Source organism: Rhinoraja longicauda, chromosome 4 (genome assembly GCF_053455715.1).
Source record: "Rhinoraja longicauda isolate Sanriku21f chromosome 4, sRhiLon1.1, whole genome shotgun sequence".
Taxonomy (NCBI): Eukaryota; Metazoa; Chordata; class Chondrichthyes; order Rajiformes; family Arhynchobatidae; genus Rhinoraja; species Rhinoraja longicauda.
Genome location: NC_135956.1, coordinates 70,586,918 through 70,645,455, shown reverse-complemented (window position 1 = coordinate 70,645,455; position 58,538 = coordinate 70,586,918). Strand labels below are relative to the sequence as shown.

Here is a 58,538-nt window from a genome sequence, read left to right as displayed (position 1 = left end):
GTCCTCCAGCCGCTAGGGGCGTTGTCATTGGTCTTCCAGTCGCTCGGGGCGCTGTCACCAGTCCTCCCAGGCTCCATCTATCCCATAGGTGAGATGACATTCTGCACCTTGCACCTGTTGTACTTGTGATTGTTTTGATTGTACTCATATATTGTATGATTTGACTAGGGAGGATGTTTCCACTAGTGGGAAGGTCTAGGACCAGAGGACATGGCCTCAGAATAAAAGGGCGTACCTTTAGAAAGGAGTTGAGGAGGAATTTCTTTAGCCTGAGGGTTGTGAATCTGTCGGATTCATTGCCAGACGACTATGGAGGCCGTCAGTGGGTATTTTTAAAGCGGACATAGATTCTTGCTCAGTAAGGGCGTCAAAGGTTATTGGGAGAAGGCAGGAGAATGGGGTTAGGAGGGAGAGATAGATCAGCCGTGATTGAATGGCCTAATTCTGCCCAAATAACTTATAAACAAAGATTCTCACGGTATTTTGGGATGCTTGGCAACAATTCCAATCTATGAAAAAAATGTCAATAGGAGATGCGTTGGACTTTTGACTTTAGAGATACAGTGACAATAATAAACTAATATCACTCATTGCATGCTTTTGAAGCAGCAATGAATGGCTACGTGGACATTAAAGGAATTAAGGGAGATTATAACAGCAAAATACAAAATGCTGGAGAAACTCAGCGGGTCAGGCAGCATCAGAGTGGAGGGAATAGACGGACAACATTTCAGGTCAGGACTCTTCTAATTTGATATGGTGACAGTGTTGAAAATGGCACTGAATTTTATCAGTAATGATTCAAGGGCCAGCTATCCTGCTCCTGCACCCGTTTCTTGCATTCCTGTCTCTGCAACTGGACCTTCGACTTCCTCATCAACAGACCACAATCTGTACGAATTGGCAGCAACACCTCCTGCTCGATAACCTTCAGCACGGGAGCACCTTAAGGCTACATGCTCAGCTCCTTTGCTCTCAATGTCAGTAAAACCAAGAAACAGATTATTGACTTTGGTAGAGGAAGGTTGAGCATTCACAAATCTGTTCTCAACAGGTCAGTCAATAGTCAATAGTCATTTATTTGTCACATACACATAAATGTGCAGTGAAATGAAAAATTACCCGCAGTTCAACAATAAGACCAATAAGAATAATCAATAAAAATGCAATAACACATACAATCACAAACCAACACCAAACAAAAGAAACATCCATCACAGTGAGTCTCCTTCAGTCACCTCCTCACTGTGATGGAAGGCCAGAATGTCTTTTTCTCTTCCCCTGTCGTCTTCTCCCCCGGTCAGGCGGTTGAAGTTGCCACGTCGGGGCGGTCGGGGCTCCCGACATTGAAGCGCTGCGCCGGACGGTGAAAGGTCCACAGCGGGCCGACCCAAGTCCCGCGATTCTGGGTGGGCGAAGACGCTGTCGCTGCCGCTGCCGGAGCTCCCGATGTCGGCCCCCACCAAGGGGCCTGCGGGCTTTCGACATCCACGCGGCCCGCGCCGGAGCCGAGTCGCAGCCGCTCCCGCAGCATCCGAGGGCAGCCAGCGCCGCAGGTGGTGAGTCCGGGCCGCGGGCTCTGCAAACCAGAGCCCAGGTGGTCCCAGCCGGAGCCCGCCAGCTCCAGGTGCATGGCCGGTGGTAGGCCGCAGCGGGAACGGAGACACGACACAGAAACAAAGGTCGGGTCTCCGTTCGGGAGAGACACTTTTACAGTTCCCCCCCCACACATAACACACAACCACAAACACTACATCTTATCTAAACTACAATTAAGACAAAAACAACAAAAAACACAAAAGACAAACGGACTGCAGGCAAGCCGCAGCTGCGAGGGCAGTGCTGGCTCTGCATGGAGTTTTGGTGGAGAGAGTCAAAAATGTCAAATTCCTGGGCGTGCATATTTCTGAAGATCAGCACATTGATGGAATCATAAAGAAAGGCCATCAACACCTCTACTTCCTTAGAACAAGAAGGTTGCCGAATACTCTCTTGATCTCGACTGAGCGATCGTTTTGCTGAACACCTTTCTCCTGGTTGCCAACCACTTTCACTCCCCTTCCCATTTCCACACTGACCTTTCTGTCCAGGGCCTCCTCCATTGTCAGAGTGAGGCCAATCGCAAATTGGACGAACAGCACCTAATATTTCGTTTGGGCAGCTTGCAACCCAGCGGTATGAGTATTGATTTCTCTAACTTCAAGTAACCCTTGCTTTCTCTCTTTCTCTGTCCCTCCTCCACCCTCGTCGTGGTACTTGTTGCACTGGCATTGTGGTGTGTTTCATTTTATTACTCGTTTTCACCTAGCCCATAGCCAACAATGGACTGCTTCCTTGATCATCATCACTTTTTTGCATATCTTTCCTTTCTTTGTTCTATATCTCTCCATGTCGCTGTCTATATCTCTTGTTCCCCTCTCCCCTGACTCTCAGTCTGAAGAAGGTTCTCGACCCGAAACGTCATCCATTCCTTCTCTCCAGAGATGCTGCCTGACCTGCTGAGTTACTCCAGCATTCTATGTCAATCCTCGGTGTAAACCAGCATCTGCTGTTCCATCCCACACTCTCTTGAATTTCTACAGGTGTACAGTAGAGACCAAACTAACTGGTTGCATCACGGCCTCGTTCTGCACCTCGAACGCCCAGGAATGAAGTAGACTGCAAAAAGTGGTGTACACTGCCCAGTACATCACGGGCATTGACTTTCCCACCATCAAGGGAATCTAGAGGTGTCGCTGCTTCAAGAAGGCTGCCAGCATCATCAGAGATCCATACCACCATTGCCACGCTCTCATTTCACTCCTGCCATCAGGAATGTTTAGGAGTCTGAAAACTGCAACATCCTGGTTCAGGAGTAGCTTCCTCCCAACAACCATCAAGCTATTAAACACTACAACCTCCAAATAAGCTCCAAACTACATAGACTTGGGGGGCATTGTTTTTGTCTTTCCACTTTTATTGTTTGTTTAAAAAGTTCCGTGTACTGAATATTTTTTGTTGTTTATTGTAGTATTTTCAGAGTACCATATTTACATATCTGTTGTGCTGCTGCGTAAGAATTTCATTGTTCCGTTTCGGGACATATGACAATAAAAATTCTTGATTCCTGACTCTGATTCTTGAAAATCAATTTTTTGTTTGGTGATGCAGCATGGAAACAAGCCTACTAAGTCCATGCTGACCATCGATTACCCATTCACACGAGTTCTATCTTATCACAACCTTTCATCCACTCCCTACACATTTGAGGCAATTTTGTAGAGGACAATTAACTTACAAACACACGTGCCTTTGGAATGTGGGAGGAAACTGGAGCAGCTGGAGGAAACCCATGCGGTCACAGGGAGAACATGCACACTCCACACAGGCAGCACCCGAGGTCAGGATTGAACCTCAGTCTCTGGCGCTCTGAGGCAGCAGCTCTACCGCTGCGCCACCAAGCCATCCTTGCTATCACAAGTTGTAAATGGAATCTTCAATCCTAAATTTCTCACATGACAACATATGATCAAATGTATAATATATCTAATATGTTTGGGTAGCATGCAAAACAAAGATTTTTCAGTAGCTCAGTTCATGTCACTATAATAATGAAAGTCCTAACCTATCTAAATTGTGCTCCGCCTGTGATTACAATCACACCCAGTTCAGTTATTATTTTGCAATCATTTTATTTGGCATTTTCAAGCTATGATAAATATTAGGTGTTGTAAAAGTAGAGATTGTTGTAATAAGCTGATTTCATGCGGTTTTCAAATGAAAGTCAGATATTTGTCAAGCTAAATCATGATTTACAAATCTGCACAGATTAATTGGGATCTGCACAAGACCATACTTGCTTGTCGTTTCCTGTCTCTTTTCCGTGCTGTAAGACTTTTCTATGGCTTCTTCAGAATGCCGTCTGTTAAAAAAACAATTTATTCAACACTGTTGATGCTGAAACGATAAGGCTCTGAGTAAAGTTACCGGGCAAAGTTTTTAGTCTTTGAGTCATTAGATGTTAGACTTTAGAGATACAGCGGGGAAACAGGCCCTTCGGCCTATCGAGTCCACGCCAACCAGCGATCATCCCTGTACATTAGCGCCATCCTACTTACTAGGGACAATTTACAAGTTTTACTGAAGCCAATTAACCAACAAACCTGTACGTCTTTGGAGTGTGGGAGGAAACCGGAGCACCCAGAGGAAACCCATGCGGTCACAGGGAGAACGTACAAACTCCATACAGACAGCACCCGTAGTCAGGAGCAAACCTGGGTCTCTAGTGATGAAAGGCAGCAACTCTACTGCTGCATCATGCCGATGAGCCATAGAGTCATACAGCATGGAAACAGTCTCTTCAGCCCAACTTGTCCAAGATGCCCCATCTAAGCTAGTCCCTTTTACCTGGATTTTGTCCATATCCCTCTAAACCTTTCCCATCCATGTACTTGTCCAAATGTCTTTGAAATGTTGTTATTGTACTTGCCTCAACCTCGGTACATGTGACAATAATAAACTAAACTACTCCCTCTGATACCCATCACCCTCAATGTAAAAATGTTGGCCCTTAGGTTCCTATTAAATCTTTCCCCTCTCACCTGAAACTTATGCCCTCTAGTTCTTGGCTCCCCTACTCTGAATAAAAGGCTATGTGCATTCACTTTATCTATTCCCCTCATGATTTTTTACAACTCTGTAAAATCACCCCAGATACATGGATAGGAAGATATTGAGGGATACATGTCAAATGCATCATGTTCGGCACAAACATTATGGGCTGAAGGGCCTGTTCTTCTGCTATGTCGTTGTATGTTCCAAATGGAGCTACATTAGATGGGGCACCATGGTCGGCACGGACGGGGTGGGCCGAAGAGCCTGTTTCCATGCTATATGACTAAGAAACATTCAAATACCGGAAAAAAGACACAAAGTGTTGGAGGAACTCAGCCGGTTTGGCAACTTCTTTAAAGAACCTGGACAGGTGACATCTTGGGTCAGAACTCTTCATCAGTCTGAAGAAGGATCCTGACCCAAAACTGTTACGTATTTCCCAGAACAATAACAACAACAAAGGAGTAAGTAATTTAACTGTAACTAATCTTCAAACATGGTACATCTCCCTAACTTACATAAAATGGCTGCAGCCTTTTAAACTGTGTCCCGGCCAAGTCCCGCGTAAGTCCCGCGTCCCCTTCCTCTGTTCGGACGGTATTCCCAATCTACCGTGCACGCGGGACCTTCCTGGCCAGCAGTGATGCCAACACACATGCGTGGAAGTTAAACGTTCAAGACGGTTCAGAAACGTCACCTATCCATGTTCTCCAGACATACTGTCTGATCCGCGGAGTTACTCCAGCACATTGTGTCTTGTTTCATAAACCAGCAAAAGCAGTTTCTTGCCTAGAGTCACACAGCATGAAAACAGGCCCTTCGACCCATTTTGCCCACGCCGACCAATATGCCCCATCTACACTAGTCCCACCTGCCTGCATTTGGCCCATATCCCTCTAAACCTGTCCTATCTATGTACCTGTCTAAATGTTTCTTAAACATTGTGATAGTACCTGCCTCAACTACCTCCTCCGGCAGCTCGTTCCATACACCCACCACCCTTTGTCTAAATAAGTTGCTCCTCAGGTTCCTATTAATTCTTTCCCCCCTCATCTTCAACCTATGTCCTCTGCGCATTCACCTTATCTATTCCTCTCATGATCTTGTACACCACTCCATTCTTATACGCTTCTCCACTTAAGTACTGGATTTACTCAGAGTCGCACATTATAGATCAGTTTGCGACACTCACGTTGGCCAAGTTGATTCCTTTGTCCGACTTGTCCATTTGTTTCCGGTATCTTCGCTTCAGGCAGTATGCGGTGAGCAGTGTGACCAACAACATACCGAAGAAGATGGCCACAGATGAAGCCACGGCAATCACAACTGTGTCCTCCTGCTCACCAAAGTGCTCACAGTGTTTGCCCGAATACCACCAGTTCTCACCAGTCAGGCATCTGTTAAACAACACTGGCATTTACCTCCTGGCTAACCATTTAGTTCACTGGTTAGTTTCATTTAGTTCAGTTTATAGTCATGCATACCGAGGTACAATGAAAATCTTTTTTTTGCGTGCTAACCAGTCAGCAGAAAAAATATACATGATTACAATCGAGCCATCCACAGTGTGCAGATACATGTTCATTAGTTGATTGGTACAAGTACAGGTTATGGGGAGAAGGCAGGAGAATCGGGTTGAGAGGGAAAGACAGATCAGTCATGATTGAATGGAGGATTAAACCTGATGGGCCGAATGGCTTAATTGTGCTACTATAACTTATGAGTTTATGAATATGATAAAGGGAACTTACAATTTACAGAAGCCAATTAGCCCACTAACCTGCATGTCTTTGGAGTGTGATAGGAAACCAGAGCACCTGGAGAAAACCCACGCAGTCACAAGGGAAAACGTACAAACTCCATACAGACAGCAGCCAAGGTCAGCCGATGAGCACGAGTCTTTAATCCCCCAAACCAACCCTCCTCTCGGCTTATAATCAAGGACGAGTCTCATCCGGGTCACTCCCTCCACTCCTCTCTCCCATCAGGCAGAAGACAGAAGTTTGAAAACACACACCTCCAGATTCAGGGACAGTTTCTACCCAGCAATTATCAAGCAATTGAACCGTCCTCTCATCAGCTAGAGAGCGGTCCACCTCATTGGGGACCTTTGAACTTTCTTTAATTGGACTTCAATGTTATACCTTTACGTTAAATGTTGTACTCTCTATCCTTTATCTGTGCACTAAGTGCAGCTGATTGTCTGTAAACCATCCTGAATGGTCTAAAAGGAGTACATAAATAAGATACTTTTGGATTAATGTTAATTCAAGTGGTCCATCTCAATGAAACATTGTACAAATAACAAAAGCCTTTACCTGCAGGTGGGTTCTCCATTTTGAACAATACAGACCCCATCATTTTCACATTGAAAGCCAATGCAAGACTCTGGGCGATTGGTTACTGGCTTGTTGGTCGAGGTGGGATCGGGATTTGTAGGCACCTGTGTGGTAGTGTGACTGGGCACTGGTGGGGTCGGCTGAGTGGCCACAAGATGCGATGCATCTGTCAGGATAAAGCGACGAGTCATATCACACGCGATAGATTCCTCACTGCCCTTCCGACGCATCTTCCCAAGCTCCTCAAAGACGGCGCAGCGGTAGAGTTGCTGCCTCACGGCTTCAGAGTCCTGGGTTCAATCCTGACTATGGGTGCTGTCCGTACGGAGCTTGTACGTTCTTCCTGTGACCGCGTGGGTTTTCCCCGGATGCTCCGGTTTCCCCTCTCACGCAGGTTTCAACAAAACCCACTGAGCTTGTCCAGCACATGTTGTTTTCATGTTTTTTGCATCTGCAGTTCCTTGCTTGAGTTTAGTTTCAAACATACAGCGTGGAAACAGGCCCTTCGGCCCATCAAGTCCGCACTGACCAACGATCACACCTTCACCATGTCTCTCCTGCACACTCGGGACAATTTTGCAGAAGCCAAATAACGTACAAACCTGTCAGTCTTTGGAATGTGGGAGGAAACTGGAGCACCCGGAGAAAAGCCACACCATCACGGGGGGAACGTACAAACTCTGTACAGACAGCACCCATAGTCAGGATCGAACCCGAGACTCTAGTGCTGTAAGGCAGCATCTCTACCGCTGCACTACAGTGCTGTCCTTAATAAATAGAATCATACCTTCCATGGTTAATAGGAAATAAGCATCATCTCCCTTACAGAACTCTCTACTTTTCAGTCGTTCGTGGGATAAGAATGTACTGATTCCCATCCCTGGTCCCCGGTAATACGAAGTGCCATTGGGCTCCGTCATGAGATGTCCCACTTTGCTCGGCTTGTCCCAGAAGAAGAAAGTTTGGTTGCCTGTAAACCAAATCAGAGAGGGATTACCGTGCCTGCACTGGATCATTAAGCACCAAAGCTCAGCAAGCGTGGACTCGGCGACCGTTTCCCCAAACACTTAGGCTTGGTCCATGAAGGCCTGTTGGATCTCCCGATCACTAAATATTTTTACTCCTTCCCATTTCCACACTGATCTTTCTGTCCTGGGCCTCCTCCATTGCCAGATTGAGGCCACACGCAAACTGCAGGAACAGCATCTCATATTCCGCTTGGGTAGCTGACAACTCCTTCCCCACCCTAGTTGTCCTGCCAGTTCCACTGTTCGCATCTATATATCTCTTCGTTTTCACCTCTTCCACTGCCAACAATGGTCTATTATGGGCTCCATCTTTCCTTGGTCATCGGTGCCGGCTCATTGGTTCTGAACCTTTTCATACCTTTAGTTTCCCTCTACCCTGACTCACAATCTGAAGCAGAGTTTCGACCCCAAACGTCACTTAATTCTTGTCTCCACAGATGCTGTCTGATCCGCTGAGTTACATCTCAGTGTCTATCTTCAGTGTGAACATTGAATTCTCCAACTTTAGCCAATCTCTAGCAACCTCTCCCCTATTTCCCCACGACCCCCCTTTCTCCAAATTCCTTCCCTGCCCTATACCCCACCTGAACTCGCACCTATATCTCTCCTCACACTCTCCCTCCATCTACATTCCTTCCTCTGACTTCACAATTCGCAACACTTCAATCCTTTTGTCCCACACCCTTTTGTTTTAATCATCTCTGGCCTTTGTCCAACCATTTGCCTACCAAAAAACCTCTTACCTCTGTTCACCTATTAACTGCCATGTGTTGTCCTGCCCATCCTCCCTTCTAGCTTTCTTCCCTCCCACCCCAACCCCCCACAATCAGTCTGAATAAGGGTCTCAGTCTGAAAACTCACCTATCCATGTTCTCCTTGGATGCTGCCTGACTCACTGAGTTACTCCAGCACTTTGTGTCCCACAATTTATCACCTACTCTGCTGTCCTTTTACCTTGTATTTAACCACCTTGAAAGTGGTTTCACAATTAGATCAGGTGGTCAAGAAGGCTTTTGGCACTTGGGCCTTCATTAGTCAGAGTACTGAGTACAGACGTTAGGAGGTCATGTTACAGTTGTACAAGACATCGGTGTGGCCACAAGGAGTACAGTGTTAGGTTTTGGTCACTCTGTCATAGCAGAGATGTTAAGCTGGAAAGAGTGCAGAACTTTATTTAGTTTGGTTCAGAGATACAGCGCGGAAACAAGCCTTTCAGCCCACTGAGTCTGCACCCCCCGCATATTAACACTATCCTACACTAGGGATAATTTTTATATTCATACCAAGCCAATTAACCTACAAACCTGTATGTCTTGGGAGTGTGGGAGGAAATGGAAGTTCCCGGAGAAAACGCATGCAGTCACCGGGAGAGCGTACAAAATCCATGCAGACAATCACCCGTAGCCAGGATCGAACCCAGGTTTCCGGTGCTGTAAGCGCTGTAAGGCAGCAACTCTACCGGTACACCACCATGCCACCCTTGAAGCGCAGGATGATGAATGATGATCTTGTAGAGGTGTACGAGATCATGAGAGGAATAGACAGGTAATTGCAGTCTTTTACCCAAAGTCAGGGAATCGAGAACCAGAGCACATACAGTAGGTTTAAGGTGAGGATGGGAAAGATTTAATAGGAACTCGAGGGGTCAGTTTTTCACACAGAGGGTAGTGGATGTATGGAACGAGCTGCTGGATGAGGTAGTTGAGGCAGATGCTATCACAACGTTTAAGAAACAGGTACCTGAATAGGAGAGATTTCGGTGGCAGGTGCGCAGGCAGATGGGACTAATGTGGATGGGACATGTTGATCGGTTTGGGCAAGTTGGGCCGAACTCTGTATAACTCTATGAAACCCATTTGCCATTGCTGTGCCCGTTAATATTTCTTTTTAATCTGACTCTATCATCACCATTCACGACATTATGTTTCATGAGTTACTCCAAAGCGTTGTGTCTCTTTTTAAGGCGAAGCAAGATGTGAGCTTACCTTCGGTTTTGGTTTTATTTGGGTCGGTGGTCACGCTTCTTTGGTGGGACATCCGGCGTCTGATATCAGGCTGCTGGTCCATCAGGAGCATGGTACCTTGCATCCATGGGCAGGGCCATTGTAGAGCATCATCGTTGATTCCGCTGACCAAGTGCAAGAACACGCCGAGGTAGAAGGGCCGCTCGGACGTCCCGTTTACCTGGAGCTTGACCTGAAAGGCATACCCTTCCTTGGAGTAATACCTTGGGCTGTGGACAGCGCCTTGTAACCCCGAAGGGCTCGTGTTCAGCAGGTCGGTGAAGTTCCTGATGCGCCACGCATGTGTCGGGCAGAAGGTTTCCGAGAGGTTGACATCGTCGATGGAAATGCCTCCATTGGAGGGAGCACCTCCCTTCACCCCTTCAAAAACAATGCGGAACTTTCCAGAGACGCCTAGTTTGACATGGTGAAGCTGCCAGTAATTCAGGCCCAATTCTGTTATGGGATAACAAAATTTAAAAAGTAATTTAAGATTTTAAGACATTTTAAAGGCTTGCGTTTTTAAAGACTGCCGATTTTCCGACACCTTTGGTTCCACTGCTTTTCTGGATTATCTGATTTGCTGGACCAACAGAGGTCACAGTCTACGAGAGGAGTCGAACCATTCTGGAACGGTCCGCTGAGGGGACGGTAAATAGGGACTGTAGGGGACTGCAACTAAATGGAATGATTGTAATCAAGTATTGCCTTTCTGCTGACCGGTTAGCACGCAACAAAAAGCTTTTCACTGTACCTCAGTACACGTGGCAATAAACTAAACTGAACTGAAGGGGCCGAGATACCGGTCGCAAAGTTGGCTTCAGAAGCTGGCGATGGGGCCGGAGTTCCAGAGTCCTCCAACAAGGAGTGATTGACACCACCAGACTCAGGAACAGCTTCTTCCCCTCTGTTCTGAACGGTCCTTCCATAAGCTAGGGTACTGTCTGATTCACCTCTACCCCATTGCCGACATTGGACTTTGTTCATTAGTTCATAAGGTTCTGTGATAAGAGCAGAATTAGGCCATCAGACCCATCAAGTCTACTCTGCCATGCAATCATGGCTGATCTAACTCTCCCCTCTTAACCGCATTCTCCTGCCGACTCGCTATAACACCTGACACTCGTATTAATCAAGAATCTATCCATCTATGCCTTCAAATTTTCCATGGCCTTCACAGCCTTCTGTGGCGATGAATTCCACAGATTCACCACCCTCTGACTAAAGAAATTCCTCCTCATCTCCTTCCGAAAGGAACGTCCTTTTATTCTGACGCTATGACTGATGGAAACATCCTCTTCACATTCGCTTTATTCAGGCCTTTGTCTCTGGAACTGATGCGCTACAATGCTGAAATCTATATTCTGCACTCAGTATCTTTCCATTTACTCTACCTATTGTATTCGGAGTTTGAACTAATTGTATTTGTATATAGTATTATCTGCCCCAATTGGATAACATGCAAAAGAAACCTTCTCATGGTATCTTGGTACACATGCAAATAATAACCTAAACCTTTGAGGTGAGTGTGAAAAGACGTGTCCATCATTATAGAAGATAGCCACAAAAAGCTGGAATAACCTCAGCGGGTCAGGCAGCATCTCTGGAGAAAAGGAATAGGTGACATTTCAGGTCGAAACCCTTCTTCAGACTGCGAATTGGGAAAGGGAACCAAGAGATATAGATGAAAGAAAGATATTCAAAAAGCAACAAGGATCAAGGAAAGGTGGAGCCCACAATGGTCCATTGTTGGCCATCGAATAGGTGATAACGAGTTATACAGACTATAAAACTCAGCAGGACGACAGTGAAATGAGTATGATGGCTCGGGTGGGGGAGGGACGGAGAGAGAGGGGATGCAAGGGGTACTTGAAGTTAGAGAAATCAATATTCATACCACATCCTTATGTCCATAATTATTACAGATATGCCAAGGATCTCATAGAAAAGTACAGCACAGGAACAGGCCCTTTGGCCCACCACGGCTGAGATTCGTTAATGCCAAGCTAAACTAATCACATTTGCCTGCACATTAATCTATATCCCTCCATTCCCTGCATATCCATGTGCCTATCTAAAAGCCTCTTAAATGCCACGATTGTATCTGCCTCCACCACCTCCACCCATCGGCGCGTTCCGGGCACCACCACCTTCAATGTGAAAAATCTTGCCCCGTGCATCTCCTTTGAACTTTGCCCTTCTCACCTTAAAGTTACCCCCTCTAATATTTGATATTTCCATTATGGGAAAAGGTTCAAGCAGTCTACCCTATCCATGCCTCTCAAAATATTATTTACTTCTATTTGGTCTTCATGCAACCTCCAATGTTCCAGAGAAAACAATCCAAGTCCGTCCAACCTTTTATTCTCAAGTATTCTCTGTTGTTAGTAACATACCAGCTACTTTTGCCACTTTGGTCAAAGTGCCGTTGGGATTTGTTTCGTTGTAACCTCTGACCCAAATGTTTAGTTCGTCTCCCTCACTGCCACTGTTGAAGGCGTAGAATTCCAGGCACTGGAAGCCCCGTTTTGGGTAAAAGATCCTGGTCTCCAAAAACGCCCTGTGTCCCACTTGGCCCGAACTGGTGCTGAAATGCATGAAGAATCCACTGCCTGCAATGTAGAAGGAATGAAACCTCATTAATGAAGTCAGCTTCCTCTGTGTGTCTGTTTGTGTGGACTGACATTTAGGGCCGCACAGTGGTGCAGCTGGTAGAGCCGCTGCCTCACAGTACCAGAGATCCGGGTTCGATCCTGACCTCGGATCGTGTCTGTGTGGAGTTTGTACATTCTCCCTGTGACGGCGTGGTTTCCTCCGGGTGCTCCGGTTTCCTCCCACATCCAAAAGACGTGCGGTTAATTGACCTCTAACAAATTCACTGTAGAAATTCTGGACTTTCATTTCAGTGAAGCGCAAATCATTTCCTTGCATTATGCTGGTGATGGACATGTTTACCTTTGCAGTCGCCCATGTTGGTGAAGTCTTTGGCAGGCCCACCTGGAGCCTGAGAAACATGCTGCCAGTCTGCGTTGTCCTCTGGACTCTGTATCATGCCACAGATACTTTCACCTTCGAAGCTGCACCTGTCCAGAAAGCTCAGCGAAGTGGCTGGCCAGAAACAATACAGGAGATAGCTGAGAATTTGCCATTCTCCACGAATTAAGAGTTAACATTTCGAGATAGCATCAGTAACAGAAGATAAACACAAAATGCTTCTCAGCACAAGTTGCCTCTCAGGTTCCTTTCAAATAATTTCCATCACCTTAAAACTGTGCCCTCTAGTTTTTGATTCCTCAACCCTCTGTAAAAGACTCACCCTATCTATGCCCCTCAGGATTTTATAAACCTTAATAAGATCATTCAGCCTCTAACACTCCAAGGAATAAAGTCTTAGCCTGCTCAACCTCTCCATATACCTCAGGCCCTCAAGTCCTGGCAACGTGTAGGTGAATGGTAGACTCTAGGGGAGGTTAATGAGAATGCAAAGATATTAAAAAGTTGGGATTAACGAAAGGTTGTGTCCATGCCATATGTCTCTATATCCCCATTTGTCCCAACAAGGAACTTCAGATGCAGGTTTACCAAGGAAAGATACAAAATACTGGAGTAATACGACGGGTCAGGCAGCATCTCTGAATAAAAAGAATAGGTGATGTTTTGGGTCAGAACCCTTCTTCAGACTGCAGGACCCCTGTAACAGAAAGGAACAGTTTCTTGTATTCCTTGGAGCACAGGAGGGTGAGGGGTGATTTTATAGAGGGGGTCACAAAATCATAAGAGGAATAGATGAGGGAGAGTAAGGGAATCGAGTACCAGAGGACATAGGTTGAAGGTGAGGGAAGAAAGATTTAATTGGAACCGGAAGGGTAACTTTTTCATACAAAGAGCGGTGGGTGTATGGAATGAGCTGCCGGAGGAAGATACAAATGACGTAAATGGTAGCTCTCTCATTGTTGATAGGATGGTTCAGTTGCCTGATTACAACTGGGAAGAAACTGTCCCTGAATCTGGGGGTGTGAGTTTTCTGTACCCTCTTGCCGGATGGGAGAGGGGAGAAGAGGGAGTGACCGGGGTGAGACTCGTCTTTGATTAAGCAAGTGGCCTTGCAGAGGCAGTGTGAGATGTAAGTGGAGTCAATGGAAGGGATGTGTAGGAGAAAAAAAACTGCAGATGCTGGTTTAAATCGATGGTAGACACAAAATGCTGGAGCAACTCAGCGGGTCAGGCAGCATCTCGGGAGAGAAGGAATGTGTGACGTTTCGGGTCGAGACCTTTCTTCAATGGAAGGGAGTTTGATTTGTGTGATGATCTGGGCTACGTTCACAATTCTCTGCAATTTCTTGAGGTCTTGGCTGGAGCTGTTCCCAAACCATGCTGAGATGCATCCCGATATGATGCTGGTACTTACTGCAGTTGTAGAGACGGTTGAGTTTTTGAAGGTCGGAATCGCTGAACTCCATGCGCTGTCCGATCACATTACTGAATTCGGCGATCTTGGTGACTATTGTTGGTTCTGTGCCATTGTTGAATGCCGTGGAGCTGTAGTGCATCACTGAAGTATAGTCGTACGGGATGTTCTGAGTATTGCTCACCTTATCGTCATACTTATTGAAATTGTGTTCTTTACCTGAATCAACAATAACAAAAACTCATCAGGCCACTGCTTTAAAAATGCAAGAAAACAAGAAATAGTACAGAAATAGAAATGTACAGCAGCACAGTGGCGCAGCAGTAGAGTTGTTGGCTTACAGCGGCAGAGACCCGGGTTGATCCTGACCACAGGTACTGTCTATACGGAGTTTGTACGTTTAGTTTAGTTTAGAGATACAGTGCGGAAACAGGCCCTTCGGCTCACTGAGTCCACATCAACCAGCAATCCCCACACATTAACACTATCCTACACACACTAGGAACAATTTACATTAATACCAAGCCAATTAACCTACAAACCTTTGGAGTGTGGGAGGAAAAAGAAAATCTTGGGGAAAACCCACGGGGAGAACATACTGACAGCATCCGTAGTCAGTTCGACCCCTCTCTCTTTTGCTCCATCACCAACCAAGCTCATGGCTTAGCTGAGCTTCACTACAACTCAACTTTCTTGCCCTGTCCTTGTTTAATGGTTTAAAAACTCATCTCCATCTTGAATCTATTCTCATGGTTTCGGTTTAGGTTTATTACTGTCACGAGTACCGAGTTACAGTGAAAAGCTGTGTTTTGTATGCTATCCAAACGATAAGATATGTCATGCATAGATACGATCAGTTCAAACTCAAGTACAATAGGTAGAGCAAAGGGGAAGATACAGAGTGCAAAATATAGTTCTTAACGTTGTAGCACATCAGTTCCAGAGACATTGTGCGCAGAGGTGAATTGGACAGTACCCTAGCTTCTGGAAGGACCGTTCAGAAGCCTGATAACAGAAGGGAACAAGCTGTTCCCGAGTCTGGTGGTGTGCGCTTTTCAGCTTTTATTGGGTCGATAAAACCCTTCTCCAGACATAGGAACCATTTTCAACGAGGAACCATGTTCTGTCCTTGGTTGCACTCGTGACTTTGGATTTTTTTTCACTAGTAGTGGGGTTATTCATTATTTGATTTTTGTTTATTAACTATGAGTATTGTGGTTCCAGGCCTGCTGTGCTGCCCATGACAATTTAGAAAGAAAAGTCATAATGAACCCTGAGTGATTTTTTTGCCCCAGGCACCCTCGAATACCAACCCAATTCTCCAGCATTTCCAAGTTCCTTTATCTGAATACTCTTGCACAGGTTCAGTTTAGTTTCGTTTATTTTCACGTGTACCAAGGTACAGTGAAAAGCTTTCTGTTGCTTACTATCCAGTCAGCGGAAAGTATGTATTGGATTACAACCGAGCCATCCACAGTGTACAGTGGTGAGACCAACCGCAGACTGGGCAATCGTCTCGCTGAACACCTTCACTATGTCCGCCTTGGCCTACGTGATCTCCTGGTTGGCCAACACTTTAACTCCCCTTCTCATTCCCTCACTGACCTTTCTGTCCTGGGCCTCCTCCACTGTAAGAGTGGGGCCAAACGCAAATTGGAGGAACAGCATCTCATATTTTGCTTGGGCAGTTTACAACCCAGTAATATGCACATTGATTTCTCTAACTTAAAGTAACTTTTGCAATCCCTCTCTCTCCGTCACTCCCCCACCCTAATCATCGTGCTAGTTTCACTGTCCTCCTGCTTAGTTGCACTGTTTGTACCCTCTCCTTATCACCTTCACCTCAGCCAACAGTTGACCATTGTGGGCTCCACCTTTCCTTGATCATCGTTGCTGCCATTGATTTGTTCTTTGCATTCCTTTCATTCATTTGTTCTTTGCACCTTTTCCTGTCTCTACTTTCTCTCTCCTTGACACTCAGTCTGAAGAAGGGCCTCGACCCAAAACGTTACCTATTCCTTTTCTCCAGAGATGCTGCCTGAGTTACTCCAGCAATTTGTGTCTATCCACAGTGCACAGATACAGGATAAAGGGATTAATGTATAGTGCTTGATGAAGGCCATTAGAGTCCAATTAAAGATAGTCTGAGGGTCTCTAATGAAGTTGATTGTAAGTCAGGACTGCTCTCCAGTCGTTGATAGGATGGTTCAGTTGCCTGATGTCAGCTGGGAAGAAACTGACCTTAAGGTGAAGATGTGGAGGTTTGGAAAGGGTGCAGAGGAGATTTACAGAATGGTTTACCAGAATGTCATTGTTCTGTTGTAGGGACATGTGACAACTAAACAGTCTTCACTCTTGACTCGTGACCTTACCGTTATCAATCCTGTCCCACATGATTTTGACGTAGTCATCGCGATCGGGTCGTGACTGCTCGTGCCAGAATCCCAGCGCATGCAGGAACTCGTGTTCAATGGTCGCTATTCTCTCACACCTCTCACCGATCGAGAGCTTCTGCTCCCCAACATGGTGATTACCCACTGAAGACCAGCACCTGAAAGATAGCGTGTTTAGAACTTATAACAGTAGAGTACTGAAACAGCCCACAATGTCTGTGCCGAACATAATGCCAACGCCATCTCATGTGCCTGCACATAATTCATATCCCTCCATTCCCTATTTATCTCTCAAATACCACTGTCATATCTGCCTCAACCACCACCCCCGGCAGTGCATTCCAGGCACTCACCACTCTTTATGTATACAACATGCCCCACACATCTCCTTTAAACTTTGCCCCTCTCGCCTGAAAGATGTGCAACCTAGCTTTTGATTTTTCCATCCTGGGAAAAAGGTTTTGACTGCCTCTCATAATTTAACAGACTTTTGGGTGGCACGGTGTCGCAGTGGTAGAGCTGTTGCCTTACAGCGCCAGAGACCAGTGTTCAATCCTGACTACGGGTGCTGTCTGTATGGAGTTTGTACATTCTCCTTGTGACCGCGTGGGTTTTCTCCGGGTGCTCCGGTTTCCTCTCACATTCCAAAGATGTACAGGTTTGTTGGTTAATTGGCTTTGGTAAAATTGTGAATTGTCCTTAGTGTGTAGGATAGTGCTAGTGTACGGGGCGATCGCTGGTCAGCGTGGACTTGGTGGGCCAATGAGGTAGATGGTACATCGGGACTGCTCTCTAGTTGGTGATAGGATGGTTCAGTTGTCTGAATACAGCTGGAAGAAACTGTCCCTGAATCTGATGGTGTGCATTTTCACACTTCTGGACCTATTACCTGATGGGAGAGGGGAGAAAAGGGAATGACCAGGGTGAGACTGGTCTTTGATTATGCCGGTGACGTTGACGAGGCAGCGTGAAGTATAGATGGAGTCAATGGAAGGGAGTTTGGTTTGTGTGATGGTCTGGGCTGAGTCCACAACTCTGCAATTTCTTGCGGTCTTGGATGGAGCTGTTCCCAAAACATGCAACTGTGGCGCCACCTAGGGGTCAAGCCACTTACTGATCGAACCTTCATCACCAGAACTAGAACGATCACATGACAGGGAGATGACGCTTGACAGTTGGAGATGACAGTTGACAGTTGGAGATTTGAAGCTCTGCTCGAGCCCACGAGTGAACAGTCAAGTGCTGTTCCTCTCAACAGCAACTAGCATCAATAGTTCTCCTAACTAAGCACACGTGTGCTCAACCACTGTTTTCGTTATTAAAACCCGTTTGATTCACAACACTTGGTTTACCACACTACAATGCTTTCAACCGAGCATAGTGCATGGGAAGTAAATGTTCCGAAGGATATGAGCCAAACGCAGGAAAATGAGACTAGCTTGGATGGAACTTCTTGGTCGGCATGGACAAGTTGGGTGGAAGCGCCTGTTTCTGTGCTGTATGACTCTAGGAGAATAATAGGAATAGTGAATCACACTCTTACCCGCTGCCTTGGAATACTGAGATGTAGTTAACCTCCCCTCTCCAAGGCTTGAAATCAATGCAGGATTTAAGGCGATATTGTTCAAATGCTTTGAGGATGACACCTTTAGCGTTGACATCTGTGGGAAAGGCATAAGAGGTCAATTTTTAAATGTTGCTTGCAAGTTGATTTACAAAAGAAAAATGGGTGACACCGTGGCACAGCTGGTTGAGCCGCTGCCTCACACCACCAGAGAGCCAGGTTCGAACCTGACAACAGATGCTGTCTGTGTGGAGTTTGAACATTCACCCTGTGACCACATGGGTTTCTTGCCACCTACCAAAGACGTACGGGTTTGTAGATTAATTGTTCCTCTGCAAATTGCCCCTAGTGTGCAGGGAGTGGATGATAAAGTAGGATAACAGAACAATGTCATATTCGGCACAGACATTGAGTGCCGATAAGATTTACGAGGATGTTGCCAGGACTTGAGGGCCTCAGCGATAGCGAGAGTTTGGATAAGCTTGGACTTTATTCCTGGAGTGCAGGAGGATGAGGGAATTTATAGAGGTGTATAAAATAATGCGGGGAATAGGTAGGAAGAATGCACAGGGTAGAGGAATCAAGAACCAGACAACAGTGTATGGAATGAGTTGCCAGAGGAGGTACTGGTGGAAGGTACGATAGTAACATGTCTCCTTGAGCTTAGTTTTGTTTAGTTTAGTTTAGTTTAAAGATACAGCATGGAAACAGGCCTTTTGGCCGACCGAGTCCACACCGACCAATGATCCTCCTACACAAGCACTATCCTACACACACTAGAGACAATTTACAATCTTTACCGAAGCCAATTAACCTACAAACCTGAACGTCTTTGGAGTGTGGGAAGAATCCAGAGCACCCGGAGAAAACCCATGCGGTCATGGAGAGAACCTACAAACTCCGTACAGACAGCAGATGTAGTCAGGATCGAACCCGAGTCTCTGGCGCTGTGAGGCAGCAACTCTACCGCGGCGCCACCGTGCCGCCATTGTTGTGATTTTGCTGTCATTTTATATTTGTGAATTTAAAAAAAGGTCTCAAATTCTCAGTTTGAAATCGCCTGAGCTTATCAACACTCTAATCGCACTTATGAGGTCAGGACAACAGTTGGAATTATATTATATAATGGAACAGTTGAAGGCCATTAAGTCCAGTGAAGTAGTCAGCAATTAAGCAAAAGGTACAAAGGTTAAAGTTCTGAAGATAATCACGAATGCTATTCGCCACCAGTATAACATTATCTGGGTGATAAAATCATGCTGAGATCGTGTTATGGGAGCCACATTGCAGTAAGGAGTTAAAATTCTTCAATAGGTAATTCATAAAATAAATTAGGAATATAAAATGAATATAGTGCTTGGGCAAAGGGCATACAGTACAATAGACAATAGACAATAGATGCAGGGGTAGGCCATTCAGCCCTTCGAGCCAGCACTGCCATTCAATGTGATCATGGCTGATCATTCACAATCAGCACCCCGTTCCTGCCTTCTCCCCATACCCCCTGACTCCACTATCTTTAAGAGCTCTATCTAGCTCTCTCTTGAAAGCATCCGGAGAATTGGCCTCCACGGCCTTCTGAGGCAGAGAATTCCACAGATTTACAACTCTCTGACTGAAAACGTTTATCCTCATCTCCGTTCTAAATGGCCTACCCCTTATTCTTAAACTGTGGCCCCTTGTTCTGGACTCCCCCAACATTGGGAACATGTTTCCTGCCTCTAACGTGTCCAATCCCTTAATAATCTTATATGTTTCAATAAGATCCCCTCTCATCCTTCTAAATTCCAGTGTACACAGGCCTAGTCGCTCCAGTCTTTCAACATACGACAGTCCCGCCATTCCGGGAATTAACCTAGTGAACCTACACTGCACGCCCTCAATAGCAAGAATATCCTTCCTCAAATATGGAGACCAAAACTGCACACAGTACTCCAGGTGCGGTCTCACTAGGACCCTGTACAACTGCAGAAGGACCTCTTTGCTCCTATACTCAACTCCTCTTGTTATGAAGGCCAACATTCCATTGGCTTTCTTCACTGCCTGCTGTACCTGCATGCTTCCTTTCAGTGACTGATGCACTAGGACACCCAGATCTCGTTGTACGTCCCCTTTTCCTAACTTGACACCATGCCAGCACACGATCCATTTCTCTCCATTCCCTGCACATCCATGTGTCCATCCAAAAGTTTCTTAAGTGCCACAAATATCATAGATTTATATTGTATGGCAACAGGCCATTTGGCCCATCACATCTATGCTGACTCGTGGGGACCCATTTATTCTTAGAACTGATTTCTTTACAGTAGGAAGATTGTAATCTGTGTTCATACCCACCTAAACTATCTTCCAGATAGTATGGAATTGTTTTTGGCCACCTGTACTTGTCATCGGAAATTGCACTTCTGTCGATGGTCTGGTTTCCACACAAAATAAAAAGTAAATCAATGATCCTGTTGGCAGTACATGGAGTAAGTTGATATAAACATTTGATTTGCCTGAACTGGGCGCCATATATTGTCACCAGCTTACCGGATCATGTCTAATATCTCCTTCGATGAGATCCAGTCCAAGTTCTGCAGAGAATGAACACAGGTTAGATTACAGGGGCTGTCTATAGGTTCTATAGGTTCCCTCTGTGACCATGTGGATCGTCTCCGGTTTCCTCCCACAGTCCAAAGACAAACAGGATTGTAGGCTAATTTGTTTCTAGTGTACGCGTGATCGCTGGCTGTCACAGATTCGGTGGGCCGAAGGGCCAGTTTCCACGCTGTATCTCTGAAGTCTAAAGTAAATTCTAAAGTAAAGTGGAAACATTTTGGAGGAGATGGAGAAGAGGATTGTACTTGGATTGAGAGATTATACCTATCGAGGAAGATTGAACATACTTTGGCTCTTTGACTAAACAAAAAGCTTTACATTGTAGCCCGGTACACATGACAATAAAAAAGTAAACCAAACTGTGTTTAGGGATTTGTGTGTTTGACCTGTACCCTGAATCTGGCTTTCAAGTGGGGCCCAGTCGCCCTCTTCATTATGGCTCAGATTGGGACTTCACACTCCAAAATATCGCATACAGCAGTGGTGAGTTTCTCGGACAGGACAGAATGTTAGGGTAGACACCAAGGAACTGCAGATGCTGATTTACAGAAAGAACCAAAGTGCTGGATTAACTCAGCAGGCTAGGCAGGATCTCCGAGAACTTGGATTTGGGACGGGACCCTTCTTGTAATGTCTCAAACATCATCCATATCCTCCAATGTTGCTACCTGACCTGCTGAGTATTTTTTCCAGTACTGTATATAAAGGCCTCTGAACAGTCCTTCTATAAGCTAGGGTACTGTCCGATTCACCTCCACTCCATTCGCGGACATTGGACTTTGTCTCTGGAGCTGATGCACTACAATGCTGTGAACTATATTCTGCATTCTGTATCTTCCCCTTTACCCTATCTAGTGTACATAAGTTTGAACAGATTGTATCTATGTAAGGTATGGTATATTTAATCTGTTTGGATAGCATGCAAAACAAAGCTTATCACTATACCTCAGTACATGTGGCAATAATAAACCTAAAAAAACCTAAAACGTAAAACTAAAACCTAATCTAGAACTAAATCTTATTTCAATATATTTTAGGGAACTTTACTGAGAGTACTCAATGATTCACTGCAGCCCCCCAAAATCTTACAGAACTTTAGAGTATATTCATTACAATAGTCACATACAGATTGATTGAAAGATCAATTGCTATTGAGGGCGTGCAGCGTAGGTTCACTAGGTTGATTCCCGGAATGGCGGGACTGTCGTATGTTGAAAGGCTGGAGCAATTAGGCTTGCATACACTGGAATTTAGAAGGATGAGGGGGGATCTTATTGAAACATATAAGATAATTAGGGGATTGGCCACATTAGAGGCAGGAAACATGTTCCCAATATTGGGGGAGTCCAGAACAAGGGGCCACAGTTTAAGAATAAGGGGTAGGCCATTTAGAACGGAGATGAGGAAGAACTTTTTCAGTCAGAGAGTGGTGAAGGTGTGGAATTCTCTGCCTCAGAAGGCAGTGGAGGCCAGTTCGGTGGATGCTTTCAAGAGAGAGCTGGATAGAGCTCTTAAGGATAGCGGAGTGAGGGGGTATGGGGAGAAGGCAGGAACGGGGTACTGATTGAGATCAGCCATGATCGCATTGAATGGCGGTGCTGGCTCGAAGGGCTGAATGGCCTACTCCTGCACCTATTGTCTATTGTCTATTGTCTATTAAGATACAGCACGGCAACAGGGCCTTTGGCTCACCGAGTCCATGCCAACCATCGATCACCCGTTCACACTAGTCCTATGTTATCCAACTTTCACATCCACTCCCTACACACTTGGGACAATTTACAGAGGGCCAATTAACCTACGAACCCGCACACCTTTGGGATGTGGAAAGAAACCCACACGGTCACAGGGAGAACGTACAAACTCCACACAGACAGCACCTGAAGTAGGAATCCTGAGAGGTGTTCTCCTTCCTTCTTGTAGATAACCTTTGTGGGCCTTTATTCCTGTGCTTACCGCATCTTGCTAATCCTATGAATAGTTCTGGATTCTGACTCCAGTAGAAAGTTATCTTTGTTCTAATTAAATTGCAGTCAAAGCACTTTCCTATACTAATTACTCCATTGACCTTGCTACTGTGACCTTTAAGTTACCTTTACTCAGTTAACCCAATTTCCCATCATCCTTTTCCAGTAAGGCACTTTAAGTCAGGCAACCAGCATAATCAAGTACCAGTCTCACCCCAGTCACTCCCTCTTCTCTCCTCTCCCATCAGGCAAGAGGTGAAAAAGCACACCTAAATAAACTAAACTGAACTAAAAAGTTGACCATATTCAGGGTCACAGCTCGTAGAGCTGCTACCTTAAGGTGCCAGAGACCTGGATTTGATCCTGACCAGGGCACCCGGAGGAAACCTATGTGGTTTCTCCCACAGGGAGAATGTGCAAACTCCTCGCAGTCAGCACCCAAGGTCAGGGTAGACCCGGGTCTCTGGCGCCATGAGGTGACAGCTCTACCAGCTGAGCCACTGTGCTACCCAAAGAAGTCAGTAGGAGTACGTAACTGAATTACTGCCCTGTGATCAGTCTGGGCACACTGCAGGTTAGAGGTGCATTAGGAACTGGGAGCCAGGAATGGCTAACCAGCTGTCTCAGTCTGCAAGGCTAAGGAGCAAAGACAATCGGACAATTAATGCCTAGGTGGGGGATGCTGGCCAGCGGGGAGCAAGGAAATCAAGCTGAATACAATTCCTGCCAAAAGGAAGCATTACTTGCATTTACATTGCAACTTCAGCACCTGTTTCAAGAGGCGCAGTTGGTAGAGCTACTGCCTCACAGCGCCAGACACCCGAGTTCGATCCTGACCTTGGGTGCTGGCTTCGTGGAGTTTGCATGTTCTTGCTGTGATTGCATGGGTTTCCCCTGTGTGCTCCGGTTTCCTCCCACATCCCAAAGGCGTACAGGCTTGGAGGTTAATTGGCCCTTTGTAAAATTGCCTCGAGTGTGTTGGGAATGGATGAGAAAGACAGTGAACGTTTAATCGATGGTCAGCATGGACTCGGTGGGCCGAAGGGCCTGTTTCTATTTTATATCTTTCAGTCAATTAATCATTGCCCCATGCAGTGAAGCAGATTTCAAAGTGTAATCCCTGTTGTTATGTTGCAGCCATGTTTGGCAAAGCAAGCCTCCATAATATGTTTTGTATTAATAATTACTGATTATAATATTGACAACTACATATCATGAAGAAATAACTATTTTTTAAAAATAATGTACCATTACCTTCATTAATATCCAAGATGTCTTGATCTAATCCATCGTCAACATCCTCATCTAAAAGAGAAGTGAGATCAAATTTCATTGTCATAATTTTCAATGCTAAGTGTACAATGCATACGTTGAACTTTCCAATTTTAGATAACACCCACCCCCCCATCCCCATCCCCCATCCCCATCCCAGTGCAAACCCATTTCTCCTGTCATGATTGACAAATTCTTGTTTAATCTGTCAATCTTATTTAATTAGTAAGGGTATCAGGGGTTACGGGGAGAACGCAGGAGAATGGGGTTGAGAAGGAAAGATAGATCAGCCACGATTGAATGGTGGAGTAAACATTGAACATTAAATGGAGTGGGCCAAATGGCCTATCTCTGTTCCTAGGAATTAATTTATGAACGTCATCGGAAACTGCTACTGTAGTTAACTTCTGCTCGTTATTTCTCTATATTTTCTTGCTGAAGAAATCTGAAGAGGTCTGAGGAAGGCACCCGACCCGAAACATTACCCAACTTTTTCTCCAGAGATGCTGCATAACCCGCTGAGTTACTCAGCATTTTGTGTCTGTCTAAGATGTTATACAAGTTGGGACATTATGTTACTGCTGTTCAATACTTGGGGAAGCAACATTTGGAGTATAATGTTCAGTGTTAGTCACCCTGGATGATGTTAAGCTGGAAAAGGTGCAGAGAAGATTGTGAGGATGTTGCCAGGACTCAAGGGCCTGAGGTATAAGGAGAGGCCTGGAGTCTGATGGGATATATTGGCAGCTACTCTTCCCTGAAGGTAGTTGAACCCCATGGGCTTTTAAAACCGTCCATTCTATGTACACCATTTATAGTGCATTCAGACCCCTTCACATTTTCCACATTTTGTTATGTTACAGCCTTTATTTTGAAATGGATTAAATTATTATTTTTTATCATCAATGCACACACAATACCCCAGAATAAAAAAGCAAAAACAGGTGATTTAAAATTTTTGCAAAGTAATTAAAAAAAGAAATAACTGAAATATCACATTTACATAAGTATTCAGACCCTTTACTCAGTACTTTGTTGAGGCACCTTTGGCAGCGATTACAGCCTCAAGTCTTCTTGGGTATGACGCTACAAGGTTGGCACACCTGTATTTGGGTAATTTCTCCCCTTCTTCTCTGCAGATCCTCTCAAGCTCTGTCAGGTTGGATGGGGAGCGTCGATGCACAGCTATTTTCTGGTCCCTCCAGAGATGTTCGATCGGGTTCAAGTCCGGGCTCTGGCTGGGCCACTCAAGGACATTCACAGACTTGTCATGAAGCCACTCCTGCATTGTCTTGGCTGTGTGCTTAGGATCATTGTCCTGTTGGAAGGTGAACCTCCACCCCAGTCTGAGGTCCAGAACGCTCTGGAGCAGGTTTTCATCAAGGATCTCTTTGTACTTTGCTCCGTTCATCTTTCCCTCGATCCTGACTAGTCTCCCAGTTCCTGCCGCTGAAAAACATCCCCACAGCATGATGCTGCCACCACCACGCTTCACCGTAGGTATGGTATTGGCCAGGTGATGAGCAGTGCCTGGTTTCCTCCAGACGTGACGCTTGGCATTCAGGCTAAAGAGTTCAATCTTGGTTTCTTCAGACCAGACAATCTTGTTTCTCATGGTCTAAGAGTCCTTTAGGCAAACTCCAAGCAGGCTGTCATGTACCTTTTATTGAGGACTGGCTTCCGTCTGGCCATTCTACCATAAAGGCCTGACTGGTGGACTGCTGCAAATATAGTTGTCCTTCTGGAAGGTTCTCCCATCTTCACAAAGGAACTCTGGAGCTCTGTCAGAGTGACCACCGGGTTCTTGGTCACCTGCCTGACCAAGGCCCTTCTCCCCCGATTGCTCAGTTTGGCCAGGTGGCCAGCTCTATGAAGAGTCCCGGTGGTTCCAAAATTCTTCCATTGTTTTATACCCTTCCCCAGATCTGTGTCTCTACACAATCCTGTCTTGGAGATCTACAGACAATTCCTTTGGCTTCATGGCTTGGTTTTTGCTCTGACATGCACTGTCAACTGTGGGACCTTATATAGACAGGTGTGTGCCTTTCCAAATCATGTTTAATTTACCACTGGTGCACTCCAATCAAGTTGTAGAAACATCTCAAGGATAATCAATGGAAACAGGATGAACCTAAGCTCAATTTTGAGTGTCATAACAAAGGGTCTAAATACTTATGTCAATGTGATATTTCAGTTATTTCTTTTAAATTACTAAACACCTGTTTTCACTGTTTCATTCTGGGGTATTTTGTGTACATTGATGATTAAAAAAAAGAATTTAATCAATTTAAAAATAAGGCTGTAACGTAACAAAATGTGGAAAAAGTGAAGGGGTCTGAATACTTTCTGAATGCACTGTACAATGCCAACTTTTTCTTCTGGATTTATTTAATCAACTGAAGGTAAACTGCCTAATCTTTGCATCAGATTCTAAACCATTGCCCATTAACCTAGACCTCTGGATACGTCCTGTAACTCGGCCCAGATAGAAAACAGAATAAATCTATCTGGAGATTCTGAGGTAGACACAAAAAACTGGTTGAAAATTATTCAGCAAAACCCAAAATGTTGGAGCAACTCAATGGATCAGGCAGCATCTCTGGAGAAAAGGAATAGATGATGTTTCTGGTCGGGACTCTTCTTCAGACTGAAAGATGAAGGTGGGAGGGGAGTTGGGGGGGGGGGGACCTGAAAGTGAGAAAAGACCAAAGCAAATCAGGGCCGGAAACAGATGACCTCAGGAAGGGTGGACACCCTTACTAATTAAGAACCTGTCAATCTCTGCCTGAAAAACACCCAATGATGGCCTCCACAGCCATCTGTGGCAATTAATTTCCCAGATTCACCACCCTCTAACCAAAGAAATTGGTCGTCATCTCATTTCTAAGGCACGTCCTTTTATTCTGAGGCTAAGCCCTCTGGTCCTAGACTCTGCCACTAGTGGTAACATCCTCTCCACATCCACTCTATCCAGGTCTTTCACTATTTGGTAGGTTTCCCTCATCCTTCTAAGCTCCAGTGAGTACAGGCCCAGTGCCGTCAAATGCTCATCGTACGAGAAGGTCAGAGATCCCAGAAAATTGTAGCATTGGAGGAGACTACAAGGATGAGGAGGGAGTAGGCATAGAACAGTACAGCACCAGAACAGGCCCTTTGAGTCACAATGTCTGTGCTGAACATAATGCCAAGTTAAACTAATAGAGAGAGTTAAAAACAGAGTAGATTTATTTTTATATTAGTATTGCTCAAGGATTAAAGAATAATAATTTAAGAGCAAGCACAGAGATTTGAGGGATAGTTTCAACACAAGGAATGAGAGATTAAGGCTTCTATAGGTGGTTTAAGAGTGTGTGAGAGGTAAGTTCTGGAGAGAGGGTAAGAGGTAGAAACAAAGAACCGCAGATGCTGGTTAATACAGAAACGGACAGAAGTGCTGGAGTAACTAAGCAGGTCAGGCAGCATCTCTGGAGAACATGGATAGGTGATGTTTCAGGTCGCGACCCTTCTTCAGTCTGGTCTGAAGACGGTGTGAAGAAGGGTCCCGACTTGAAACATCACCTATCCATGTTCTCCAGAGATGCTGACTGTCCTGCTGAGTTATTCCAGCACTTTGTGTCTTTTTCAGCCTGCAGAGATGCTTGTTATTTCTTAACCTTTCGAGCTGGCATATAAAATATACAATTATGTTCAGCAAGAAATGAAAGTAGAACTCACCTGTCTCTCCTGAGGATGGCTATAAAAAAAAATCAAAAGATAGAGATTAGCGACCAACAGCACTCATTACCCACAACACAAATTGAGGGTCCAGCATGAATAGGGTAAATGGTGGCACATTTGTTATTGTTCTATAATATTTTTAAATGTAAATTGCATAAAATTACAGATTTTTAAATAATGATTCATAATGAATAATCTTTGTAGTATATACATCAGCTGCAAATATTTGTTCACTTGCCCCTGATGTCCCTCTTAAATCTCTTCCCTCTCACCTTAAGACTATGCCTTCTAGTTTTCAAATTCTGGGGAATGGACTGTGAGCATTCAGTTTATACATGCCCCCTCACGATCTTGTACCCCTTTCACTCAGAGGGTGGTGGGTATGTGGAACGGGCTGCCAGAGGAGATGGTTGAGGCAGGTACTATAATAACATTTAAAAGACACTTGGACGGGTACATGGATAGGAAAGATTTAGAGGGTTGCAGGCCAAACGCAGGCAGGTAGGACCAGCATAGAAGGGGCATGTTAGTCAGCATGGGCTGAAGGGCCTGGTTCCATGCTGTATGACTCTATGGCCTCAATAAGATCACCCCCTCAGCCACCAATTCTTGCAAAGCCATGCAAAATAGGAACGGTTACTGACTGTAACCTGCTGCCGACAAGCAAAAAGCTGCCGAATGGTTAACTTACCAGAGCGACTGGGCTTGCTGAGATGGCGAGAGTGCAGAAGGACAGGCGGAGAAGCCAGGAAACCATCCTATCTGTCATCAGTGCATCTGTCTCTGTGTGCTTTAGGACTTTAGCATTTGACGATTTTGGTGGGGACTTTGGCATTCGAGTGTTGTGGCAGAAAGATCTCCCGAAAAAAAAAGAAAATCGTAAACTTGGGCAACTCCCTTGCCAAACCTTTGCTCTTACTTTACACATTCAAATACAGATTACCTTGAAATCCAAAAGTTATGCAAAATCTTTGAGTTAATTGTAAATGTTGTTATTTTTTATCTATTGTCACATGTTCCCCCCTTGCTTAATATTTATTATCCAATATCAATTCCATTTGGTCTTATTAAGATACAAGAGGAGAATGGTGTAAAAATACCTGAAACATGCCTGAATGATAGTTTGCGAGGGAAGATTGGGGAAGGGGAAGCTGTCACTAATTCTGAATGTTAGGTCAGCCCCATGTTAAAATCCCTAGGACTAACCTTTCTCCAGATGTAGCCCAGTCCATCACACAGACCATTGACTTCCCACCATTGACTCCATCCAGACTTCATGCTGTCTTGGAAAACTAGCCAACATAATCAAAGACCTTTCCCACACCTTCATTCCTTCTTCTCCCTGCTCCCGTTGGGCAGAAGGTACAGAAGCTTGCAAGTGCGCCCCACCAGACTCAGGAATAGCTTCTTCCTCTCTGTTATCAGACTTCTGAACGGTCCTTCCACAAGCTAGGGTACGGTCTGCTTCACCTATACCCTATTGCGGACATTGGACTTTGTCTATGGAACTGATGAGCTACAATGCTATATTCTGCACTCTGTATCTTCCCCTTCATTACACTTATTGTACTTGAGTTTGGCATGATTGTAATTATGCATAGTATCATCTGATCTGTTTGAATAGCACGTATAACAAAGCTTTTCACTGTACCTCGATACACGTGACAATAATCACAATCACAGTCACAATAATACTTTATTAGCCAAGTATGTTTTGCAACATTCGAGGAACTTCATTTGCCATACAGTCATAGCAATAAAAAGCAACAGGACACACAAAATACATTTTAACATGAACGTCCACCACAGTGACCCCTCCACATTCCTCACTGTGATGGAAGGCGAAAAAAAGTTCAATCTCTCCCTTCTTTGTCCTCCCGTGGTCGGGGGCCTCTAACTTTTCGTTGTCGGGACGATCTTGACTCCTGTAGGCGGTGGCGGGCCTTCCTCGTCAGGGTGATTATGCGCCTGTATTGGGGGGGGATCTCAGCTCCCCCGCGCCGGCGATCTACCCCGGGTCAGAACCTCGTGCAGCCTGGAGCTCCCGACCGGTCTCAACACGAGACTGCGAGCTCCTTGATGTTAAGTCCACAGGCTGTGTTGGAGCGTCGATCCCAGGGAAGGGAATGGCTCCGATGGTAAGTCTACGCCCTGCAGGGGCTCAAAATCAGTCCCAGGCAAGACCTCCAGCTCCATGATGTGAGGTCGCAGAGCGATCGGAAATACGATCTGGAAAGCAATTGCATCTCCGGCAAGGTAAGAGATTGAAAAAAAGTCTCCCTCTTCCCCCCCCCCCCCCCCCCCCCACATAAAACAAACCAGAGAACATTAACATAAACTTTTAAAACACACTAAAAATAACAAAAAGCGTTTGAAAAGGACAGACAGACTGTAGGCGAGGCAGCCATCGTGCGGCGCCCTCTGGTGCTTTAACCTAAACCTTAATGGAATTGGGTGAGAGGGTGGGGGGGGGGTTCTGTTAGCTTAGAGGATACATCTTCAGATTGATATGAAATAGAACTATAGAGTCATATAGGAAGATGGACACAAAAAGCTCGAGTAACTCAGCGGGTCAGGCAGCATTTCTGGAGAAAAGGAACAGGTGACGTTTTGGGTCAAGGCCCATCTTCAGATTGAGAGTCAGGAGACAAGGAAACGATGGTGATATGGAGAGATATAGGACAAATGAATGAAAGATGTGCAAAAAAGTAACGATGATCAAGGAAACGGTCCATTGTTGGCTGTGGGCTAGGTGATAACGAATAATACAGACAATGAAACTCAACAGGACGATAGTGGCATCAGAGAGAGGAGGAGAACTTCTTCAAAGTAGGTATACCTGTCGTATGATATAGGAAACAGGCTATTTGGCCTATCATGTTCATACCAACCAGTGGCCATCTCTCCATATTAATAGCTTAATCCAACACTTGGACCGTAGCCTTCTATGTCTGGGTGATTCAATTGCTTGTGTGGATACTTCTTAAATGCTGCCCGTGACTCTGTTTCCATTACTCTCTCTGGCAAATACAGCATGAAACCAGACCCTTCGTCTCACCGAGCCCATACAAACCCATTCACACTAGCTCTATCCCATCCCACTTTCCCACTCCCCACATACTTGGGGCAATTTACAGAAGCCGATTAACCTACAAACCTGCACGAATTTGCAATGTGGGAGGAAACCAGAGCAATCAGAGGAAACCCATATGGTTTCCACAGAGGGAACGTGCAAACTCTGCATGGCAGCACCCGAGGTCGGGGTCGGGATCGAACCTGGGTCTCTGGCGATCTGAAGCAGCAACTCTACCTGTTGTGTGAAGAAGATTCCCCCTCAGATCCCCTCTAAATTTCTTTCTCTTTATCCTAAATCTATGTCCTATAGTTCTATCCGCCTCTCATAGGGGGAAACGTTTCCCACAGTCTACACTATCAAGAGCCCTCATAATTTTATGTACCTCTCTCATGTCCCCTCATAACCTTCTCTCCTCCAGGAAAAACAGAGTAAGCCTCTCCAAAAAAAAACACTGGAGTAACTCAGCGGGTCAGGCACCATCTCTGGAGAATATGGACCAGCGACGATTCAGGTCTGGACCCTTCTTCCGACTGCAAATCGAACCTCCCCCCTCAACTGTATCCACCTATCACTTGCCAGGATTTGTCCCATCCTCTTCTCTTCCAGCTATCTCCCCCCATACTCCAGTCAATTTGTAGTAAGGGTCCCGACATGTTCTCCAGATATGCTGCATGAACCGCTGAGTTACTCCAACACTTTGTGTCTTTTTTTACTTCAATGATAATACTGCATATCCTCCTATCTCTATGACTAATGAGCTTAATCTTTGCTCAAAGACTGACAAATATTAACCTCGATTAACTCATTGTAAATACCAGTTGAAATTTGGAAAGCCAATTCCGATTAAAGTGCAAGCATATTTGCTCCGTTAATTCTTCTCCAGAAATGCAAGTAAACATCAATAGATAAGGAATGTGCTGACTTGGCATTTAAAATATTGCTTGCAAACGTGAAATAGATTGAAATTGTCTATACAATCTGAAATACTTCTGGGCTTATAGACCTGTTTGTGTGCTGTACACTCCCATGAACAGCCAAGAAATTAAGCAAAGATGAAAAAGGAGGAAGTATATAAGATCATGAGGGGAATAGATAGTTCAAGTTCAAGTTCAAATTTATTTGTCACATACACATACACGATGTGCAGTGAAATGAAAGTGGCAATGCCTGCGGGTTGTGCACAAAAAGAATTACAGTTACAGCATATAAATAAAGTTAATAAGTTACTATTAGTGTCGACAAAAATGTAGTCTCTGGGGTTATAAAAGTTGACAGTCCTGATGGCCTGTGGGAAGAAGCTCCGTCTCATCCTCTCCGTTTTCACAGCGTGACAGCGGAGGCGTTTGCCTGATCGTAGCATCTGGAACAGTCTGTTACTGGGGTGGCAGGGGTCCCTCATGATCTTGCTTGCTCTGGATCTGCACCTCCTGATGTATAGGTCCTGCAGGGGGACGAGTGTAGTTCCCATGGTGCGTTCTGCCGAACGCACTACTCTCTGCAGGGCCATCCTGTCCTGGGCAGAGCTGTTCCCAAACCAGACTGTAATGTTGCCGGACAGGATGCTCTCTACAGCCCTAGAGTAGAAGCAATGAAGGATCCTCAGAGACACTCTGAATTTCCTCAGTTGTCTAAGGTGGTAAAGGCGCTGCTTAGCCTTACCCACCAGTGCGGCAATGTGCGTTGCCCACGTCAGATCCTCTGCAATGCGGACTCCCAAGTATTTAAAACTGCTCACCCTATCCACAATAGACCCATTTATCTCCAGTGGCGTGTACGTCCTTGGATATTTAGCCCTTCTGAAGTCCACAATCAGCTCCTTTGTTTTAGTGACATTCAAGAGGAGGCTATTGTCCTGACACCAGAGTGCCAGATCAGCCACCTCCTCCCGGTAGGCCTTCTCATTGTTGTTGGAGATCCGACCCACCACCACAGTGTCATCAGCAAACTTGATGATGGAGTTTGAGCTGAACCTGGCCCCACAGTCATGTGTGTACAGGGAGTACAGTAGGGGGCTAAGGACGCAGCCCTGGGGGGATCCTATGTTCAGGGTGAGGGAGCTAGATGTGTGTTCCCCCATCCTGACCACTTGGGGCCTGGCAGTGAGAAAGTCCAGGACCCAGGCACACAGAGGGGTGCTAAGCCCCAGTTCCAGCAGCTTCTCAACCAGTCTGCTGGGGACTATTGTGTTGAATGCTGAACTAAAGTCAATGAACAGCATCCTCACATAGCCCCCCTGGCTGTCCAGATGAGAGAGAGCGGTGTGTAGAACCTGGGAGACCGCATCATCCGTGGACCTGTTCGGACGGTATGCGAACTGTAGTGGGTCCATGTTGCGAGGAAGGAGGGCACAGATGTGCTTCTTGACTAGCCTCTCAAAGCATTTCATGACAACCGAGGTGAGGGCCACCGGTCGGTAGTCATTTAAACACGCTGGAGAGGCATTCTTTGGCACCGGTACAATGATGGATCTTTTGAAGCATGCAGGGACCACGGACTTTGCCAAGGAGAGGTTGAATATTGTGGTGAGCACTGGAGCAAGCTGAGTAGCACAAGACTTTAGTACTCACCCAGATATACCACCTGGGCCTCCAGCTTTCCTCGTGTTCACACGCGTCAGAGCCCACCTCACCTCATGCTCGGACACCGAGAATGTGTGCACATCCCCGGCGGTGGATCCCCCTCCAGCCTCGCTAGCCAGCGCCCCTTCGGTGCTGTTTTTAGACGGCGAGCTGGTGGTGTTACCCGTCTCAAACCGTGCATAAAAAGAGTTTAGGTCATCAGCTAAGGAGGAGCCGGCACTTCCGGTTGAGGGGGTGCTGGACCTGTAGCTAGTTATAGTCCGTAGCCCCTGCCAAAGGCGCCGGGTGTCCTGCTGCTCCATCTGTGACTCCATCTTGTCCCGGTACCTCCTTTTTGCATCCTTCACTGCCCTTCGCAGTCGGTAGGACTCTCCCTTGTAGTCGTCCATGTTGCCGGATGCCAGACCGGAGTTGTAAGCAGCGGTGCGAGCATTCAAGGCCACGCGAATAGGGTGAATGCACAGAGTATTTTACCCAAAGGAGGGGAATTGAGAATCAGAGGACACAGGTTTTAAGGTGAGAGGGGAAAGATTTAATAAAAACCTAGGGGGCAGCTTTTTCACAGAGGGTGGTAGGTGTATGGAGCGAGCAGCCAGAGGAGGTAGTTGAGGCAGGTACTGAAATAAAATTTATATGACATTTAGACAGGTACGGATAGGAACGTTTTAGGCAGATATGGGCCTAATGCGAGCAGGTGGGACTAGTGTAGATGGGGCATTTTGGTCGGCATGGGCAAGTTGGGCCGAAGGACCTGTTTCCATGCTGTATGACTCCATGACTCTAAGGCTCTTGGAGATGGGGAAGAAGAATCAGTTGTGTTCTGGAATCACGTTGTGATGAACGGTTGGGACTTTACCTGTCTGCTATGGAACTGCCTGTCCTGTGGGTGGCACTTTGGCACAGCAGTAGAGTTGCTATCTCATCGCGCCAGAGACCCGGGCTCAATCCTGACCATGGGTGCTGTCTATATGGAGTTTGCACGTTCCCTGCGAGGGTTTCCTGCAGGAGCTCTGGTTTCCTCCCACACTCCAAAGATGTTCGGATTTGTAGACTAATTATAATAGACAATAGACAATAGACAATAGACAATAGGTGCAGGAGTAGGCCATTCGGCCCTTCGAGCCAGCACCACCATTCAATGTGATCATGGCTGATCATTCTCAATCAGTACCCCGTTCCTGCCTTCTCCCCATACCCCCTGACTCCGCTATCCTTAAGAGCTCTATCTAGCTCTGTCTTGAATGCATTCAGAGAACTGGCCTCCACTGCCTTCTGAGGCAGAGAATTCCACAGATATTGCAAATTATGTTGACGACAATTTTAAATGAGTTCCAGAGAGCATAGTTGGTTGCTATGGTCATTTAAAACTCTTTAGGACAGAGTTTGATGAAGAGATTAGCAGGTTTAGTTTAGTTTAGTTTAGAGATACAGCATGGAAAAAGGCCCTTCGGCCCACCGTGTTCACGTCGACCATCAATCACCTGTTCACACTAATTATATGTTATCTCACTTTGTCATCTACTCCCTGCACACTAGGAGGAATTTTAAAGAGGACAATTAACCTACAAACCCAAGCATCGATGGGGACTGGGAGGAAAGCGGAGCTCCCGGAGGAAACCCACACAGTCTCAGGACTGTGCAAACTTCACACAGGCAGCACCCGAGGTCAGAATCGAAGCTGGGTCTCTATCAGCAGTGCCATTGTGATCAGAGGATATGCTCAAAAGTTGCTTGGAAAAAATGCAACATCCCCAATGACCCGTGGGAAAACCTCTCAGAGTAGAGAAAGGACATTCAGACTGCTACTGGCAACCTCCAGTCCATGTATCAAAAGCAGAGGTTTAGTTTACTGACCATCTGTGAGGGAGTCTGTGGTTCCTACTTTGGTTCATTGGCCACCTCAATACCCACAAAACCACTACAGAAACAAGTTACTGTCTGTCATAGGGACAGGACAAAGATGAAGCCACCATGGGCGGCACAGTGGCGTAGTGGTAGAGCTACTGCCTTACAGCACCAGAGACACAGGTTCAATTCTGACTACGGGTGCTTGTCGGTACGGAGTTTGTACGTTCTCACCGTGACCTACATGGGTTTTCTCCAAGATCTCCGCTTTCCTCCCACACTCCAAAGACGTATAGGTTTGCAGGTTAATTGGCTTGGTATAAATGTACAAAAATGGCCCTTGTGTGTGTAGGGTAGTGTTAATGGGCAGGGATTGCTGGTCGGTGCGGACTCGGTAGGCTGAATGGCCTGTTTCCGCGCTGTATCTCTAAACTAAACTGAACTAAACTAAAAATACAAAAGGTCATCAACTGCACGGATGGGGTGGAGTCCAATTCAACAATTATTCAAGGATTATTGATTATACAATCAGAACACTATATAACATTCACCAGCACCAGAAGGGAAAACAAAAATTATTCTTCCTAGAACACTACAATTAAAGGAAGTGTTTGCATAACCAGGGAATTCAGTAGAGAAAGAAACCAAGAAATGATGAGTGTGACACACTGGAATGTGACTAATTTTGGATTGATCGATTGAAACTTACAGCAAGGAAACAGGTCACCAACCACGCCGACCATCCATCACCCTTTCACACTAGTTCTATGTTATCACTTTCTCGCCCACTCCCTACACACTGGGGGCAATTTACAGAGGCCAATGAACCCACAAGTCCGTACTTCCTTGAAACGTGGGAGGAAACCTGTGAATGTGCTGATACTCTGCAAAGACAGTACCTGAGGTTATTTATTCACAAAATGCTGGAGTAACTCAGCAGGTCAGGCAGCATCTCAGGAGAGAAGGAATGGGTGACGTTTCGGGTACCTGAGGTCATGATCATACCTGATTCTAAGGTGCTGTGAGGCAGCCATTCTAATAGCTGTGCCACTGGGCTGCTCTAAATCTGCTGTTGCCAGAAGTTTTGAAAATCTACTTACAGTACCCCTCTGCTTCACATACCTTACCTGTTCAATGTAGTAACAACAAAATCCCTTATTTAGTCTAGTTTAGAGATACAGCACGGAAACAGGCCCTTCGGCCCACCGAGTCCACGCCAACCAGTGATCCTCACCCATTAACAAGATCCCACACACACTTTATTAGGGACAATTTACGCATACACCAAGTCAATTAACCTACATACCTGTACGTCTTTGGAGGCAAAGTTTAAAGATGTGCGGGACACCTTTTTTACACAGAGAGTGGTTGGTGCCTGGAACGCAGATGATGGTGATGGAGATAGGGGCATTTAAGAGACTTTTGGATAGGCATAATGACATACAGGGAACAGAGGGATATAGATCACCTACAGGTAGTTTAAACTGGCATCATTGGCTTCTGGAAATTGTCCCTCGTGTGTAGGATAGAACTGGTGTTCAGGTGATCGATGTACACTGTGTCTCTAAACTAAACTAAACTAAACAATTCAAAGTCTGATTCAATTCTGAGATGGTAATAGATTCCTTTATTTCAAGAACTTTTATGGATCAGGATCAGGCAGCTTTTCATGGCAAACTGGGAGGTTCACAGTTAGACTTTATTGACATAAGTATTACATTCCATCGTTCTATTCACCATTTATTGACATTAGAATTGCACTCCATCATTATTTTATACAACAAATACTGGGCTGTTGATCTCATGGCTGTTATTTACAAGTAAAACTCAAATTGCTGGAGTAACTCAGCGGATCAGGCATCATCTCTGGAGGCAATGGACAGGCAATGTTTAGGGTCCATTCGAAATGTTGCCTATCCATTCTCTCCACAGATGCAGCATGACCAGCGAAGTTCGTTCAGCACTTTGTGTTTTTTCTCAAGATTCCAGCATCTGCAGTTAATTCTGTCTTACTGTTATTTACAGGTTTTTTACACTGTTATTTACAAGTGCTGGAGTAACTCAGCAGGTCAGGCAGCATCTCTGGAGAACATGGATAGGTGACGTTTGGGTTGAGACCCTTCTTCAGACTACAATAACTGGAGTGAGTCGACAATAGTTAATCAGGTGAAGGGGAGGAGAATATGAACCACATTGTTCCATCATTATTATAACGATTTTATATCTTTATTAAATGCAGAAATGAATATTTACAAAACATACAACATCAACAAAATTATAATCTAAATTTATGAATTGTATTATTGATTATTATGCATATTTATCATGATATCGTGTTAATGGGCCTGTAAAGCTGCACCGAGTAAGAATTTTATTATTCTGTTGCCCGGACAAATAATAATTAAACACTCTTTTAGGTTTTGATTGTCATATAAACTGAGGTACAGTGAAAAGCTTTACTTTGTATGCGAACCAAACAGATCAGATAATGCTGTACATAAATACAATCAAATCAACTCAAGTCCAATAGATTGGGCAAAGGGAAGACACAGAGTGCAAAGGGGAAGACACAGAGTCTTGACTTTTAAAGTCAATCAGCTCATCGCGGAAATGTATTGTTTGGAACTATTTGTGTCTCAAAGCCCTGAATGATTATTCCAAGGTCTTCTTGAATAGGGCAACACAGTGGCGCAGCGGAAGAATTGTTGCCTTACAACGCCAGAGACCCGGGTACGATCCTGACTACAGAAGCTGTCTGTATGGAGTTTGTACGTTCTCCCTGTGATCTTGTGGGTTTCCTCCGGGTGCTCCAGTTTCCTCCCACACTCCGAAGACATACAGGTTTATCAGTTAATTGGCTTCTGTAAATTGTCCCAAGTGTGTAGGATAGAACTAGTGTATAGGGTGATCGCTGGTCAGCGCGAACTCGGTGGACCGAAGGGCCGATCTCCGCGTTGTATTGAAAGTCCACATTTTGAACAGAATGTCAGGTTATGAATTCACTATTATCGACCTGTTGAGGGTGTAAGGCAGTGGCTTCAGCATGGAAAAGCAAGGTACTTTTTCTCAGAGGGTAATTTTGCACTGGAAGTGATCACTGGTCTTCAGTTTTCCTGAAATGAATTCAAGATGACACTTTGCAACATGACATCTTCATCTTGATTATAATCCTGTAATGAGTAAGGAAGAGTGCAGTTTTTAAAATACCATTTAACCACTAAAACTTTACCCTATTTTCCCCAATCCTCCAGATATTTGCTTCCTAATTCCCATTGATGTCACAGTGACTGAGTTCCTTTAACACTTTGTCAAATTCCAGCCATTTCCAAGATGCCAAGGTGTTACATCTTGGAAATGCTTAATGAATGGGATGAGCCTAGGAAATAATAGAATGTAAAACAGTACCCTTCAACCCACAATGCCCGTGCCGAACATGACGCTGTTAAGCTAATCTCCTCTGTCTGCAAGTGATCCATGTCCCTCCATTCCCTGCATACCTATTGCATTTATCGAAAAAGCTACTTTAACACCACTTTTATATATATACCTCCAACATCTAGAACTAAACACCATTTATCTTAACAAAAGGTTTTTGACCTGAAACAGTGACTCTGTTTTCATTCACGGATGCAGCCTGGCCTTCTGAGTGTTTCCAGCATCTTGTGTTTTCAGAGTCATAGTCATCCAACACGGAAACAGGCCCTTCAGCACAACTCATCCGTGCCAACCAAGATGCCTCATCTAAGTTAGTCCCATTTGCCTGCATTTGGTTCATATACCTCAAAACCTTGCTTATCCACGTATCTATCCGTGTCTTTTAGATGTTGTAGAGAGGATCTCATCCTTCTAAATTCCAGTGAATACAAGGCCAGTTGACCCATTCTTTCATCATATGTCAGTCCCGCCATCCCAGGAATTAACCTCGTGAACCTACACTGCACGTCGTCAATAGCAAAACGGCGTGCAGTGTAGGTCCTCAAATTAGGAGAGGAAAACTGCACACAGTGCTCCAGGTGTGGTCTCAGCAGGGCCCTGTACAACTGCAGTAGGGCATCCTTGCTCCTAAACTCAAATCCTCTCGCAAAGAAGGCCCACATGCCATTAGCTTTCTTCACTGCCTGCTGTATCTGCATGCTTACATTCGGTGACTGATGCACAAGCACACCCAGGTCTCGTTGCACCTCCCCTTTTCCTAATCTGACACCATTCAGATAATAATCTGCCTTCCTGATCTTGCCACCAAAGTGGATAACCTCACATTTATCCATATTATAATGCATCTGCCATGCATCTGCCCACTCACCCAACCTATCCAAGTCACCCTGCAGCTTCATACCATCCTCATTGCTGCTCACACTGCTACCCAGCTTGATGTCATCCACAAACTTGGAGATATCACATTTAATTCCCTCGTCTAAATCGTTAATATAAATTGTAAATAACTGGGGTCCCAGCACCGAGCCTAGCAGCACCCCACTAGTCACTGCCATTCTGAAAAGGACCCGTTAATTCCTACTCTTTGCTTCCTGTCTGCCAACCAGTTCTCTATCCATGTCAATACCCTACCCCCAATACCATGTGCTCTAATTTTGCACACTAATCTCTTGTGTGGGACCTTGTCAAAGGCTTTTTGAAAGTCCAGATACACCACATCCACTGGCTCTCCCTTATCCATTCTACATTTACATCCTCAAAAAATTCCAGAAGATTAGTCAAGCATGATTACCCCTTCATAAATCCATGCTGACTTTGACCAATCCTGTAACTGCTTTCCAAATGCGCTGCTATTACATCTTTAACAATCGACTCAAACATCTTCCCCACTACCGATGTAAGGCTAACTGGTCTATAATTCCCTGTTTTCTTTCTCCCTCCTTTCTTAAAAAGTGGGGTTACATTGGCTACCCTCCAGTCCACAGGAACTGATCCACAGTCTATATAGAACATTGGAAAATGATCACCAATGCATCCACGATTTCTAGGGCCACCTTGAGTACTTGAGTACTCTGGGATGCAGACCATCAGGCCCTGGGGATTTATCTGGCTTCAGTCCCAACAGTTTACCTAATATCATTTCTTGACTAATGTGCATTCCCTTCAGTTCCTCCCTCCTACTAGATCCTCGGTCCCCTAGTATTTCTGGGAAATTGTTTGTGTCTTCCTTGGTGAAGACAGAACCAAAGTACTCATTTAACTGTTCTGCCATTTCCTAGTTTCCCCATTATAAATTCCCCTGTCTCTGATTGTAAGAGACTTACATTTGTCTTCACTAATCTTTTCCTTTTTACATATCTAAAGAAGCTTTTAGTCAGTTTTTATATTCCCCGCAAGCTTTCTGAAGATGGGTCTCGACCTGAGACGTCACCCATTCCTTTGCTCCAGACATGCTGCCTGTCCCCTTACTCCAGCATATCGAGTCTACCTTCAATTTAAACCAACATCTGCAGTTCTTTCCTACACAAGCTTTCTTGCATGCTCTTTTCCCCCCTCTTAATTAACCCCTTTGTCCTCCTCCGTTGAGTTTTAAATTTCTCCCAGCTTTCCGGTTTGCTGCTTCCTCTGGCCAATCTATATGCCTCTTCCTTGGATTTAACACTATCCTTGATTTTCCTCGTTAGCCACGGTTGAGCCGCCTTCCCCGTTTTATTTTTTCGCCAGTATAGTAGTATACAATGGAAGTGCACTCACCACAAAGTAATCGTAACTGAACTGGTGTCGTAGGACGAGGTGAGCGATGAGGTTTCTGCTGTAGTAATTGGGAATCCCCCATGGCATTGATGCACAGATGGGACAGACCTGAAGGGCAAGAGTCCAAAGGTTTAGGAGGTAGAAACACCCTGTGGAGAAACATCTCTCACTGCAAGTCACGTACCCAACAATGGCCAGTGATTTTTTTTTGTTTTGTGATACAGTGCGGAAACAGGCCCTTCGGCCCACCAAGTCCACGCTGACCAGCGATCCCCGCCCATTAACACGATCCTACACACACCAGGGACAGTTTTTTTTGCAATTTTACCAAGCCAATTAACCTACAAACCTGTACATCTTTGGAGTGTTGGAGGAAACTGGAGCACCTGGAGAAAACCCACGCAGGCCATGGGGAGAACATACAAACTCCGTACAGACAGCACCCGTAGTCAGGATCAAACTGTGTCTCTGATGCTGTAAGGCAGCAACTCCACCACTGCACCACCGTGCCACCCTAATTGCTCCGTGAGCAATTAAACATTTTACCACATTGCCAGGGTCCAATGGACAGTGACTGCTGAAACTGCTAGGCCGTAGGGATTCGCTAATAAAAAGCTATGACCCTGAAAATCCAATGTCGCTTGAGTAGAAACTCAGACAGATGGGGACGCAGCTGCTGGAATCTTGTGCAGAGCACAAAGTGCTGGAGCAACTTTAGGGGCGGCACAGGGGTGCAGCAGTAGAGTTGCCGCGGAGCATTGCCAGAGACCTGGGTTCAATCCTCACTACGGGTGCAGTCTGTACGGATTTTGTATGTTCTCCCCATGACCACGTCGGTTTTCTCCGGGTGCTCCATTTTCCTCCCACATTCCAAAGGCGCACAGGTCTGTAGTTAAAGAAGTATAAGAAAATAACTGCAGATGCTGGTACAAATCGATTTAACTGCAGATGCTGGTACAAATCGATTTATTCACAAAATGCTGGAGTAACTCAGCAGGTCAGGCAGCATCTCGGGAGAGAAGGAATGGGTGACGTTTCGGGTCGAGACCCTTCTTCAGACTGATGTCAGGGGGGCGGGACAAAGAAACGCCATAGTGAGGCCCGCCGGAAATTGGAGGAGCAGCACCTCATATTTCGCCTGGGCAGTTTGCAGCCCGGTGGTATGAACGTCGACTTCTCCAACTTCAGATAGCTCCTCTGTCCCTCCCTTCCCCTCCTCCTTCCCAGATCTCCCTCTATCTTCCTGTCTCCACCTATATCCTTCCTTTGTCCCGCCCCCCTGACATCAGTCTGAAGAAGGGTCTCGACCCGAAACGTCACCCAAGATGACGTTCTCTCCCGAGATGCTGCCTGACCTGCTGAGTTACTCCAGCATTTTGTGAACAGGTCTGTAGTTAATTGGCTTCAGTAAAATTGTAAATTTTCCCTAGTGTGTAGGATGGTGCTAGTGTGTGGGGGAGTGCTAGTAAACAGCGTGATCGCTGGTCGGTGTCGGCTCGGTGGGCCAAAGGCCCTGATTCCGTGCTGTATCACTAAACTAAACTAAACTCAGCGAGTCAGGCAGCATCTGAGGAGGATGTGGACAGGCAACATTTTGGGTCGAGACCCTTCTTCAGACTAGAAGAACTTCTTCACACAAAGTGAGTGAATCTCCACTCCAGTGGAGCAGTAAAATGGAGACACAAGGAACTCTTGCATATGGAAGACCTTCTTCAAAGCAGGCATACCTTCTGAAAACGAGTCTCGACCCGAAACCTGATTGGTGAGGGTGTCAAAGGGGTGTCTTGGACAGGTTGTGTGAGTGGGCGGATGCATGGCAGATGCAGTTTAATGTGGATAAGTGTGAGGTTATCCACTTTGGTGGTAAGAATAGGAAGGCAGAGTATTATCTGAATGGTGTCAAGTTAGGAAAAGGGGACATACAGCGAGGTCTGGGTGTCCTAGTGCATTTAGAAGGATGAGAGGAGATTTTATCGAAACGTATAAGATTATTAAGGGGTTGGACATGTTAGAGGCAGGAAACATGTTCCCAATGTTGGGGGAGTCCAGAACAAGGTGCCACAGTTTGAGAATAAGGGGGAGGCCATTTAGAACTGAGATGAGGAAAAACTTTTTCTGTCAGAGAGTTGTGAATCTGTGGAATTCTCTGCCTCAGAAGGCAGTGGAGGCTAATTCTCTGAAGGCATTCAAGAGAGAGCTAGATAGAGATCTTAAGGATAGCGGAGTCAGGGGGTATGGGGAGAAGGCAGGAACGGGGTACTGATTGAGAATGATCAGCCGTGATCACATTGACGGTGCTGGCTCGAAGGGCCGAATGGCCTCCTCCTGCACCTATTGTCTATTGTCTATTGGCAGGAGAATGGGGTTGAGAGGAAAAGACAGGTCAGCCATGATTGAATGGCAGAGTTGACTCGTTGGGCTGAATGACCCGATTCTGCGCCTGTGACATGAACTCATGAAACGTCGCCTAAACATGCCCTCCAGAGATGCTGCCTGACCTGCTGAGTTACTCCAGCACTTTGTGTCTTTCAAGCAGAAACTCCACCACCTACTCTTCGCCTGGACCCATCCTCTAAACCCACCCTACCCCACACAACCCAACTCTGCCTGTTTGACATTTTGTAACAGGGTAATTTCTGGGGCTGTCTTACTCCATAGACTGAAAGTCAAAGATTTCTTTCAGACAATATAGAATTTCATGGATCAGTGAGAAACATTTTCACCTCCAAATTATGTAGTTGGGAGTTCATATCACATTCAAGCCATGAACTAGTTTTCTGTAGGACATGCCCACTGTGTAGATGGGATTTCAAATCCCACTGCAGCCACCAGTTCTTTTGTCAGATACATCCACTGTGGGGCCGAGAGTTCAAATCCCATTCCAGCCATCAATCAGTTTTCTCATGGGCATAAATAAAACCAGGAAACGCTGAAAACGCTCAGCTGGTCAGGCCACCTCTGTGGGAAGAGAAACATCCCATACATGCGATCAGACCCACTGAATATTTACAGCGTTTTCTATTCATTTTTGCATTTCTTTTCACTTACTGGTTAATAATTCAACTCTAATGTTGTACAATTGAAATATTACTGTATATTTACAGTACATCTACATTTACTGTCTATACAGTATACAATATTGTATATATACATATGTACATATACATATGTACATATACATTTACGATATATTTACACTGTGTGTATTATAAATCTTGTTATACAGTGTATATTATACTGTCATATATTGTAATATTGTATTACAGTACTATAATGCTATCTATTATAGTACTGTAATACTATATATTACATATAAAGTGAATGCAAACACAACACCTTTGATTCCCACTCTCTACATGTTTTGATGGGACAAAGGTCTCATGTTAATGCACCCACCGCTCGATGATGGTCAAAGTAATGGTTTGTTATGCAATGATCAACTAGGCCGAAGGCATCAAAGTTCCTCTCGTGGCAGTAAGGGCAGGTGTAGGCCCCTCTGTTGGCCACTGGTGATCTTGTTGGCTCCCTGTAAGTAAAAAGAACGATGACACTTTATTAGTTTATAGGTTTCGCGGGAGCGCCTACAGTCCTGCGGCAGCAGCAGGGAGCGGCAGTGGGAGGAGCCGATGGCATCAGGATGGGCCAGGCTGACCCCCACTTCACTGATCAAAGGACAACACCTCCACTGGCAGCACGCACGTTCCAGGTACCAACCATAATATGTAGAAAAACTTGCTCGGCACATCTGCTTTAAACTTCCCTCCTCTCAGCTTAAAGCCATGCCCTCAAGTATTTAACATTTCTACCCTGCATATCTAAAAGTCTCTTAAGCACCACCATCGTATCTGCCTCCACCACCACCACAATTGGCAGCACGTTCCAGGCACCCACCACCCTGTGTGATAAATCATGCTCTGCAAATTAAACTTCCCACCTCCCATCTTAGGGCGATTCCCTCTAGTATTTGACATTTCCACCCTGGGAAAAAAGGTTCTGAAACTCACGCCGTCACAGGGGGAATGTGCAAAAGCTACACAGGCAGCACCCAAACTCAGGATTGAACCCGGGTCTCTGGCGCTGTGAGGTACCAGCTCGACCAGCTGTGCCACTGTGCCGCCCTTTATTTCCGTTCCTTTTTTCGTCACTGGGACCAAATTCTGGAACTCCTTCGATAAGAGCAGTGTATGGGAGCTCCTTCACCTGAACCTCAGAGCCATAGAGCCACACAGGATGGAAACAGGCCCTTCGGTCCAATTGGCCCATGCTTACCAAGATGCCCCATCTAAATTAGCCCCTTTTGCCCGCGTTTGGCCCATATCCCGCTAAACCTTTCCATCAACCTGTATGTGTCTTTTAAATGCTGTTACAATACCTGCCTCAATTACAGCCTCTGGCAGCTCATTCCATATACCCCTCACCCTCTGGGTGAAAGGATTGCCTCCCAGCTTCCTGTTATAGCTTTCCCGTCTCATCTCAAACCAATGTTGGTTAGTTTGAGTAAAAGACTGTGCATTCACCCTATGATCCTTATGATAATTAAACTCTGTTGACTCTTGACTCTTGTCCCACTCTTTAGACTTTTGAGTGGAAACAGACTCTTCGGCCTACGAGTCCATGCCGATAAGTGGTAATCCCGTACACTAGCACTATCCTGCACCCTAGGGATAATTCATAATTCACAGAAGCCAAATAAACCTAAAAACCTGTATGTCTTTGGAGTGGGGGAGAAAACCGGAGCACCCGGAGAAAACCCACGCGGTGACAGGGAGAACGTAAAATCTCCATACAGACAGTAACCGTAGTCAGGATCGAACCCAGGTCTCTGGTGCTGTGAGCCCAACTGCTGCGTTTCTCACACCAGGATTTAACATATTCATAATAAATTCGTATTCGGAATGAAGAAGATGCTAGCACTATCAGCAGAACGTATGAACTTCCTGATCTATCACAAGGCCCATCCATTAACAACAGTCTTTCCCAGGGTGGATCTTACATCAATGGGGTTGGGTCTGTCCAGGCCCAGTTGGGATGACACACATGGGCGGCATGGTGGTGCAGCGGTCGAGTTGCTGCCTTACAACGGCAGAGACCCAGGTTTGATCCTGTCTGTGGGTACTGTCTGTACAGAGCTTGTACGTTCTCCCCGTGACACATGTGGGTTTTCTACGATCTCGGTGGGCTGAAGGGCTGTTACCTCGCTATATCTGTGACCAAAACAAAACTAAACATAGGTCACTCCTGTGGACTTCCATCTTACCTGTGCGAGGCAGGATTCGCCGGTGGCAGAGGGCAGGTTTCAGTCTCTTGGTGATCTTCCTCCAGATATCTCGAGCAGCTTCTTGCATGCTCCCTCAACGCGGTCAACCTCACCTGGACACAATCAACATGACCATTCCTCAGCATTAGTGTCATCATCTCCAAATATCTCTAACCACAGAATCTTGGAATGAGAAAGGTCTTTCGGTCCATCAACTCCATACTGGCCCAATGGGAGAGCAATCCAACGAGACCCACATCCCTGCCTTCCTCCCATAGCCCTGCGGAAGCAATTAAATCTGCCTCCACCACAACCCGAGGACAGTAGCCTTACACCACCAGAGACCCAGATTCGATCCTGATTACGTGTGCTATCTGTACGGAGTTTGTACATTCTCCCTGTGATCACATGGTTTTTCTCTGGGTATTCCGGTTGCCTCCTACACTCCAAAGACGTATAGGATTGAAGACCAATTGGCTTCTGTGAAATTGTAAATTGTCCCTAGTGTGTGTTGGATAGTGTTAATGTACGGAGAGTGTGTGTTGGATAGTGTTAGTGGACAGGGATCGGTGGTCAGCGCGGACTTGGTGGGCCGAAGGGTCTGTTTCTGCGCTGTATCTCTGAACTAAACTAAACATATGGTCGTTGGGTCTCAATCGTGGGACTTCCTAACCTAAGGCACAGTGGGAGACCGTTCTCCGGAGAAACAACATCTGTTTGAGAGGGCGATTTATCACCGCAGGGAACACACAACATACAGCACAGAAACAGGCCCTTCGACCCACATTGCCTGTGCTGAACACAACACCAAGTTAAACTAATCTCCTCAGCATGCACATGGACATTACCCCTCCATTGCCTGCATACGTGTGTGCTTATCTAAAAGCCTCTATCTCATCTGCCTCCACCACAATCCTTGGCAGCGCATTCTAGGTACCCATCAATTTCCCTCACACTTCCTTTAAACTTTTTCTGAGGAAGTATGAAGACTTTTTTGTGTTTTTTTTTTGTGTTGGTTTTGTGATTGTGTGTGTTATTGCTTTATTTTTATTGCTTCTTATTGTTGGACTGTGGGTAATGCCAATCAACGATTACCCTTAAATTGGTTTTGTTTTTTCCAAGTTTGCCACTCGACACATTAGGGGCAAGTTATAAAAGCCAATTAACCTACAAACCTGCACGTCTTTGGGAATATGGGAGGAAACCAGAGCACCCGGAGAAAACCCATTCGGTCACAAGGAGAACATACAAACTCCGTGCAAACAACACCAGTAGTCTGGATCGAACCCGGGTCCCCAGCGCTGTAAGGCAGCAACTCTACCACTGCGCCACCACGCCGCCCCAGTACTGCACATAATACTCCAAGTGTGGCCGAACCAAAGTTCGGGCTTCCGTAACGTGCTTTCTGAAGGGTGGTTAACGATGGGCAAGAAATACAAGCCTTGGCAGTGGAACCTCACCAATAACGAGGTAAAACGGATCAACTCACCTCAGTGCCACAGCCCTGACACTTCTCTCTCTTGGACATCATCCGCTGCTCGATGTCCACGGCGACTTGATCCGTCAGACAAACCTCTTGCCGGCACAGCGGGCAATTCCCGCCGTTGAACCTGTAATTAGTCTCGTGGCATTCCTGACAAAATCTGGAAGGAAAAGTTGAGAGAGAAACAGAGTCAGGGGGCAGGCAAATGCCTCCTGTAAGAGCCATTTACACTTAATTTAGTTACTGTCATTGTATTATGGCTATGTTCAATATTTCTAGTTTCTGTCTTTTTTGCATGCTTGTGGGTGTGATTTGATAATAATGGGGAGTGTCCACGTGGGAGGAGGCTATAGCGACAGAGACTGTGGGAGAGTTTAGTCGGAGGATGGAGAGAATACAGTTTTTTACCACGCTCGCGCCAGTCACACTCACGACTGCCACACTCGCGCTAGCTACACTCACAAGGACCACACGGTAACGACTACACGATTTTTCAGTATTGCTTGAAGAAGAAACAGTTGATAAGAACGAAAAGTTATGAATTACTCTTTTGATTTGTGCTACTTTAATAAAGACCAATTAATCAAGAAACAGCGTTTGGAAGATTCGTTTTTGTTATCTCGGAGTGCGGTGTGTGCGTAAGCTATACCTCCATTTCCATCCCCGAGCAGTAATGGCTATCGAAGTTGGACTTTGAGAAGGTATAGAAACTGCCATTACATTAGAGTAAAAAACCTTTCTCTGAATGTAGATAGAGTAAAAAGGCTATTCTGACAGAAGAATCTAAGAAAGACTTGTTTTACAAGCAAAATCCGATTCAACAGTGGAATTGAAGAAGAAGCTGAATCTCGGCCAGGGATTAGAGCTGAAATCAAAGGAACAAAGAATCTGCCGGTCGAAGGCAAATTGACACGGTCTACACCTGGATCATTAGAAGATTGAAGACTTCATTGACCGGGTACCGTGAGTAGAAGACTGTTTAGTCGTAATTTTAAGATAAGAAGTTTAAAAAGCTTAAAAGCCTGTGGGAAAATTTCTGCAGAGGTACTGTTTGATACAAGAAGCTTGTTTATGCTACAAGGAGATAAGAAACCCAAACTCGCAGAGCACGACCTTGAAAATTAACGATGTTGTGAACTTCTACAAGATAAGGTGCTCAGCTAGCGATTGTTTACCTTAGGTACTGGCCGAAGACTTTCAGCCTTGGAATTAATTATGTGTTTTGAAAAAATACTCATTTTATTTTGAATTCTTCTGGTGTTTCTGGAACATAGCGATAAGCACCAATTCATCATGGATATTCCATCAGGTAAGTATGAAGAACTGCCACAGGAGGGAGATGCGGAGCAAAAATCAAGAAGATATGAGAAAAGAGTCATTAAACTTTCGGAAAAAGGAGAGGTAGCCTATCTGGAAAGATGCCAGAAGGAGAGAGACAAGTTGTAGAAGCAGGTCATCAAATGAATTGAATATCTGAAGGAATTAATGGAATCAGATGAGAATGCGAACATTGTACAATCTAATCTGGATCAACTACTTAACCTTTGCCATGAGATTGGAGAAAAACAACACTCAATACTGTGTTTACAACTACCAAAGATAGACACAAAAAGCTGGAGTAACTCAGCGGGTCAGGCAGCATCTCTGGAGAAAAGGAATAGGTGATGTTTCAGGTCGAGACCCTTCTTCAAACCAACCGAAATGTCACCTATTCTTTCTCTCCAGAAATGCTGCCTGACCCGTTGCGTTACTCCAGTTTTTGTGTCTATCTGCAGATAAATGGCGTCACTGCGAGATCTCTGTAATATGGAAACATGTGTTATAGCAAAACTAGCTTTTATTTAAGAATATGATCTTTTTGTATTTAATGACAAAGCATGGAAATGCCCTTCAGCCCACCGAGTCCACGCCGACCATCGATCACACGTTCACACTAGTTCTCGGTTATCCCATCCACTTCTTACACACTTTGGGGCAATTTACAGTGGACCAATTAACCTATAAACCCGCATGTCTTTGGGATGTGAGAGGAAACTGGAGCACATGGAGAAAACCCATGCGGACACAGGAAGAAACTCCACACACAGGCAGCGCCCAAGGTCAGGATCGAACCAGGGACTCTGGCGCTGTGAGGCAGCAGATCCACCAGCTCCGCCACTGGGCCGCCCAACTTTTCTTTCAACTTCCCTTTAAGGCACTTCTTGGAACCTTTGGCCAGTTTGGTTTGATAACATGATTAAAGGCACAATATGAAAACCACTGTCAGTGACGCAAGTGTGAAAGCTGTCAGGGAGGGGCTTTGGAAGCTGTTGATACCAATGACACTTGTGATTTGATATCCTTGGTACTCATTCAGTGCACTTGGAACAGGCATACATGGGCTAAGTTTCCCACTGCTGAATCCTCCTCCATCAATCTAATTCTGTGGATGTCAGCATCATTGCCAAGAGCAGCATTTACAGTTCTTTTTAGAGATACAGGGTGGGAGCAGGCCACTCAGCCCACTGAGTCTGCACCGACCAGCGATCCTCGCACACCAGCACTATCCTACACACATTCGGGACAATTTACAATTTACAGAAGCCAATTAGCCCACAAACCTGCACGTCTTTGGAGTGTGGGAGGAAAGCGGAGAAAACCCATGCGGTCACAGGGAGAACATACAAACTCCATACAGACAGTGCACCCATAGTCATGATCGAACCTCGGTCTCTGGCGCTGTAAAGCAGCAACTCTACCCCTGTGGCACCCTGCCGGCGGAACAGCATTTATTGCCCATCAGCAGTTGCCCTTGAGAAGATGGTGGTAACCAACGCAGACCTTTGTGTTCTGTGAAGTCTGTGACACGAGGAAAATCATGGCCTGAAAATTGAAAATTCCCAGCACTTGACCCTTTTTCTCTCTGCTGGTAATTTCAGATTTAATTCATTTCCTGTTTACCGAGAAAGGCTTTCTGTCGTTCGCCGGTCTTCCCCACCCATTCCCAGCCACCTCCACCACCACTTCTGTTATCAGTCTCTCTGAGTCATTCCCCTTCACCTTCAAAGATGTTATTGTTAGAGTCATAGAGTCATACAGCGTGGAAACAGGCCCTTCGGCCCAACTCGCCCACACCAGCCAATATGTCCCAGCTACACTAGTCCCACCTGCCTGCATTTGGTCCATATCCCTCCAAACCTGTCCTATCCATGTAACTGTCAAACTGTTTCTTAAATGTTGGAATAATCCCTGCCTCAACTACCTCCAATGGCAGCTTGTTCAATACACCCACCAGCCTTTGTGTGAAAGATAACCCTCAGATTCCTTTTAAATCTTTTCCCCTTCACCTTAAACCTATGTCCTCTGGTCTTCAATTCACCTATTCTGGGCAAGAGACTGTGCGTCTACCCGATCTTTTCCACTCATAACAGGTATAACAGGTATAACAGAGCTTTATTTGTCGTTCGGTACCAAAGTACCGAACGAAACTACATAGCAGTCATAGAAAAAAAAAAGAACACAAGACACATAACCCCAACACAAACGTCCATCACAGTGACTCCAAACACCCCCTCACTGTGATGGAGGCAACAAAACTTGCCCTCTCTTCCCCACGCCCACGGACAGACAGCTCGTCCCCGACCGACCCGCACAGTCCCGCGGCCGAACCGGGCGATGAAAGGCCCGCGACCAAGCCTTGCGCAGCTAAGTCCCGCAGCCGAGCCGCACCAGCGGTGAAAAGTCCCGCAGCCGAGCCGCACCGGGCGGTGTTAAGTCCCGCAGCCGAGCCGCACCGGGCGGTGTTAAGTCCCGCAGCCGAGTTGCACCGGGCGGTGTTAAGTCCCGCAGCCGAGCCGCACCGGGCGGTGTTAAGTCCCGCAGCCGAGCCGCAGCTTTATAAGATCACCCCTCATCCTCCTGTGCTCCAAGAAATAGAGTCCCAGCCTACTCAACCTTTCCCAAGAGCTCAGACCCTCTAGTCCTGGCAATGATTTGGATGAAAACATACAAGGCAAGATTCTCGTAAATCTTCACTGTATCCTTTCCAGCTTTACAACATCTCTCCTATAACATGGCGCCCAGAACTAAACACAATACTCTAAATATGGCCTCTCACCAACATCTTATACAACTGCAACATGACCTCCCAACTTCTATACTCAATACTCTGACTGATGGCCAACGTGTCAAATGGCTTTTTGACCAGCTGATCTACCTGCAACTGCACCTTCAAGGAACCATGCACCTGCACTCCTAGATCCCTCTGCTCTACAAGACTGCTCAGAGGCCTACCATTCACTGTGTAGGTCCTGCCCTTGTTAGACGCCCCAAAATGCCACACCTCACATTTCTCTGTATTAAATTCCATCAACCATTCCTCAGCCCACCTGGCCAATCGATCAAGATCCGGCTGCAATATTAAACAATCATCTTCACTATCTGCAAAACTACCCACTTTTGTATCATTTACAAACTTGCTAATCTTGCCTTGTATGTTTTCATCCAAATCACTGATATAGATGACAAACAGTAACGGGCCCAGCACCGAACCCTGAGGCACACCACTAGTCACAGGCCTCCAGTCCGAGAAGCAACCTTCCACCATCACCCTCTGCTTCCATGCAAACTAACCTTCCAGAACTTTGTCAAATGCTTTGCACATATACAACATTGACAGCTCTGCCCTCATCGACCTTTTTGGTCACGTCTTCATAAAAGATGTTACAAGCTTTTCCAAGTTCCCATGGTGGTGCAGCAGTAGAGTTGCTGCCTCACAGACCCAGGTTTGATCCTGACCTCGGGTGCTATCCTTGCGGAGTTTGTATGTTCTCCCTGTGACTGTGTGGGTTTTCTCTGGGTGCTCCTGTTTCCTCCCACACTCCAAAGATGTGTATGTCTGTAGCTTAATTGGCTTCTGTAAATTGTCCCTAGTGTGTAGGATAGAACTACTGTATGGGGTGATCACTAGTCGGGTTGAAAGGCCACTGTATCTCTAAACGAAATCTTCTGGTGAAGGTGCCTCCACCTGTCTTTCGGGCAGGGAGTTTCAGGATTTAGACCCAGCTGCGATGAGGACACAAAGTGCTGGAGTAACTCAACGGGTCAGGCAGCATTTCTGGAGAAAAAAGATAGGTGATGTTTCAGGTCGAGACCCTTATTCGAACTTCTTCCTCCTCGTGATGTCCCCTTCTCCCATCTCCAATATCCTCCCTCCCCTTGTATGTGTGTGTATGTGTAGCTATCCAAGGAACTTTTTTTAAACTCTTTTTGTTATTTATGGTGTTTACATAGTACAAAACAAACCCACCACCATCATCCATTTTGCCAGGCCAATATGGGGAGAAGGCAGGCACAGGTTACTGATTGTAGATGATCAGCCATGATCACAATCAATGGCGGTGCTGGCTCGAAGGGCCAAATGGCCTCCTCCTGCACCTGTTTTCTATGTTTTTTATGTTTCTATGCTTCTAATTGTGGTCACATAATAATAATTCAACAATACACCTCTGACCTACTAGTTATACCCCTCCCGCGTCCCTAAAACACCATGAACTGCTAGAAACTTAAATAAAGAATTAACGATTAACAAATAAATAAACAATTGCCTCTTTCAGGACAGAGGCACGCATCCCAAAAGAATATGTGCTTCACACACAATGTTCTCGGAATTTTGTCAGGATTAAAGGAGTTGCCAGACCATCAGTTGTCGGAAAATTGGTGGTGGACCTGTATTTTGTTAACATATCTGTTGTACTGCTATAAGTAAGAGTTCCATTGTTTTGTTTCAGGACCTATTACAAAAAAACATTCTTGACTCTTGACTTGACTCTGGATCCCTTCGATGGTGGGGAGGTCACTACCTTTTTTTTAAACCAATAATAGGTTTATTCAAGTATTTACAATCCTATTTACAATATGAAATTATTCAAAACAAACCCACCACCACAACACAAGTAAAACAAATTTTCCTTAAACCACTATTCCCTTAAACCACTATTTCCCCCCCCCCCCCCACCCCCAATCCCCCCCCCCCCCCCCCCCACCTCCCCCAGGGTGTAGTCCCTCTCTAAAACCCCCGGGCGCGGACTTAACCCCGGAAACCCCCCCCCCCCCCCCCACCTCCCCCAGGGTGTAGTCCCTCTCTAAAACCCCCGGCCAAGGACTGACTGGGGTAGAGGACAGGCCGGACGCCGGAGAGGCAGGAGTGAAACCAAAGTGAGAGAGTTCCAGCCTGTTTCCACAGTGCAGAGAGGGAATCCCCAGCCTAGGAACCCCCCTGGAAATGCCTCTGCCCAGGGTCTGATGCTGGCCAGAACTGTGCTTATTAATTGATTGAATTGTCATTTATTATGCATGACCTATGTGTATTGCAACCTGATCACTATGAATCTGGTGCACTACAACGCCGCGAACTACATTCAGCACTCTGTATCTTCCCATTTGCTTTACCCATTAATCTGAGTTTGAATTGACTGTATTTATGTTTACTTCATCTGATCTGTTTGGACAGCATGCAAAACAAAGCTATTCACTATACCTCAGTAAACATGACAATAGTAAACCTAAACCATGTCCTGAATCCTCTATGTTATAGACAACCTGTTTATCGTAGAGTGATAAAGCACAAAAGGAAGCCTGCTCTTCAGATTCATGCAAAGTTATAAACCTGCACCTAAAACTGAACCTTACGTCTTAAGAAAGGTTCCGATCCATAATGTCACACATTCTGCTGCCTGACCCACCGAGTTACTCTAGCACTTTGTGTCTATCTTTGGTACAAACAGAATCAAGGGATATGGGGAAAAATCAGGAACGGGGTACTGATTTTGGATGATCAGCCATGATCACATTGAATGGCGGTGCTGGCTCGAAGGGCCGAATGGCCTACTCCTGCACCTATTGTCTATGTTTCTATAAACCAGCATCTGCAGTTCTTTGTTGATAACTAAACCTGTACTGTGTTTACAGACTTGTTATGTTGCTGCAAGTAAGAATTTGATTGTTCCCTTGTCCACAGACATGACAATTAATACTCTTGACTCCTACCGCCACCATTTGCATCCTTCCAGCCTGAAAAACAGACTTCTTTAATCTGACTTTTTGTCGTCTTTAAGGCAGGATGTAATATTAATGTAAAAGCTGAAACTCTTTGCCAGGTCATCCTGCTTTGTCACAGCGCCAGGCACCTCCTTTGGTGCAGAGTGAAAGGGCAGAACTGGGCTGCCATCCCCGGGAGTGGGGCGATATTTACCCTCCAACCTGCATCACTCAAACCGATGGTGGGATCTTTACCTGCGATCTTTGCGTGCATCAATGTTCAACCACGGTACCGCCCCATCGGCCAAGGCATCAAAGGTATTTGGCCGGGTTGAGTTTAGAGATACAGCGCGGAAACAGCCTTTCGGCCCAGCGAGTCCGCGCCGACCATTAACATTATCCTACATACACAAGGGTCAATTTACACATACCACCAAGCCAATTAACCTACAGACCTGCACGTCCTTGGAGTGTGGGAGGAAACCGAAGATCTCAGAGAAAACCCACGAGGTCACGGGGAGAACGTACAAAACTGCATACAGACAGCACCCGTAGTCGGGATCGAACCCGGGTCCCCGGCGCTGTGAGGCAGCAACTCTACCAAAGTGCCACTGCAGCCGCCCACGGGTTGTTGGGAGATCTTCGCGGGAGGGAGTGACAGGCGCTACAGCAACGGAACACCTTGCATTCCCTTCAAGAGAGAGTTAGATTTAGCTCTTAGGGCTAAGGGGATTAAGAGATATAGGGGAAAAGCCGGATCGGGATACTGAATTTGGATGATTAGCCATGATCATATTGATTGGCGGTGCTGGCTCGAAGGGCCGAATGGCCTACTCTATGCACCTATTTTCTATGTTTCCTCCCGTTCACCCCCTCCTTCTCCGTTCCCCAACATTACTCTGTCTCAAAGTGCTAGAGTAACATTTGTGGAGAACATGGATAGGCGACGCTTCAAGTTGCGACATTCCTCAGATACCTATCCATTTTCTTCAGAGACGCTGCCTGAGTTACTCCAGCACTTTTGGTAAACCAGTACTAGCAATTCCTTGTTTTTCTTGCACTGACAGGTTCGACAATAGGAGAACATTAAGCGCTGGAATAACTCGGTAAGTCAGGCAGCATCTCCGGAAAACCTGCCTGGTTCCTTGTTTTTACATGTTATCTGCGGTTCCTTGTTTTTACATGTTATTCCTCTTGCACTGACAGGTTCTACAATAGGAGAGTGGTGAGTCTGTGGAATTCTCTGCCACAGAAGGTAGTTGAGGCCAGTTCATTGGCTATATTTAAGAGGGAGTTAGATGTGGCCCTTTTTGCTAAAGGGATCAGGGGGTATGGAGAGAAGGCAGGTACAGGCTACTGAGCTGGATGATCAGCCATGATCATATTGAATGGCGGTGCAGGCTCAAAGGGCCGAATGGCCTATTCCTGCACCAATTTTCTATGTTTCTATGTTTCTATGTTAAGTAGACACAAAATGCTGGAGTAATTCAGCGGGTCAGGCAGCATCTCCGGAAAACCTGGATAGGTGACGTTTCTGATCGGGACCTTTCTTCCGATACCTATCCATGTTCCCCAGAGATGCTGCCTGAGCCGCTGAGTTACTCCAGCACTTTGTGTCCTTTTTGTTTGTAACCCCAGCATCTGCAGTTCCCTACTACGATCAGTCTGAAGAAGGCTCCCGACCCGAATCATCACCTGTCCACGTCTCCAGAGAACTTGCTACCCGACCCGCTGAGTTACTCCAGTGTCCAGCACTCTTTTTTTTGTTGTAAACTAGCATCTGCGGTTCCTTGTTTTTACATGTTATTCCTCTTGCACTGACAGGTTCTACAATAGGAGATTTTAGAGTAAACCAGAGCGAGCGAGAGAGAGAGAGAGAGGGAGAGAGAAGGAGCCGAGACTCACACATGCCCGCACTGGGTCCGCACGGGTCTCTCCAACACTTGCAAACACACGGGGCACTGGAAGTCCTCCGCTCCCCACAAGACCACCTCCTCCATCTGCTCCTCTCCACCGCGACTCGCTGTGTTACCCATCCCGGCGACTCGATGCAGAGGGCTGATTGGCGAAGACAGAAGTGAAATGAAAGTGCAAGGGTTGCAGCCCACTTCAACCGGGCGGAGACGGGGAAACTCCCGGCCAACTTCCCCTGGCAGTGTCTCTGCCCTGCCCAACGCAAGTTCATATTCCGCCCGAACCAGCTTCCCGATGAGAACTTATGGTCTGACCTGCCCTGGGAAAGTCCCACAGCAGAGTAACAAGCCCTTCCACCTCGTCCTTGCTAGCGTTTATAACCGAGCCATTTTCATTAGCAAGCGTTTGGCGCATCCCCTTTAAACCCTTTTAAACAGACTTGTTCAGTCTGAAGAAGGGTCTCGACCCGAAACGTCACCCATTCCTTCTCTCCTGAGATGCTGCCTGACCTGCTGAGTTACTCCAGCATTTTATGAATAAATACCCCTTTAAACCTTGTATCCATCTCATGGTAGAAGGGGTTAAGGTGTTGTTTAAGGTGTTTGTGTTGAGGGGGGAAATATTTAATAGGAACCCAAGGGGTAACATTTTCACATAAAGGGTGGTGCGTGTGTGGAACGAGCTGGCAAAGGAGGTAGTTGAGATAGTTACCATCGCACCCTTAAAGAAACATTTAGACAGGTACATGGATAGGATAGGTTGAGAGGCATATGGCTATCCCACCCCTAAAGAAACATTTAAACAAGTACATGGATAAGATAGGTTTAGGGGCATATGGGCTAATCGCAGACAGGGCTCATTTGATTCTGGAATCAAGGAACTGCAGATGCTGGTTAATACACAAAAGGACACAAAGTGCTGGAGTAACTCAGCGGATCAAGCAGCATCTCTGGAGAACATGGACAGGTGACGTTTCTAGTCGAGACCCAATCTAAATGTCTTTTAAACGTTACCCTGTTATCATCTATGAACATTAAAACACAGAATAGTACAGCACAAGGTAGGTCCTTCGGCCCACAATGTCTGTGCCACGTTAAATATCTTGTTTGCCTGCACATTCATAACCCACTATTCTCTTAATATCCATGTGCCTATCTGAATGCATCTTCCATACCATTATTGTATCTGCCTCCAACACCACCCCTGGCAGTGTGTTCCAGGCACTCACCACCCTTGTGTGAAAAAACCTGTCTTGCACATCTCTTTTAAACTATGCTCCTCTCACCTTAAAGATATGCCCTCTAGACTTTGACATTTCCACTTCTCATAATTTTATATACTTCCAACAGTCTCCCCTCAACTCTGGCATTCCAGAGAAACCAATCGTCAGTTTGTCCAATAGGTTTACGTTTATTATTGACATGTGTACTGAGGTACAGTGAAAAGCTTTGTTTTGCATGCTATCCAACCAGATCAGATGATATTATACATAAATGCATTCAGGTCAAACTCAAGTACGATAGATGGAGCAAAGGGGATACCGCAAAATATAGTTCTCAGCATTGTAGCGCATCAGTTCCAGAGACAAAGTCCAATGTTTGCAATGGGGTAGAGGTGAATCGTTCAGTGCCCTAGCTTATGGAAGGAACATTCAGAAGCCTGATTACAGAGGGTACAAAGCCCCCCTGTTCCCGAGTCTGGAGGTGAGCGCTTTCAAGCTTCTGGATCTTCTCCCTTACGGGAGCAGGGAGATGAGAGTATGACCGGGGTGGGACAAGTCTATGATTATGTTGG

At 45.7% G+C, this 58,538-nt stretch overlaps 2 protein-coding genes across 2 annotated transcripts; both read right to left on the bottom strand.

Moving 5' to 3' along the window:
- Positions 1 to 3,784: 3,784 nt before the first annotated feature.
- mep1ba (meprin A subunit beta a) lies at positions 3,785 to 28,642 on the bottom strand. Its single transcript, XM_078398672.1, has 15 exons — positions 28,577 to 28,642; positions 27,883 to 27,901; positions 24,151 to 24,201; positions 20,861 to 20,904; positions 20,666 to 20,744; positions 18,308 to 18,425; positions 16,744 to 16,922; positions 14,372 to 14,590; positions 12,919 to 13,071; positions 12,360 to 12,575; positions 9,946 to 10,419; positions 7,720 to 7,902; positions 6,912 to 7,098; positions 5,786 to 5,990; positions 3,785 to 3,901 (listed from the first exon to the last, which is right to left on the bottom strand). The coding sequence occupies exons 1-15, from the start codon at positions 28,640 to 28,642 to the stop codon at positions 3,890 to 3,892; spliced, it is 2,205 nt and encodes a 734-aa protein (XP_078254798.1). The 3' UTR covers positions 3,785 to 3,889.
- Positions 28,643 to 37,182: 8,540 nt separating this feature from the next.
- rnf125 (ring finger protein 125, E3 ubiquitin protein ligase) lies at positions 37,183 to 57,017 on the bottom strand. The gene is made up of 6 exons (XM_078398671.1): positions 56,736 to 57,017; positions 47,820 to 47,973; positions 46,331 to 46,443; positions 44,470 to 44,599; positions 41,074 to 41,181; positions 37,183 to 38,555 (listed from the first exon to the last, which is right to left on the bottom strand). Exons 1-6 carry the CDS (start codon positions 56,864 to 56,866, stop codon positions 38,490 to 38,492), a joined length of 702 nt encoding a protein of 233 aa, XP_078254797.1. The 5' UTR covers positions 56,867 to 57,017; the 3' UTR covers positions 37,183 to 38,489.
- Between the last annotated feature and the right edge of the window lie 1,521 nt (positions 57,018 to 58,538).

Excerpts from the sequence above, each read along its gene's own strand:
- mep1ba (XM_078398672.1), bottom strand. The coding sequence starts at position 28,642 with ATGGTTTCCTGGCTTCTCCGCCTGTCCTTCTGCACTCTCGCCATCTCA. Across the intron at positions 18,426-20,665 it reads CTATCTGGAAGATAGTTTAG|ATGTCAACGCTAAAGGTGTC; the intron begins GTGGGTATGAAC and ends CCTTTCCCACAG. Across the intron at positions 16,923-18,307 it reads TCAGTATTCCAAGGCAGCGG|GTGCTGGTCTTCAGTGGGTA; the intron begins GTAAGAGTGTGA and ends GCTATCTTTCAG.
- rnf125 (XM_078398671.1), bottom strand. The coding sequence starts at position 56,866 with ATGGGTAACACAGCGAGTCGCGGTGGAGAGGAGCAGATGGAGGAGGTG. Across the intron at positions 47,974-56,735 it reads CGGACCCAGTGCGGGCATGT|ATTTTGTCAGGAATGCCACG; the intron begins GTGAGTCTCGGC and ends TTTTCCTTCCAG. Across the intron at positions 41,182-44,469 it reads ACTTTGACCATCATCGAGCG|GTCTGTCCCATCTGTGCATC; the intron begins GTGGGTGCATTA and ends CTTGCCCTTCAG.